Genomic DNA, 66,802 nt, shown 5'->3' with positions numbered 1-66,802 from the left:
TTTTTATACCCACTCATGTTACTAACCTGTTGCAAGTTAGCCTAATTAGTTTGGAGATGTAGGACCATGTGTTTTGTTGGGGGGGTTTACACAACTTTTTTTTTTAGCATTTGTTGTCCTTTTTTCTGTCCTTAATCTTTTCTTATCAACATCTTAAACAGTGTCACAATTTTTTGGAAATTGGGGTTGTAGAAATTGTGCAAAACATACTAAAGTTAATTACTTAGTTGTACTTATATTCTGATGAGATGCAAGAGCTCCAGGGCGTTGTTTCATCCGTTAAATATCAGCTGCAGGCAGAAAGGCTAAGGGCTGATAACCTTCACAGACGTGAAGAATTCAGGTGTGTGCTTCTTGATATTGCAAACCAAGACCTAAAGCAGGTGGAGAAGCTGGAAGCAGACAAACGTTCCCTGCAGCAGGAGGTGAAGGTCCTGCAGGAGATCTTAGGAAGATCTTAGGAAGAGGACCAGAGGAGCAATCAATGAATGCTGCCAAGATCAAAGAACTCCTGGATCTTGTTTCCTCTCAGAACAGTCAGCTGCAGACTAAGACGTTGAGGGCCAACAGCCTCCAGGCAGAAATGGAGGAATTCAAACGTCAGCTTCAGGAAAAAAACAACAGAGACCTGAAGCTGACCACTTAAAAAGAGTCCCTGAAGCAGAAGATCAAAGACCAGCAGAAAGAGGCCCTCAGCAGAGAGGTGTTGAATGGAGAGCAGCAAGGAAAATCCAGCTGCATCCTTGAGCTGGCCTCCACCCTAAAACATCAGGAGGAGGTCATTCTGGGGTGGTGAGGATTTCTTTGTAGAGGGGGTTTAAGAAATATGTCACTCCTAAAAGCTGCCGCCAGTACAAGCATCAGAGGCGGCAGAGGCAGGACCAACAGTGAAGACCCCTCCACCATCCACCCTTTTTCTCCAGGACGCTCCGGTTTCATTCCACAAAAACAGTTTGAAAAACGTAATTAAAAAAATTAAAAAGGAATAAATGTCAAAACAGTGTTGGTGTTATCCTGAACAGATTCTTGGAATAACATTTTTTTTCTGTATAGTAAGATTTCTTCAGAGCATTGTAATGTGTTTCTGATATTGTCGTTTGTAGAGAGATAATTAAGCTGTGATAAAATCAAATATTGTATTTGGTGGATATGTATCTATGTTTATACAGGAAACCCTCAAAGTGTCCAAACAGTGTTAATTTTTTAAAACAAAAAAACATTATAATAAATGTGCATTTTACATCTTTGTTTTCCGTGACAAATATGAGACATGGCGAGCTAAAAGTACATCACTGACTGTAATTTAAAAATGTATGTTTTGTCTTCTTGAACAAGATGAGATGGAACTAAGATGTTAGAGGTGGACTGATTGACGTTCAAAATCAATGATACTTTCCCCAACTGTGCATCTAATCTCTAAGTCAAAATACAAGCAATGCATTCCTGTACGAGGCTGAGTTAGCAGAGGGATACAATGTTAATTTTCTTTTGCCCATCCAACAGTTCAGACCTCTTGATTATTAGAAATGCATAAATCACAGTTAAATCATCTAAAAAAAGGCAACAGAAATCTCACATTTCTGCCCGCGTTCAGTCTTGAACTTAAGGAAGATGACATCAATTGTATCAGCTGTATTTTATTTCTTTAATTGTATATCTCTCTTAATGGCGTAATGGGTTTCAACACTTCACTACTGCAAATGTTGCAATATAAATAACAATATATTTAGGGTCAGCTGTGGGCCTTTAGAACCATCCTACCGCTTCTCCCCGATACAGCACCCCTGCTGGAGGGTTACTAAAGCAGCCGAAAATGTGGTGAAATAGAAGATGGAATAAAGAGAAAGGACTAAAGTTACGTTTCTAAATATATGCTTATAAGCACTATACTTATTGAATACTATTGTATAAACCTATTTAACTTTCCACAAATGTATGCTCTGAGCTGTTTGAGTATCTGGACCGGCTTTTTTATAAGGACAAAGGTTAAAGAATTTCTATTTTTTTGCCCCTTTCTCAAGGTTACATAAGAATCTAAATTAGCTTGAAAGCTTTTGACTGCTTCTCACAGTGCACCCCTGTCGCTTCTTGCAGGCTTTTATTATCTAGGTTTAATTCCCCTCTTATCTTGTTATTTATATCAGAATTCTGTTTATAACCAGAGTAGGTCTGTTAGAATAGAGAAATGTAGTATTAAAGATTGTATGGATTTAAAAGATAAATTGCAGCTGATACCTTTTCCTTTTTTAACTGCTTGTTATTGCATAAATTGTGGATAATGGCCCAAGATGATCTCATGTAATGTCTAATCAAAGTAGTTGTCAATCCAAAGCTTTTAGTAATATTCGAGCTTGATTATCACACAGATTGGACTGGATTAGCGTTGTGAGATTATGATGATTCCCTTAATCATGTTTGGTTTGTGTTTGTTGGTATTCCTCCTAATTTTTCCACACTTTTTTGACTAACATGCGTTCAAACATATAAAACATAAGCTACATACAAGACACTGACTCCACCTGGAGCTTCTTTTATCCATTAACCCTCCTGTCAAGTTACGGGTCAAATTTTTTTTTTTCAAGTCAATTTTAGCCAATATATGCGTTCCAAAGTAGCTAAATACAGCATAAAAATCTGGGCAGCATGCAACAGAAGAGGGGTTTCATGTTAATTTATCAACATCACTTTATAAAAAGAAAAAAATTCAAAATGTAAAATAAAATAAACAAAAATCTAAGTCATGTAAAACTATTGTATTTATATTTAGGTCTTTCCAATATACATTAAAAAAAGTTTAAACATGAATTTTCATGAAAAATGAGTGAGTTATCCTCATTGAACCATGAACTCTGAGAATTACAGAAGACCATTGCACTAAATTATGATTTAAATGGTTAGTAATAGAGTTAAAAATGAGATTAAAAAAAAATGTTTATTGGGATTTTTTGGGTTTCTGACACTTTTAGATAATTGAATATGCTTTGGGTCAAATTGACTCAGGAACATTATTGCTGTTACTGAGAAACGAACATAACATGAGGGTTAATGTATCCATCTAAAAGGCACCACGTCAGACTGAGCACTCAATTTATCAATAGCTGTAGTCATCAATCAATACATCAATCAATCAATCAATCAATGACTCAGCCAGTCTCCCTCTCTCGCTCTCTCTCTCTCTCTCTCTCTCTCTCTCTCTCTCTCTCTCTCTCTATATATATATATATATATATATACATATACATATATATATATATATATATAGATAGATAGATAGATAGATAGATAGATAGATAATCTATCTATCTATCTATCTATCTATCTATCTATCTATCTATCTATCTATCTATCTATCATGTAAACACCTGCCCCTCCCACACATAAAGGCCCCCTGCCATCCCTCCACGCACACGCACACGCGCGCTCACACAACCACGGAAAAAAAAAAAACCTGCCCCCGCATCACCATCCGACCACCGACTGATTTCCCCGCACACCGTCCCGTCTGCGCTGCTCGATCCGCCTCTCTGCATCCCCTGGCAGGCCTCTCGCTCTGTGAAAGCCCGCTCACTTCTCCGCAGCAGCAGGAGAACAGCAGGCAGAGTGCCACATTTACATTTTTCTGCGTGACAGGCCACGACACGAAGGCCTCATTATCCGCGATGTATTTAGACGATTTAGGTGCGCTGTGAGAACTCCTCGAGAAGGACACAATGTCACAGCTATGCACCAGCTCATATTGAAATGTGTGGGGAAAGATTAAAGACAAATATTTCAAGACATGATAAATCACGCTTAAGGATTTCTCAGGCCTCTTTAGCTAATCATTGAGCACCCCTGAAACGCAAATGACTCAGAGGGCTAATATACCAACATCAGAGCCATTTCTCCGTCAAGGAAAACGGAAGCTGCAGGCTCTTATGGGCCCTGCATGCACGAGTCCTCCCCCATACCAAAATGAGAGAGCGAGAGAGGTAAACATAGACGGAGCAGGGAATGAGGCATCCTTTACCCGAACATCCCCCCGAGGAAGGATCCGGACGCTTTGACCTTCTTGTCGGCTTCAGCCATCAGCTGCATGGCCTCCTTCTCTTTGCCGGAGTTGTCCATGGCGAGCTGGGTCTGCCACTGGAGGAGCGATGGGAGCAAAACAGGCCGATGTTCCGCAGTGGACGGAGGGGAGAGCAGCAGAGCAGATGAGAGGAGGGAGATGTCTCTGCTAGTGGTGCTGATGCTGAGAGGCTGCAGCTCTTCTTCTGCGGAGAAAGAGAAAAGGTCATTTTAGGCTCGCTGCTACCACCTGCTGGTCAAAATGACAAAACAAGCATGTATCCCTGATGTGTCCTCACCGGTGCGCACTCACCCCACACGCAAAGACACATACTGTATGTACCCTGGATTCAGCCTCAGGACAGATACTATGAGACTGATTAACATTTCGTTTGTGATGCATATATTAAAATTAAAAATATAAATAAAATAAATAAACAGGAGCACCACATCTCTCTTTTTTGATTATCTTCCAAGCTAGCAGGGAATGTTCCCACTACATTGGCTAACATTCCTTTTAAGTTCTGATAATGTTTCATGACATGGTTCTGAGTGTAACATTCAAAGAACATCTTAAGGATGTTTATTGATTTTAAAATGTCCCTTTTTAACTATTAATGACAGAAGAACATTTTGTCTTTAACATTCAGAGGATGTTTTGATAATATTGTTTAAGAAAAAGATTATTAAATGCTTTCCATAAAATGTTCCCATAATGTTACTTAATAACAAAGAAGCAACATTCTCAAAGCAACATGTAAAAAGTGTTTTCAGGATGTTTCTAATGCCTCAAATCACAAAATGTTTTATTTATTCCTCAAATTGCACATTTTAAGAGTGCTGCATGTTTTTACCACTAATGCAAAACTCTTTGATGAGACAACACTGTTGCAGTTCAATACAAAACACCTCTATTTGTAGAACCATTACCCATCAGTGATTCAATGTGCATGTCATGTACTTCCCTGTAGCTTGACTTCAGGGCTAACATTTTGCAATTTTACCAAAGGTTGGCACACAACCTGCACCAAACAAGTCCAACCCATAACACAATAAAGTTCATCTTTTCTAATTTGCACATCCAAAAAATGTTAGAAATCTGTCAGATTACCATTCTGGCAACTGAAAAGAGGTTTTAAAATAAAGAACATATTTGGTAACCCATTAGCTACTTCTTTAAACAGCTAGTTATATTCTTTGACCAAAACCAAAGCAAAAATAACATATTGACAGTGTAATAGCACATGAAAGGAAATATATCATAGCTAATGGTAACTAGCAAAGGTACATGTAAGTTTTTAATTAACTGAATGCTATTAATAGTTGCCCTACCTAGCTGTCCCAATGAAAAAAAAAACGTTTTAATACCTAATTAGCCGTTTAAAGCTAAGTAACAACAGCTAAAGTTAGCATTTACATTCCTTAGCAGAAATGTAAAGTACTCAATATTAATATTTTCAAGGAATGTACTCTACTATTGTTGTATTTTCCTGCTAACATGTATGTTAGCCAGTTGTTGAAAGGTAACACAAGTTGCTAGTTGGTTGGTTTATTTATTACAGCCCTAAAACATCATATTGCTTTAAATGTTCCAGCATTAAATTAGCCCTAAACTTTCAAACATTGTGCATTCCTTGGCCTCTATTTTACAAACCCCATAACAAGTTGAGTTATATATCTGACATGTTACCTCATTAAAGCAGCAAGTCTAAGCAACATTGCACCAGATTTGCTCTATAACTCACCTGTGTCTAAGACAGCATACCGTTTTCCATTCTCTTTGAGTGTTGCAGATAAATGGCTACAACGTTATAACAGGTGGGAAAGACAGATGACCACAGATGATGAAACTACATACGTATGTCCAAATTAAAGAGAAAAAAAGGTTTCAAAAACAGAGCAACTGTCTGCAAGACAAAAAACAGTTACCTCTTATTACCACAGGTGCCTCCAAAGAGAACAACACAGAGATCTTTAAGGTTGTTACTTTAACATAAACTACTTAAAAGAATCACAAAAGAACAGCAGAGAAAATGTAAACAATGTGTCAAAAACACTGTACAAATAATGCTAAAAACATGCAGACATTTTAAATGTCAGCCAAGGTAAATAAACAAAAACTAAAGCACCACCCACAGAAGGCAAGAAAGAAAAAGCTTTGTGGTAAAACTCAATTAGTCATTAAGTTTTCATAATGTAATGGACAGCAAAAGGGTGAAACTTCATTGTTGTCCAACAAAAATATGACAGACCATCTCTTATCATGAAAACCCTCCTCCACACTCCTCCCCCGTCACAGCTTCAGGACACTGCATCCCTGTGAAAGCCCACATTATCATGCTCACACACAAAATCACAGCAACAGTAAAGTTTAATCTTAATGTGGTGGGCTTGATTTGATGAGAATGACAACAGCAATTACCTCCTCTCATCACTGAATCTTCAGAGTTAAAACAGCTGAGATCTTAAGACTGTAGAGCAAGCAATATACAGTGATAACACCTCACGTTTTGATCAAATATTTTTAATAGTCTTTGATTTAAAATAGCATTCAGAAAAACCAAGAAACAATTCACCTGTTGGAGAAATCCAAGACGATAAAGCATGCTCAGTTTGATCACTAAAGCAGGGGTGCGTTCAACAAGGCATTTTGTTGGAGAACCTCAGCCACTTTGCAGACTTAAACATGATCTAAACAGATAATTTGATCTAAAGTGGAGAGAGAATAGTGAGGTACTCTAGTGTTAGCAAACTGAGTTAGCAGCTGAGTCTAAAATATTGCCATGGAAATTGCAGATCAAGCTACCTTTACGAGGTCAGTTTCAGGCCGTGGCCAAGATTGTTCAATCTCAATCGGTTCCCTGCAAAAAGGTTGTTGAACTCAGCTTAAGCCTTAGTTAAATAAATCCAGAAGAAAAGCAAAATCATGGAAAATATTCCAACAGATATTTCCTGGAAGATCACTGTACAAAGAGTGATGAGCGCTATTCACTTTACACTTTGTACAAAAACTTTGCACTCAAAAAACAGTTTTATAAATAGTCCTCGTTCTTGATCCTTAAATATTATCATGAAAATAACAGTTAACAAATAAATAGATCATCAGAATGTCAAAACAACTTTCACATCAAAACAAATATATCATGCAGACTTTGAGGCTTCTCAACATCTAACAGGACATCTATCTGTCAGAGCATCAGTGCAGCAGTAATGAGGGAACCGGATGGAAGTTGCTCATACCAATCAAAAACACTTTTTTTTTTTTTTTTTTTAAATAAGTCACTTAAATCAGGCGAAATATCTTTCTCATCCATTCATATTTCTGTCAAATCCTCATTCCTCCATTAAACATTAGTGAAGTCCAAACATATCTAACAGTCATGCTATATTTTGTTTCATTTGAATAACTTAACAAAAATGTAGGTTCAATTAACTCCAAAAAGCATATAAATAAACAAATAAATAAATAATGAAGTGCATAAAACTATTAGGACTAAATTATCCATTGGTTGACTACGGAATAAAACTTGTAAAATACAATTAGAAGATAGACTGTACTGAGCCCGTTTATCCTCTGTAATCAGCTCTTATATTTGGCACTCAAAACTGTTCTTATGTCTTACTTTTTATATAGATGAACAATCTGTTACAAAAACAGCCCAATAAAATGCCCTTGATTGGAATAATATAGGATTGTAAATGCATTAATGCAACACAAAACTGAATAAAAAAAGACTGTATTTTCAAACATCCTGAAAAGTAAACCACATTGACATTACTATTGTTTGTGGACATCTTCGGTTTTGCCATGTTGAGCAATATGACTTGCCTTTAAATTAATTCACACCGCTTTTCTTATTTTGATTCTAGCAGGATGTGGTGGACAAATTCAGTTACAAAAAGCAAAACACGAGCAGGTCCTCCTCCTTTCTTACAACAACGAAAACCCACTGACCTCTAGCAAAACAGAGCAGTGTGCGGGTGGTAATATTTGCAACTATGGAAGTGTGAACAACAGAGCACTTGTCGATAGTCCCTTTCACACATGTACTGCACTCCTAAAATTGTCCTGACATTGTCCGAGTGGGTTGCAAGTTTGAACAAGAATGTCTGAATCTGTTCACCCCAAGTTTCCCTTCCAGCTCCCGGGTAAAATGTCTGCGTGAGGTTGGGGTAAGCTGATGTATAAACAAAGCAGGTCATAATCTGCAACATCACCGTGAGAGAGTGGGCAGGGTGATGACACTGTTCACACCGAGTGGAGTTTTGCTGCTTTATTCTCTTTACGGCTCACCTCATTTGTTCTCCACTGCAGCGGAGAACAAATTATTATACATGTTGAAGTAGAATAAGTCTTAAGAGTGCTCCTGATGATGATCTCCTGCTGCGAAGTACATGTATGAATGGCAGATTCCTGAAAATAACATAGCTTGTTTGTCCTGAAGTTATCTTGAAAGTGTCAGGAAGTTCATGTGTGAAAGGGGCTGTAATTAGACATCCACATTTTGACGCTGGGCAGGGTGTTTGTATTATCAGGGATATACATAAAGTAGAGTTGTTGCAGAAAAAGGTGCGTATGTGTACGCTGTATGTTGTGTATACAAAAGAGATTGATATTTGTACACTGATGTTGAAATGTATTAGAAATGAATCATTGCAAAAACTGTCAGATAGATAGATAGATAGATAGATAGATAGATAGATAGATAGATAGATAGATAGATAGATAGATAGATAGATAGATAGATAGATAGATAGATAGATAGATAGATAGATAGATAGATAGATAGATAGATAGATAGATAGATAGATAGATAGAGTTTCATGCAGTAAAAACTGTTGGGTAGTTGTCCTTTTAAATAGCAGAATATCAGACTAAATGAGTTCTGGTTGATCGCTGATGTACAGCAGAGTGCATGCTTGAATGGGATTAAAATGTAAATCAGTAAAGCATTCTTCCATTAAAAGAAAAGTAACAGTCTTTAAAATCTTTTTTGCCTTTCTCCTATCCTTAAAATTTGATCTGGAGCTTGTTCCACGCTTTGCTACCTTCTACTCTTCATCTTCATGCTCTCTCTCCCTCAGTCCTCCTCTGAAAGAGTTTCGTGCGGTGTGGATGAGCGGGACTTGCTGTTGCCTCTATCCTCTGCCTTCCTGTCCTGCAGGAATTCTTCAATCTCTCCAGGCAAACACTGGAACTTCTCCTGGAAATCCGCCTCCACGACTCCTTGCAACTACAGACAGGCAAGAGAACTATGATTCTTAATGATGGGTCACTTATATGAGCTCCAAAACTCAGGTTATGTAAACCCAGAACCAGTTTAGGTTGCTGCGGATGGATTAGTTAACACTAAAAAACAACACTCATATTTGTCTTGTTTATTTGCTACTTTTGAGACAGATGGGTTGTACATTTAGAGAGGCAACCAGCTGTTGTCAACCATGCTGCCAACTGTTTTACCGCTCCAAAATGGCTGCCAGAGGGTACATTACATCACTCAACCTCCTGCGTTGACGTCAGCACCTAGTCTAAAATGTGAGGGAGTCGAGCCGCAGATAGCAGTGAGCAGCTTGGAGCCCCCAAAACAAGATATTTCTTGCTGTTTAGAGCAGTTATACATGGGGTTTGCCAATTAGTATAGGAGGTACATATCACTGGGGCACAACATGAAAGAGTCTCATAGTGAACAAAAACAGGAAATTATATAAGGCTTAAAAATAAATTATGATCTATATTTGAATTGTACCTTTGGTTTCATGTCTTGAATCTGCTGCAGCAGCTCATTCTGCTGCTCCACCAGCTGATCATGGCGCTTCACTTGAGTCTCCTCCAGCTGGAGAGAGAGAAAGAGGCAGACAGAGAGAAAGTGCAGGAACAGAAGAATTATATTTAAAACATCGTCTTTGCCGTTTTTAAAACAAGAAACCCTGCAGCTGTTTTAGCCCACATTTTCCAACCCCTGCTCACCCGCTTTATGTTCTGGACGACTTCATTGACGTAGGACTTATTGATCTCGATCTTCTCCCTGGAAACACACAGTCAGATGGGGGTTGAACATAATATATTCCTATTCCCTTCAGACAAGTCTAGCTTGATGGATCAGTGCAAGAGTAGAGAAGGAGGAGTTACAGCAGGTGTGTAGTGTGAGGGGCAGCGTGTGTGTGTATTTGTGTTTATTGATCATACTCTTCAGCCAGATGTTTCTCTTTAGTCTTTGCCTGGTTGATCTTCTCTGTTCTTCTTCGATCCATCAGCCTCTTTAGCTCCTTTTTCTCCCTACGGCAGCAGGGAAAACATTAGAGCCAGTATGGTGGGAGGCTTATTATCTAAAAAAAGTGGTTGAAAATGTTGAAAATGGTGGTACTGTACAAATGTAGAACTGTTACAGAAAAAAGAAAAAGATTATTACTGGCTGACCCTGGGATATTCTAAGAGAACTCCAAATGCAGAATTTATAGCAAAACAGTGAAGTAATTAAATAACTTCTTCTACTTCTGAAGTTGAGCTATTAAAAAGTAGCTTTTATTACGTGATGAATATATCTCTTAAACCTCTTGTTATGATGTGGGTCAAATTGACCCTTTTAAAAGTCTTTTTTAGGCAAAATATGCCTTTCAAATCAGCTAAATGCAGCATAAAAATCTGGGCAGCTTGTGACAGAAGAGGTTTCGTGTTAATTTATCAACATCACTTCATGAAAAACAAATAAATTCAAAATGTAAAATAAAATAAAAAAAATCTATGTCATAAAACACTATTGTATTTATATTTAGAGCTTTCCAATGTACATTTAAAAAAGTTTTAACATTAATTTCAATGCAAAATGAGTGAGTTATCCTCATTGAACCAAGATCTGTGAGAATTAAAGAATACAAATGGACTAAATCTTGATTTAACTGGTCAGTAATGGAGGTAAAAATTTGATTTTAAAAAATTTGTATTGGGATTTTTTGGGTTGTGACACTTTTGGATAATTGAATATGCCCCGGCTTAAATTGACCCAGGAACATTATTGCTGCTCCAGAGAAACGAACATAACAGGAGGGTTAAGGCTGCATACAAGTATTTATCAAGTCAGGACTGTAACCAAAGAACCACTTTGACGTTTTTTTTCTGAAGTTCTCCACACAGATTTAACACCCTGAGGTACAGTCGGTCCTTGTAGTCCCAGATTTGTAACCTACTTGTCACATATATCTTTGAGTTTCTTCATCTGTGTGTTGTGACTTTCTTCAGCCAGACCACTGAGTCGCTCTGTCAGCTGAAGGAAACAGAAACTTAGTTTTATGTTTGAGATAAAAATACAATGACAAGTTACACAAGGCCCCTGGAACATGAAACAAATTACGTAGGATTTGGACTTTAATTTGTTTGTGTTTTGCGTCACTTAAATGGTTTGGATTCTCACATGTCAAAGAGACAAAAAGGGAGTTTTAAATTAGTTCTAAGTAGGATTTAAAGACATGGACTCAGGGCTTAAGTTAAGAGGTTAGCAGCAGCTGTTTTTTTTTTTTTTTTACCATTTTAATGTGCTCTCTCTGCAGATATTTCTGACTGTAGTACTGCTCCTGCCTCAGAGCTAGAAGCTGCTGCTGCTGCTCATCTCTCAGTTGCTGCAGGCGTTCCTCTTTCTCACTGTCTGAACCCCTGATGAGCAGAAACACAGAGAAAACTGTACTTGATAATTCATTCACCATGTGATATTTTTCTGACGCTGACTCAGTTTGACAAAGATACAAAGCAAAACAAGAAAATACAATGATTAAAATGACATTCTATGCGTATACCTGTTCTTGCTGCACTGCCTGGTCGTCTTCTTGTACTTGTTGTTGATTTCTCTGAGGAGCTCCGATGTTTTCTTTTGGTGCCTCCTCACTAACTCTTTCAGCTCTTTAAACTGGCGTCTCTGCTCCTTCTGGTAGACCTTTGACTGCTGCAGACTCTCCATGGTGCATGATGGGACATCTGTTAGCACAGGTCACAATGCTTATACTTTAGTTAAAATTTTCCTTGTTTTTTCCAACTTTTCTGTTTTGGAAAAAAAAAGTGGATTCCAACAGTTTCATGGAATACACAATAACACAAGCACTTGATTTGATTTATATAAGAATGATTTGTCTTGTATAAGTAGAAATTATGTTTCAGTGTTCTAATATTTGACGCTTCATGTTTTCACAGTTCTACTAATATTTGTTAGTTTTAGTCATTATATTAACTGAAACCTATTGAAGCCACATCTAGAATTTAAAAAACACTTAGAAAGCAATATTCTAATACTGACCTATCAAAACACTTAACACCAGGTCCTCAGTCTTTGCTGCTGGTTTTGCTGTTTCTAAAATGCAAAGAAGACACAATCAACAAAGATGAATTTAACAATAATATTGACATAACTTTCAAAACTGAAGCTAATTAACAAAACAGTACTTCATGCATTTAAAAAGTCCTTAAATGTGTGTTTGTGTCTTTGTCATCAGGTGAATGCTACCTGTTGTAGCTGTTTGCTGATTGGCTGTAGAGACTTTGGGTGTCGTCGCAACTGGTGTGTGGCCTGTTGGACCAGGGGCGGGGCTGAGTCCATTCTCCAGTGGAACTGATTTCACATCGTTCTTACGCTCTGTAGTGGTTTCTGCCTCTTCCTGAAAATACAAAACAACACCGACCAGAGCTAGAGCCAAATGTTCTGTTTCCAATTCAAAAACAGAAATATTCGTAGAAACATGGCTGACCTCCGCCTGAGTCTCTTCCTCTACGTCGTCTGTGAGAGCTGCCAGCTGTTTGGACCTCTGCTCCAGCAGGTTGACATATCGGATAGGGTTGGACAAAGCTTCAATCACATCTAGAGAGAAATGAAACAGAAAAAAGAAAATCAGAGCTGACAGTAGGTGTCTGTTGATAATGCCACGTTACATCCAACAATACAAAAGCAATACTTTTGTTCTGTGTGTCAGTAAAGGAAAAAAAAACTGGGTCAGTGTAATAAAAAATATGCTTCTTTAAATAATGTATGTGTTGTTCCAATGAGTTTTCTGGTCCTGCTTCAATTATTGAACACATATAACAAATGTTTAACATAAGATTACTCTTTATGTATTATTGATTTTTGTTTTCTGTGTGGGGCTCTTGAGATTTTAGCAGCTGGGAACTAAATACCATTTTAAGAAGACGCCCATTAGATGCTTATTTAATCTAATTTCTCATTGGGCTTTCTGTAGAAGGCAGCAATTTGGGCAATAAGTGGAGGAAATCCACGTTGATCTCCCAACTGCTCATTTGTGTCATCTTTGTGTTATTTCTCAAAGCTGTTTTATTGATTGTAAACTGAGCAATCCTGATATCCTTTAAACTTGAAAACTCATCATTCACATGGTTTGTACGGAGGGCTTGATCATCTGTGGAAGTCTCCACCTCTCCAAATCAAATGTACCCAGTGATTAAAACCAACAAAAAGTCAGAATAGCAGTTTGACAGAGGAAAAATAGTGTCTCTCTGCAACGGCTTCTTGCCTGACACGTCTTATTAAGAGGTCGTTTGAACAGAGCTGCCTCTAGTTTGCTTCTTAGTGTTCAGCTTGTTTTTTGGATTCCTTCAGTGTTCATTCAAAGTTTGATCCCAAGTTCGCAAAGATTTTGTAGTGAGCTGAAAGTCCTCACATCTCTATAACAAACAAACAAAAAAACTTTAAAAAATAAAATTAAGTTAATCAAGTAAATAATTTCGGTTTGAATCCATATCTCAGACCCACCTAACTCCACCCTTTTTAGTAGGGTTTCAGTAGCTGTGAACCAGCAGCAGTTAACTTGAAGTTACATTTTCAGGGCTTTTACACCTTTATTTACAGAGGAGAGGACAGTGGATAGGGTAGGAAACTGGGAGGGAGAGTTGGATCAAACCCGGGCCGCCCCCGATATAGGGGCGCAACTTAACCAAGATCTGCACCCAGCAGCAGCTAATTTTAGCTAACTAGTCAACTACAATGCTTTACCAGGGTTATTTAGTCAAGAACAATGTTGGCTCAATTATTTCAATGTCCAGTTGAAAAGTGTCAAATTAGGAGAACTTTGAAATATGTGTTTAATGGATGAAATTGGGAGCTTTGTGCATTGCAGAACTAAAAGAAAAGAAAAGTGTAACTAAACTTTTATGTTGAAGAGCTATATTAGATTTGGGGGACAGAATCCTGAGCCAGAATTCCCTTAATCACTCCTTAATAAGTGAAACTTTGGGTTATAGTGATAGCGGTCACAAACAATGAGCCTTGCATAAATATGTATAATAAAGAAGCCCATGGACTTTGAAAAAATTGCTTTTTATGATCTTACCTTTTACGTCACATTTTGTTTGGTCTTATTTAAAAAACAGAGAGAGTTTTCTGACTTTGTACCTGCAAAGGTGTCTGGGACGTAATCTTTGACCTCGATGTAGACAAACACAGCTGGCAGTATCAGAGACTGGTTTTTCTCATTCCTCAAGCCAATGTAACGGTAACCTACGGGACACAAACCAACAGACTCACATGTCACAGTTTCTTATTTTTTCAAGGGTTGCAAAATAATTCAAGAATCTGTCAGAAAAGTTACAAGGCAGAGAGAGAAAGAGGGAAAATGCAGTTTAGTTTGCACTAAGCGTCAGTCCTGCATGAACAAAATTCCATGGAAAACATTAACAGTAATTTGATTTAAGTTTCTGAATAACAATTTTCAAAGCAGCAGCACGTCTCTGCAAACTGCTTTAAAGTCTGAAAAAAAGTGGGAGCCAGGATGAGTCTCCAAGGAGGTTACCTCAACTCAAAAAGACTGAGTTCTGGAATAATGTTACATGTATTTGAGTGGATTTGAGGTCTTAACAGGATTTAAAGGGAAAATAAATGAAGTGGGTATATGTTAATCTTTTAAGTCAGGAATTAGAGTCAAGTTTGACATTTGCACAGAAACACGAGTGATTCCAAAATTCAAGTTTAAGAAAGTCTGGACAGTTTCAAACAATCACTGCCTGTCAAAACAAACAGAGGGACATTTACTCATAAAGTTGGAATACATGTGACTGAAATAGCTACCTGGTCTTATGGCAGACACTGGAATAATCCGATGACCAATTAACTTCCCTCCTTCTTCAAAGGCAGCGATTCTCAGAGAGGCCAGAGTGGGAAGAATCACCTGTCAGAGTGTTGAAGTCACAGCATTAACAGACAGCTTAGACAGTTGTAGCATTACATTAGCTTCTACTGGATAACTCCTCCTGTATCTCACCTTTTTGAATACAATCGGCTCTTCATCCCACACAGGATTAATGGCGTTGTTGTTCTGAGAGGTTTTTGTCTTCAGTGCTTTCCTCCTGGTGTCTGCTGGAAGGCCAAACATCTCTATCTCCACGTATACACCCACCCTCCGCTCAGTCAGAAACTGGCCTGAAATCACCTGCGACACACAGAGACATAGAAACAGTCAAAGCAGTACAAGCATGTGTCTCCCTCTGATTATTCACACAGTCACTTCAGCAGGAAGAGTCTATAGTATACAGAAAGTAATGCTTCATTGAATGACACTGCTGCAGTTGTACCTTCACAGAGAGGGTGTTGGCCACGATGCCGTCCACTGTGTTTTCTGCGAAGGGGTCAAAGTGTTTGTCATGCCGTCTCATGAACTCAGGCTTCAGTCTGTAGCCACTCCTCCCATTGTACTCAAATGTGAAGAGATTGAGCTGCGTGGAGAAATCTAGAAAGAAATAACAATAATTGATAAAACCTTGATGGCTCTAGATGCTTTAAGCCCAAATCAAGGGTATTACGACACCTGTATAGTGGATATGTCACATTTAAAGCCTGAGTCTCCCCCTGATAATGCTCATTAAACGCTGTTAGCAAAATATGTCCAGATAAACCATCACATTTTGTGGTCAAAGTTGGAAGATGTAATTGTGGCTCAAATAGAAACATGTTGTATGATTTTTGTCAAAACTGCAAGTCAAATGTCATCTTCAAAATTTGCTTTGGCACACTGTCATGATGTCACAATTTGGTAGAGTTCATGATCTGCAGAAGAACATAAAATTGATTGAGGAGATGATTTGGGCCATTGGCTTTATCTCAAAGTTACAACCTAGGGTTAGACTAAAGGTCAGAGGTCAAAGCTGGTGGCTCTCACCCATGGTTTGGTAGTTGAGAGCCACCAGCTGACAGCCGGCGTTCCAGAAGAGCTGAGGCATGAAGTTGGATGAGTCAACTCTGGTTCCCTTTGGATAGATGCGACTGAGCTGTGATTTATTATATCTGGTTAATAAAATGTCAAGAACAATCACAGAGATGATGAAGATAAAAAAAACACAACATATGTGCAAACAAAAAATTCAGTATCATAAAGCTGTGAGTACAGGTAACATATTTTGTTTTGAAAATACGTACATGTGTAGATATTACTGTCACTGCTGTTACTTTACATACTTTCACAGACTTCTTAGGATAATTCTGCCATTCTTGAAATTAAAATTAGATGATTGAAGGTTTATACATAAAAAAGCATCAGAGGCGGGAAGAAGAACACAGAGTACAGAAGTGGTTGCCATGGTGAGGTAGAACTATGGTTACTGTTGCCAAGGATACTCTACAAACTCGACTGGTGACTTTGTGAGATGCTCCAAAGCTTTGGTCTCCACGAAAGACGACATGTGGTAACAGCGGGCTGCCTCTGTACACACACACACACACACACACACACACACACACACACACACACACACACACACAGACACACACACACACACACAGACACACACACACACACACACACACACACACACACACACACACACACACACACACACACACAAAGAGACTTTCAGTAATTATTCAATGTCAACACGACTCCCTTTCTTTGCACAACAATGAGAGTTTTTGTCTTCTTTGGTTCTTTGGTAAAATGATGAGGACTCACTTTGCATACCTTGTTTCATAACATACTGCAGCACCTTTTCTGGTCAAAGGACTCATACACTATTCAAATTCAAACTGATATGAGTCCTGTTACATCAAAGGAAATTATGATTTCACACTTAAGTAGTGATAAGTGGAGCTCATTTGAAACCCTTTGTAAAGAACTGCAACTACAATTTTTTTTATAAGTCTGTAAATATGAATCTGCCAGTCACCTTCATAGTCCAGAAGTCTTTACATATAAGCACCTAAAGCTGTTTCATTCACACGAGATTTGAATCCTAAGAGAGCTGAGGAAATGAAGCAAAACTGAAGGATTTTCCAGCCCTGTCAGAATACTGATCTGAGACTTGTCCTGCAGAAACAACAGCTGGAGAGCTTAAGTGTTTGGCTGTTCTGATCTGCTTCTCTTACTCTTGGAGGCTTCAAACGAGTTGAACTTGGTTGGTTGGATGTAGTTCACCAGAGTAGACATTTCCTCTGTGGCCACCGCCTCCCGCTCAGCTGAGCCCTGAGATTGAAAGTAAAAACAGGAATACAGTCAACAGGTTGAAACGAGGCTGTTCTGGATCAGTTTTGGAAAAGGAGCTGAAGCTGTTGGTTCGATGGAGCAGGTTGAAGACATACACAGAACAGACAAAGAGAAACATCTTTACAATGTAGTGAGGAGTTTCCAGCACTGAGTGACACAAACAGCATCACCATCAGACAGAACAATAATACAACGCAACAACAAGAGTGAACTGCAAAGCAATCCCAAGTAGAAGTCAACTGTTCTTTCAAACACACTCACGGATCCATAACAGGCTAGTTTTCTTCTCACTTTTGTTGTCATCTCTTGTTATTGCCTGCATTTGTTTTCATTTTATCCCTAGCTATCCTATTGTGAATGAAGTCTGGACTGTTTGACATCAGTTTCATTTCTTTCTTATTCCTAATTTTTATCACTTTCTTTGTTTAATCAGATGCATTTGTCAGACATTCAGCTTCTCTGTTAGTGAAAAAGAAGAAGAGGGAAACTGCTGTTGTTACACACCAAAGTTTATACACACATCTTGGGGTGTCTGCACATGTGAAAAAAAGAATAAAGGAAAGGAGAATTGGAAAAGCCTTCCATTAGCTGAGGCTGAAAACTACATGTTAAAAAAAGAAGAAGTACGGTTATCATGCAGAGTTCTGCAGGTTAGGTTGAGGATACATTGGCCTCTTATTAGGACAGCTTGTTTTATACCACACTGTCTATGGTCACATTGCATTGTGGGTGATGAAGACTCCATGAAGAAGAACGCTTGGAAAGAAAAGCAATGGTATTCCTCTGAATTATTTGGTTCATCCAAAAAACAAAAAAAGGTCTAGTATGTCCCACTACATATCTGACATCAAGTGACATTTATTATTATGCAACACAGTTTTTTTTTGTATATATAAGGGATGTAGTAGCCACTGATAACTTAGTTGTTTAAACAGGAATTTAATTTCTGACAAACCAACTAGTCTAAAGGTAAGAAAGTACTCAAAAATCAGTAAAGGTTGAGCACAATGCAGGTACAAAGTGAAATTGGTTTGCTAAGTGTGGCTAAAGTTAGCTACCACCAGCCTTTGGTTGTCTTTGCAGTTGAACATCCACTTGCCTGTGCTGATTATGCATTGCTATATAAGCTGGAGCTACAGCCCTGGCTATAGGCAGGTGGCTGTGCAACAGCTTAGACGCATGTGTCACCGACATTTCGGGTCTACATTAGTAACAATTATTAACTATATGTCTATCAGACTAGTAATCCTGGTGCTGACTGGTGAGGGTGATGACATTTAATAGCTTGCGCACATCCCTTTTTTTGACCCATAATACTCTGCATAAAAGAATAAGTCACATGGAGGTGTGAGTGAAACAAATGTATAATATCTGCAATATGAATCAAAGGTCATGGCACATTTATGACAGAGTAGTCCGTCCCAATTGTTTGCATACTGTTTGCACACTAAATACTTTTTCATACACCGCTCTGGTAAAAGTAAAAATAGTCCAAAATGTAAAAAAGAAACATCTCTAGTTTTCATTAATTGATTGATATTTACAGTGAACAGCAATAACATTATTATAAGAGATCAATAAATAACCAGTAGAGATTATCTCGATCCTAAATCAATTTAACCAGTTAACAGTGATATGTATGGATTAAACTGAGGCCTACACTGTAAAAATGAAAACTTAAAATTGTTGGCCTGAAAATGATTTTTTGGTGAAGTAAACAAAATTTTTTTTCCATTTTGTTGCAAACTACATCAAAGTAGTTATCTCAAATACCTGTATTAAGTTTGTTGTGTAAAGTTGGTCTCATTTCAAAAGTTAGGTTGGCAAAACTTGAAATTATGGGTTTGAGGCTCGGCTAAATTATATGAGTATGCTTCAGGCAAAGAACGGGGTCTCCAACTCAAGTCTACATGGGTCTTCCACACTTACAATTTCCCAAATGTGGAGACATCTCTCCTGTCCTGTGTGGATTTGATCGCCCTAAAGGTGAGTATTTTGTGTGAGTATTTTGTGTGAGTATTTTGTGTGAGTATTTTGTGTGAGTATTTTGTGTGAGTATTTTGTGTGAGTATTGTATTGAAACTCTAGATTTACAGTTGGTCAATTGATGGTGAGTTGATAAGCGGTTAATATAACTTTAATTTGTTTGTAGTTAGATAGTTTAATAAGGCATGGTCATTATCAATAGTTAGCCGCCTTGAACATTAGCTAGCTACCTTGCAAGTGTGAAAACGGTGCAGTAATGTGCAGTAACAAAGGGACATTTTCTGAAGAAAAAAAAAAGTTAGCACAACTTTCACTTCTTAGTATGTAGAACTCAAAACTGTAAGTTACACTACATATGAATCATACGTTATCTCAACAAAAAATAGTCAGTTGGCTCAAATGTAAGATTTCTAGTTAGCCTCAAAACTCAAAAATCTTGTGAAGAGAGTTACCTTGAAGTTTTGAGTTTTCATTTTAACAGTGTAGAGAACAAAATAGCGAGACACACTGACATTTACAACAACAACAACAACAACAACAACAATAACAACAACAACAACAACAACAACAAGAGGGCTAAACGAACGCACTGCACAGACCACAGCAGAAGCAGCACGTTAAAACAATGACCAGTAACATTAAAAGTACAGGTAAGAATGATGATGGGACATAGAATTAACAACAACACAAACAAATAAACAACACGTGTTAACCAATAATAAATGGCGACAGCAGTGAGGTCACCACTGACCTTTTTACCATCATCATCGTCATCATCATCATCTTCCTCACTTTCTGCCTCGATCTCTGTTAAAATTAAAGTCAAACAAGTCTTCATGGTCATCGTGTCTTCATCAGGTTTTCTAATTAAAAATACAAAACCTGCCCCATAGTTCCGCTCATACGATGATAAGAAACCAAATGATTTTAGTTCATATAAACACTTCAGTTTAAGAGCTGTAATTTATCCACAAATAAACAAACGGGAGACATGCATGCAATAAGAAAATCTGTGCTGCGATATCTAGGTGTAAAAATAGAAATAAATGAATACAATCCAAACAGATGGCTGTAGTTTTGTTAACAAGTCCCTGCTCTAACTTCTCTGCAGGTTATCATTCAGCCCACTCACACGTTCACTGCCTGCAGGGTCATGGTCAGAGTGAGACTCTAGCACAGAAACCTCTCTGCTCTATGTGTACAGTCAGGGCTCTCAGTCCCAGGCCTGTTTCCAGGATTTGCACATCAAACATGTCATTAAGGCTCCTACACCTCCCTTAGCACCTCTTGTTTAATTGCTGCTCTGAGCCTTAGACCTCTTCTGGGATGTCCGGCTCATTAGTGAGACATCTCTGATGAGGTCCAGGAGAAAATCAAAGACAGCAGAGAGGAGCAGGAGGAGCAGATTTGATACAAATTCAGGTTAGAAATTGTGGATGATCAAAGAGAGATGTCCCCTTCAACAGAGAACAGGAAAATCATTTTGTGAAATAGTCTTTTTTTTTTTCACTTTTTGTGACTATTTTATTTTTACCGAAATAGGAAAAAAAAATTATTTTTATTTTTAACCATTATAGGCAAAATTGTGAACGTTCTGTGCTCAAAAAACCTACCCATGGTCATGTGTTATGATTTTGGTAGCACTAAAATATGTGTACTATTTAAGACAAATATAACTTAGCTTCCTCTAGCTAACAGTACAACAAAACAAAAGCATGAACATCCCATGTTACTAATTATTTCAGCCATATGTTGTTCTAGATGCATAAGAATCCACACAAGGGTCATTATGGCCCTTATTTTTTTATTTCTACAAACACAATTTTTGTGTCAAATCTGAACACTTTTACATGAATTTGCCTGAAAACTCCTCATATCTTTGTTTCTTACCTCCTGTGTTGTTACTAGGAGACAGTGGTTCGTTGCTCTGATTGGCAGGCTGGTCGGTCAGCCTTTTGGTGTCTGTGCTATTGGCGGGTTTGTGGGATTTCTTGTTTTTAATGAGGATTTTGCCCATCAGCTCCTGAGGACTGGGCAGAGGGGCACCTGACTCCAGCTATGAATAAACACACAACAGAAATGAGGGCTCAATTTCTAGTTGTACTTAAAAAAAGTTACACTACATCATTAAGTCAGCTGTAAAAAAACGTTTGACACAAGTTTGTCGTGTTACTCACAGGGTATTTTTCTAGGGGGTCAATCAACAGCGCTTCTCCGAAAATAGATCGACAATATTCAGCCATCTTAGCCTGCTGCTTCAAACTGACGGACAGACAGATAGATATCATACATGATGATACATTTGTACAAGTTAGTCTCCTCATGAATCAACAAATAAATAATGAGATTCTCACGAGTCCACGTGGTTTTCAAAGGACAGTATGACAGGAAAAGGCGACGTCTTGAAGGCACACTCTGCAATAGCTTCGATCACTTCCTGAAAATACATAAATGATGTTACCAAGTAAAATAAATAAAAACATCTGCATAGCACACCTAAGTCCAGGAGAGAAAAATTAGATTGAAGAAACCATAACAATGGTGATTAATTCTCAACAGCAGAAGCAACGAGAGGGACAACCTGATCATATACATCATGTCAAATCAATCTGAGGAAAGGAGTCTGGCACATTGCATCTCTGCCTGTTGACACTGTGGTAAAACTGCTAGGCTGGTCTTAAGAGTGGGGAAATAATGACTGTTAGCGGGCACAGATATAAGAGCAGCCTGAGGAGCTATTGGACCCTAACTCTCTCTGATAGGGAAAAGGGGGAGAATCTCTAAGCTGCTGATCTCTACAAAGTAACTTAAACCATAGTGATAATGCCTCATGTGTAAAATGCATAGACTGTATAAAATATGGATGTAGTATCTGTGACGTCACCCATCTGTTCTTGAGCGCTGTTTTGAAGCCAATCGACGGCGGCAGCCATATTGGAAATGCTGAACTCAACCAGGCATAGTGGGACGTAAGAGGAGGAGTTTGAGCCTGCTAGCCAACAGCTATGTGTTCCCGACTGGGAGTCAAGTCAGTCATGTCCTTATTTGGGCAAAAACTTGTAATCTTAATATCTTCTGAACCATCGCGTTAGAAAAAATTCACCCCCCGTACAGTGTGTGCCAAACCAGGCTGTAAACATGTTTATTAATGCTGCAAAGATCATCTTTTTTGAATGGGTGTGTATGTGGTTTCCGGTGTTTCTGCGGCCAGCGGATTCTCGATGAACTGCAGTTTCTAACACTTCTGCATGGGCTTCATAGTTTGAGACCGGAGGTTGCCGCTTGGTAAAATGTGATTCAATCCAATCCGCTTTATTTATATAGCAAATTTAAAAACAATAAAGTTTACAAAAAGTGCAGCACAGTTTAAGTAAAATCTAAATGTAGCAGTCAGCTAAACTTTAAATTGTTAAATTGTTGAGCTACCGTCCAGTAACTTGGCCTGAAAGCTCCAAGGACTTGCAACACTTCAAAGTCCCTCACCTTAAAAGGGATTTCTGATGTCATGGTGAAGCCGTGTGTGATGACAGGTTCTTCCTCAGCAGTCCGACCTTTCCACACGTCCAATTCCACACAGCGACATCCAGCCAGAAGAACCTGCCGGTACATCTCTACTGAGGAGCTCCCTGCCAGCTGGCCCGCTGGAACACAAGGATAGAAAATATAACATTATGACAAATTAAACTGCTTCCCATCCACTGTCAGGGGACACTGTGTGTGTGTTTGTATACCTGTCAGGTATGTGTTGTGTGATGAGTTGATAAAGTATTGACACAGGGGGAAGCTCATGTCTTCAGACTGATCCAGTTTCTCAGGTGGAATGACCCCGTTCTCGTCACTGGGACAGGTAGCTGGAGAAAGCCTGGAGAGAGATGGTTCCTTCACAGCACACACACACACACACACACACACAAATATAAAGCCCTCGCTTTATAACTTTTTCAGTCTTTATAAAAATTACACACAAGGAAGTCAATCCCATAGAAATATCCCATCCACCTAAACATTTGCTTAGGCATAGCTTTTCACTTTTAACCTAATTATATTGCATTCATATATATTTATTTTTCTAAATACAAATATTTATTTTGTCTCTTAATCTTGTCAGAGAAGTTTGGTGACATTTTGACAAACTAACCTCCTTTTGGAAAGAGAAGAAATAAACACGATACTATATTTGCTGCTCTACTCCTGAATGCTAACTCTGTTTGACTTGACTTTTTTAACTCTTTTATTTTTTATATTTTCTTTATCTATGGCACTTGAAGATACAGTCTTAATAGGATAGATGCCAATGACATTATAATCAATATTTTTTTGCTTGAGCTGTTTGAAAAAAGATATGCAAAAACTAAGTGTTATCTCTGCATTCCTGACTCCACACGCTGAATCTACACTATCCAATTCATGCAAAAAATAATATATCAGTTATGTCATATAGTCTTTTTTGAAATGGTGAATTTTGATAAACATATTATATCATCTAAGAAACATTCCCACTTCCTGAAACAGATTTGTTGCAAAATCAATAAACTAAAAAAATACTTAGAGTTGATTCACACTTTTATAAATAGACAGGAAAATAAATCATGCTTGCGGCAGTACTGGATTCAAAGTAGGTGCCAAGGATTTTTTTTTTTTTGGCACATAAATGTGAGCACCTTAAGTGCTTATTTTAGCCATTCACACTCTGGGGGGATGTAGGCAGAGTTAGAGGAGTATTTTGGTATCAGCCCATCTCCACATTTAGAGAACAGTTTTATAGATTGCGTGTGTGTTTGTGTGTGCGTACCTTGTTTCAGCAGTGCCAGGTCATGCTGATACCTCTCCATCGCAGCGTGTGTCTGCGCGGGACGGAGAGGTGGGTAAAGGATTTCATTGAGCCTCGGGTCTCTTTGCTTGTTGTTGATGAACTCTGTCATCTGATCGACTGACAGCTTCCCTCCATTCGCTCCTCTACAGAGGTACAGCAGAGTAAGGTAATAGGTTAAAGGTCACCATGTATAAAGAGTCTTTGTACATACTCCTTTAAAAAGCACTGTCTTCTTGTTGCCAGGTTGTTTTCGTAAAAGCTTTGCTCTCTTCTCTTATCAAACTACATTCAGTGCAAGTAAAGACAGTCAATTATGTAATAATAATTGTGATTATTTTGCTTGGTTTAACAGTTGTTATATTGTTCATGATTAGTTGGGATGATACATTTTGCATCAGAACTTGTTTGCCCTGAAAAGGTTAATTATATTAAGATAATTTCACATCTTGCGTGTCCTGTACTGAGCTATTTCTATAATTTTTGCTGCCACAGAGCAAGATCAAGTTAATATTTTGGTAGTTCCTTTAAGTAGATTATTGCTTCTATTTTATTCTAAGAGGGAAAAAAACTGTTGAGTTAGAGCTGAAATAATCAGCTGTTTTGATTTTAGTATTTTGTGGTATTTGCAATTGTATGATTATAGAGAAACATCTTTATCTTGAAATATACTCTGTGTCACAGTGGGACAAAAGACAATTTATTATCCATAATTTCCCAAAGAAACTGTCCTTAATTAAAATAAAACTTAAACAATTGTTATTTAGAGGATCCTCTGGCTCAACATTAATACATTTTTGAGCAGGTCCGAGCTCAGCGACTGTAGCTGTGAATAGTATAAAGGAGTTTGTCAATCTGTCGATACTTACTGTTGTTTGTAGACATTGCCGAGCTCAGGACGAGGACACAAACTTTCCAAAAAATTCTTGTAGACTTCAAGTGTTAAGTCTTCCAGTTTAATGCCTTCACCCTGTCGCATAGAGGACATGGAAATAAACTTGACCAGCAATAATTCATTTTCTCTTATTAACTACTCTTTCATAAATAAATGTAAGGAAAGTCTCTGTGCTAAAATTCTTAATACGAGATTGTGCGTGTGATCAAAATATCTGACTCTTGGATTTTTGCTTTTTGGAAACTTTAGAACTTCATGACCCAGATATTTGAGCTAATTTCACCCCTCCATATATATATATATATATATATATATATATATATATATATATATATATATATATATATATATTTGTAGTTCGGTAGAGAAGTGTTTACATGCTGTATTTGATTGGTTTACATATACTGTTGTGTATCTGCTGTTCATCAAGTGTTTACCCGTGCATAAGGCAGTTTGGAGTTCTCCAGGGCAGTCTCAACTCGCTTTCTGTCTGAAGAAAACAGTCGCACAATGCTGCAAAGGACAACAAAACCACATCATTATCAGCTTGAGTCTAACCACACCATGTTACAATCCTGAAACCTACATTTAAATCTCTTAAAATACTCTCCAATAAACTCCCTCCAAATTAACCTGTCCATTCAAACTGTCCTCCTCTCACTTTCTGAAAAATCCTTTACTTGCCCCTCCTCCCGATGTTCAAAAATATCCCTTAAACTAATTTTATCTCAACCAAACCTGTATCCTCAACTTCCCCCAGACCCCAATCTCTGCAATCTTGTCTTTCTTGAGACCTAATGTCTCCTTCCTCAACTTCCAGGATTATCAACTGACCTTAATTCAGCTCCTGCTTTCCTTCTAAAATACAGCTTCCCTTCATTTTATCCATCTCCTGCTCTAGCAGTGGTTGATTACCAGGTCAGTGCTGAATTAAGCACCTTCATGAATCCTGTCCCTGTTTTTGCTTTCCCAAGTGCACATGGAATTAGGTGTATTTTTGGAAGCAAGGGACAGGAAAGAGCAAAGTTTGAGTTTGTGCATGTCCCTGCAGATGCTTGGAGCCATTTTCTCACATGCTCAATCATCTACTGTAACATGTGCCTCAGCGTTAACACAGACAGAGCCATTGATTAAAGACTAGATAGTTCAGAATAATCAGGAGCTCACTTCTTGACAGGTATTTTCCCCTCTGTGTTTGGCTGGAGAGTTAACTTGACGTACCTGAAACACAAAGACACAGAAGTTCAAGATTAATGGCATATAAATAACCTGTGTGATCTGAAGTGCACCACATGTGTGTCTAACTCCTTTTGCCAGTAAAACAGTGCTAAGTTTAGCTGCAAAGTAAGGTGCAAGCCTAAAGATGTTTCATTTTCAAGTTTCTGGATTATTTATAGATGTGTTTTGAAAAATAAAAACAATCCATGTCATCTCACATTCCCTGTAAAAGGGTACATGAAAGCAACATTGCCAGATAACCATCTTCAAAAACCAAAGGATTGGTCTTAAAGGTTACAGCAGAGAGTACAAACAAGAGGAGGAGAAAGTGCATATCATCAAGGCCTATTACCAGATTCACATCTGATGCTCTGAAGGTATTAGCATAGCATCATTGGTGTGTGTGGCAACACATGCAGGACTCATTACAAATATTGTGTTTCATTGTTGGTTTTGACTATAAGAAAAATGAAGAAATTCACTAGAATTATATTTCAGTCCATAGAGGATAAAGTGTGTTTGAAATTTTATATTATGTGTAATTGTGTGTAGACTCACGCTTTCATCAAACTCTGGTCTCTGTTGAGATTGTTGCTCAGCAGGTTGGAAGACAGAGAAAACAGTTCCTCACACCAAACCTATTGAAATCAGACCCTCCATCATCATCATCATCATCATCATCATCATTCATCCATCCATCCATCCATCCATCCATCCATCACTACAGCAGTAACTTCAGTACCTTGGCTTCATCCTCCTGTGAGGCGATGAAGTTTAGTTGGTTGACATTTACGAGATCTGATGCTGTAACCACGGTAACCATGCGGTTCTCAAGCCGACCAACCAGGTTTCCAACATCCAGCAGCTCCCGGAGCTTAGCCTCCTAACGGACGACAGAGAGTTAAAGCTGTTAGCTGTAACAAAGCTGAGGTGGAGACACACAGAGGAGATGGACGAGGTGTTTGAGACGGTTTGGTTCCATTTATCTTGGCAGTAAAGGCTCAAGGTGTAAAGGGGAATTTGGTATTCTAAAATATAAGGCCCTGTTTTAACATGTATGTCTTTTTCACCTTTTCTTTAAGTGTCTTCCCCTCCCTTCCTTAAACTGGAGAGGTTTTTCGAGGGAGAATCCCACAGCCTTTCTTTTGCAGCAGATTGCAATGTTAAAAACCTACATCAATTTCTGGGTGACAAATACATTCAGAGGTATTGGGAGAACAGAAGGAGGAGATTATTGGAGATTTGCAAAGCAGCTGCAGTAATCATGATTGAAAATCATGTGTCAACAGAGCAATATATTTCACATGATTAATTTTTTATGAAGCGCTTCTCAAGCTCCAGACACAAAAAGCTTTCCTGAGGCAGAAAGATCAAATTTAAAGACAACCTTAGCATAAAGCATTAAATACAAGTTATAAAAATATAAACAAAGGGAGGCAAAGTTTAAATGAAATAATAAATACACAAAGAAGAAAGGGTTTTAAAAGCCAAGCTCCCTTTTAAAAAATGACACACGCAAAAAACAAACAATGATTAAAACATCATTTTTTTCTGCATGAATGAAGCAACCATTTAGTGCGAGGTTACTGTGAGGTCAAAGAGATGCAGGAATAAACAGGAATAAAAGAGGTCTCTAAGGAAGGGTATAATGCAGGTGTGAAAAGGCAAAAGCCTGACATACAAAAGGTGAAAGGTGAAGTAGAGTACCTTGGCTGTTTTGGTGCTTCGCCCTGTTCTGACATCTTTCACCAGAGTGAGGTCCAACAACTCTGTCTCCTAAAGAAAACACACACAAACAAACACACAGTGATCTGTTAGCTGGAGGTAAATGCTTCATCCTGTTTCCTGCTAGGGATTAAATTCACCTGGAGAGTGTGTGTGTGTGTGTGTGTGTATGTGTGTGTGTGTGTGTGTGTGTGTGTGTGTGTGTGTGTGTGTGTGTGTGTGAGAGAGAGAGAGAGAGAGACAATCAATGATCACACGTGGCCTGTTTTCTTGCTCTTTGCAATTCCCCCTCCGTGTTCCATCTGTAGTTCACAGTTACAGATCTTATCAGTTTATTTATAGCCATAGCAAGTTTAGAGTACGTTTAAGCAACATGTGAACATATATATTTAGGTTAGTATGTAATTGTTTTTACGTTATCCACCACATATCATTGAGACATGATGAAATGTAGGCTATAAGACAGACATTGCAGAAGTAAAGAACATAAGCTACATGTGGGCATGCCCTTGTGTTTGTTGTAAGTCTATATTTCACAATATAGACTAATATAGACTTAATATAGACTCCTCTACTCTAATATAGACTTAATTTCATTTTTGTTTTATCTATTGTGGCCTTTTCTTGTGTTATCTATTGTGTTTTTAATATCGGTTCTTTTTTAATTGGTATTTGTTTTTATTGATTGTGTTTTTTAAGCTTGTACAGCACTTTGGCCAAGTGCGGTTGTTTTTTAAATGTGCTATATAAATAAAGTTGACTTGACTTGACTATAACTTTATATCTCGAGTTGTCTCAGCTACTTTTTCACATCAACTATTCACAGGAAAAACATTTGTTTACATTTTTAAAATTTGTTTAAAGAAAGTTACAGATAGCTAAATTTGTCAAGTGATGATAAGCTGTAGCTTAACTGCTAGCTAGTAGCTTCATTAGCAAGCACAGTTAGGATATTTTCAGCTAATTTGTCTGCAAACTCAAAACAGTTGTAAAATCAAGGACCCCTTATGGAGAAACATGGCATTTCTAACAAAGGCATAACTTAACATCCTGCTTCATATGGAGAGTGTTGCTTGCCTGATACCTATTCTTGATGAGTCATCACTCTCTGGCTCAAAAACGTACCTTACCACTCTCCTTGGTAAAAGGGGAACACCTTCTTGAGAGGTTCACAAGAGCTGTCCAACTGTTAGCTGGTGCAAACCCATGTTTATCACTCGGTTTCATTTTATTAGCTATATTTTATAAAGGGTACTTAAATATTTGAACAGACTAGAAAATATCTACATCTGAAATGGGAATAAAATCAGAATAGTAATCTGCACTGTGAAAGTATCAGGTTAACAAAGGTCAAGGGTGCAGAAAATAAGAGAGTAATGTAAGATGTTACATCAACTAGTATGCCACAAGCCTCTCAGAACTGTGTCTGACCCTTGTCTCAATTTGATGACTTGACTCCTCAGGTCTGAATATTGATGAGTCAAACTAGGACTGAATTAATTAACTTCACTTTTAGCATGAAGCTAAATTTGTTCCTCATCATCAGGCTAATATAGGCCTACATGTAGATGTGATTTAGGACAGTGTATGAGTCTGTGTGTGTGTGCGTGTGTGTATGTGTGTGTATTCAACCTTGTTTTGGTCGGTCCAGTAGAGGTAAAATCCATGTTGGTCCACATGGAGAGTTACTGGGGTCACGGTAGAGAGATCCTTTAGTGAAAGACAGGAAAAAACATTGAAAACAGACCTATATAAATAAATACATAGATTAATACATACATAAAAATAAAACTGACTGCACATGTTCAAAAATGTGAAATATTTATTCTCTGAATTGTTTAATCGGTACAAATAAAAAATCTGAATCTGACATGGTACAGACTAAAGCTCTGTGGAGCTCTGTCGTGGCATCCAACCATTGTCCTTGTTGCTATAGTAACCCACCATGACAGTTTGTAAATGGTTGCAGGTGGACGTGGACAGAGCACCCGTTCTGATGTTTTGCCCTTTATGAAAGCCTATGTACCTGATGTGATATGGACCTTTCAGAGGACCAGTTGATGATATTATTTAAAGGGTAAAAGTGTTGAAATTTATGATCAACAGTTTATTCAGTACATGTAAGTTTAGATATGATTTACAGTTAGCTGAATCCTTCAGTTTAAAAATCTAGTTTAAGCTTTTATGTTAGCATGCACATGTGCGCAGTAATGGCAGTTCATGAGGTTAGTCCTCTCACTTCATGGTCAGCCCTGCCATGCATGAACTTGTAACATAAGATATTAAAATTTAAAGATAGATTAATTAATTTCTTTAGCTATGTAGACTTGGGTGGGGGCATATATCAACACAAAATTTTTATAAATATCAAACTTTTAAAAAATTTTAAGAATATTTGAGTGTTCGACTGAGTTATTCTGTTGTGACCATCCTCTACTCTATTGGCACAACATGCTGTTTATCATAATCATCTAGGCCTTATCGTGTCAGGGTACCAAATGCATTTTTTGAAACCTGAATGTGATTTAAGTAAATTGTTGTATTTATTTCAGTCTGTGCGTGTGCTTTACAGTGTTATCTGTACGTGTAAAGGAGACATTATTCCTTATTTATTACCTCTTGTAACTTTAATCATTACTTTGTTTGCTGTGCTCGTATTAAACCATGAGAGAGCAAAAGAGGCTAGTACTGAACTACACAAACAACTCTTTGAGATTGTAATTAACAAACATACAATAACAGAGCCTCTGATGCAGCCTCTGATAGATGTACATACCCAACCTAACGCAACTTAACCAAAACGGCTAAATGGGCAGCTGTTTTCAATAGAAAAATACACATACATAATCACAAGAGGATTCATCATTATGCAAGAACGGTATAGTTTGGTGGCTGATAAGGGCAGAGGATCTACAACCACCCAACGTGTTCTGCAAATGCTTGAACATTGCAACTGCTAAAACAAGTCCAAACAAACAGAATGATAGAAATGTACTTCAAGTGAAAAAAAGACATGCTGTGAAGAGCCGTAACAACTGCATTAACAGCAAACACACTGTAAAAACACAGACAATACTAAGTGAAAACACTAAATCAGAAAACAACTGCAAAAGACCAACACTGCACATCCAGCTTTCAACACCGATATGCTCCAGGCCTGCAGGGGTGCTAAGGGTGCTCAGGGTGTGTTGGTGTTTCCTGGAAGTTATCAGGTCTGGGGCTTGAGACGTTGGTAGTTTAACAAGAGCAGTTAATGTCAAAATGGGAAAGGCATTGTGGGAATAGAGGAGGAGAGGGAGGGATGTCAGGCATCATTATCTCCCCATCGATTGAGACCTGAGTAGGAGTTCTGGCCCAAGGATGCTAGGAGCCATACCCAGCAAGACTTCCACTGCATTGCTGAGTGCAGCTTCCTCCAGCTACAGACCCCAGTTAGCTGCACAGCTAGCAGTACAATCAGCAGACTCTGCCCAGTGTCAGGCTCTGAATACATGGGCGTGTTTGCTTTAGAGCTCAATTAGCTGTGCAGTTAGCTCCATCTCCAGGCACTCCATAGAAACTTCACAGAAACCCAGCACAGATCTCCTGAGACGTGGAAAACATTATGCTTGACATCTCTTTCAACCCCCTCCAACCCCTGCTGTGTCCTCATCATTACTTGTGCCAGAGCCCTGGTCAGACTCTCCTGGTGACAGTTATTTTAACATTACACCCTAATGTCAAGCTATGACACTTCTCTGTCACAGTTGACTGTAGACTGTATAACACATAGATGTAATTTCTGTGACGTCACCCATCTGTTCTTGAGCGCTGTTTTGAAGCCAATCGACGGCGGCAGCCATATTGGAAATGCTGAACTCAACCAGGCATAGTGGGAAGTGGAGTTTAGAAGCCTATCATCAGCAGTTGCCATATTAATAATGCTGACTCAACTTAACTTTCAGAAGACATAATGGGAAAGAGGCAAAGCTGAGGCAGGCCTTTACCCTCTTCGCTAACAGCGACAGTGTGATCACCTGTCTGTCAAGTCAGCTGTGCCTCTAATTATGTGAAACTCATATTTTCAATATCTCAAAACACAAATGAGTCATAAAAAAAAAATGTTCCCGTACAGTGTGTGCCAATAGAAAAACTAGTTATTCAGACCAAAAAAATGTTTTTTGAGCTATGCTGTAAACATGTTGATTTTTGCTGTAAAAATCAGCTTTTTTGAATGGGTGTGTATGTGGCTTCTGGTGCTTCTGCAGCCAGCCTCAAGTGGACACTCAAGGAACTGCAGTTTTAAGGACTTCCACAATGGCTTAATTTCTCACAAAAAAAAAAAAAAAGCTGTCCTACTTATCAGCCTTACAGGACTAGAACACCTCCGCTGTGAAGCCTGGATTAGTTGTGTGCTTTTGACTTTGCCTAGTCTGTGTAGACAGGCAATGCAGTTGCTTTAGCTTTTCAGCATGTTTTTCATTTGCAGCACATTTCCGTTGGGTTTTTAAATTGCACTGTCTCTCCTTATTGAGATTTTTCAGGCCATTGAGGATCTTCAGCCACAGTAGTAGAGAGTCTCTAAAAAGCTCCTTTAGTTGGACGCCATTCCTGAAAGAGGTATGATCTTTTTGCAGCCTCAGTTTGAACAACAAAGCTGTGAGCCTTAAAACAAAAAAGAAATAGGTCTCTACTATGCAAAGTTCTTAAGATTGTAATGATACTGTCAGAGGTTAGCGCTGCTGTTTTTACTGTAAATGTTTTGATAATCAAAGATGTGTGGTTTTGGTGACGTACATAATAAGGAATATTATGTACGTGAATGGCCAAATCAGCGATAGAACAAAATTGTAAGTTGGATGGAGTGCACTGTGATTACTTGAATTTGCTTATTTGTTGCGATTAAGAAAATTAGAACATCCTGGAACTACAACTAATTCATCATACAGTGAGACCAGCTGAAGGACTCCGGTACCCTGTAACTCTGGATCTGTTGTAGGAAACCAAAATATTTGGTAGATATCAGTGCTAAGTCCTGCATTTATATATATCTTTAAATATTCTGATAAAATGCTGCTGTCTCAACTGGCCTCCTCATGACAGACCAGCCTACATTTAGAAGAAGAGGAAATAGAAGAAAACACTCAGACGCTGGTTAACTAGATCTCCCTGGTTGTCACTCGTTGGCATAGCAACCGATTCTATTTTTCATTATGCTCAGCTCTACATGCCGAAGAAATTCAAATATCAAAACAGATGTGCTCGCAAACACACACACACACACACACACACACACACACACACACACACACACACACACACACACACACACACACACACACACACACACACACACACACACACAGAAGGTTCAATTATGGGGAACAGACTCAACAGTGTATTGGATTATCTCCATTGTGTGTATGATTCAAAGCATTATATGGTTCAATACATTGAATTAAACACACACATTCACGCACACACACTCACAAACACCTAAACAAACACCCATTCTCTCAAACATACATTATATCTGCTTAGGCAGTGGTAACCAAGCCAGTTACCATGGCAACCGGACAGCACATTTCTCATTGTCAGGGACGATACTTCAGCATACCAGAACACCAAAACACACAACTCTACAAACATCGACATTTATGTGTTTGACAGTGCACAATACAGCGTCAGAGGAGTTCTGCATGAGTTTTACACTCATAAACACACATGCAGAACTGGATACTAATTGGTGCCATGCCAACAGGTGGCAAAGTGTTCCTCTGTCTAACACACAATGCCGTCAATTGCATCTTGTTCCACAGGTACTTACTGCCAAAGCTTGATCAACAAATAAACACATTTGAAAACACAACATGTTTCCCTTTTCTCCTCCTGCTCTCACATTTGATTCAATTCAAACAAGAATAGTTATAATATTCTGACTTTGTGGAAATATATGATCACATCAAAAACTTCAAGCAAAAACAATAAAATTGTATAGATCAAAAAGAAAAACGAGCACAGTGAACTTTCGTAGGCACATTTCTTACATCACACACTGAGAGGAAAATCAGTCTCCTTACCTCGTCCCATTTCATGAAGTTGCTTCCATTCCTCAGTGTGTTAGAGACGGAGGGAGGCTGGAGTTTCAATGCATGGACCCCTGGCTGAGCACTCGCCATGGCTTCACACACATGAACACACTCTCTCTCTCACACACACACTCTCACACACAAACTGGAGGTGCTCAGGCTGAGACACTTGGATGCTGCATCTCTATCATGTCCAAGCCCAAACTCCTCAGAAGTCAGGCAGCAGCATCCTCTCCTCTTCGGATTCTTGGCTGCACTTGTTGTCCTTTTTTTTCTCTGTTCACTCTTTTTTTATATGTCAGTCCTTCTTCTTCTCTTCTCTTCCTCTCTGCTCTGTCTTCTTCCTCCCTTCTCTCTTTTCTTATTCCTCCCTCCTCTCTTCTCCTTCCCTCCCTGTGTTTTTCTCCCCCTCTCTCCTCTGTTGATGCTGCATCTCACAGAGAGACAGACTGAAACAGATGCCTTCGTGGGAGACAGGATATGTGTGTGTGTTTGTGTGTGCATGGGTGTGTGTGTGTGTTGGTGCGTGCACTGCCTCCACAAATTGACTCATCGGCGACATGCGCACAACGGCATCTTCCCACAGATGGGGGAGGGATAAGAGAGGGAGTGCGGCAGCGACAGGGAGAGATAGAGCGAAAGAAAGGAGAGAGTGGGAGAGATGGAGTGAAATGAAAAGAGAGGGAGAGGAAGGAGGGAAAAGAGGTGGAGAGAGAATAAAGAGCTGGTGGGAGAAAAGGGAAAGAGAGTGGGCGTTTTAGTGCAGGGTGATTCAAACCGAACCAGGATTACGGTCAAATGAGGCCACTTTTGAATACACAATTTATTGCCAAAAGTATGTGGACACCAAAAATTTCACCCATACACCATTTTAATCTGCTGCTTTAAGAGCCTCCACAGTTCTAGTTTTAGATTTTCCATCAGATTTTTGGAAGCTGGCGACGGGGATTTGCTCTTGGTCAGCATTAGTGAGATTTGGCACGGGTATTGGGCAAAGAGGTCTGGATTGCTGTTAGCGTTGGTGTTGAGGTCAGGCTCTGTGCCAGCCATTGAATCTCTTTAGGGTGGATGGGAGACTAAGACTAAATCTTTAGGTTGTCATTGGAAACGTAAATTGGATCTGTACCAAAAAAAGATTTTCCAGGAGATCTAGACGACATTCATTTATGTTTGGGTCACATGACCTGCCCTAACAGTGCAGGCACACTTTGCTTTGTGTGCACAGTGAGTTTTTAGCACCATGAATATTCACCTACTGAAGCGGACCAGCATCAAACTGCAGTGCCTAAATGGTCTCTAGTACTTCTCAATGATATACAAAATCAGATGGTAAACTAAGGCTGTTTTCGAAACCGCCTACTTTACTAGCAGTATGTATTGATTCGGCCAAAATTCAGTATGTAGTATGTAGTATATGAACAAGAGCAAAATCGGCAGTATGCCAAAACTCCCCAGATGTCTACTGATTCGGGAAAATTTCACAGTATGCATTGTACCAGTCTGCCTTGCGTACTGTTTCCTACAATGCACAGCGCTCGTTCCACTTTGTCTTTTCTCTTCTTTTTTTGACGGGGGAAACTCAGTTTTTTGGTGCTGTAAAAATGGTTAAATTCCATACAAACCACTTCCTAACTTTTTAAATCTTTAGTGATGCTAAAGAAGCAGTTTCTCTATCAGCTTGGCCGTTGTTTACTTCTGCATTGCGGTTCAGGAAATTCAGTGACGCATGGCCCAGCATACTGCAACACAGATCGAACAGAACAGTCATACTACATACTAAATTCAAACGCAGTATGTACTAGGCAGTACCTACTGACTACTACATTAGTAGGTAGTATGTAGCAGACCGTTTCAAAAACAGCCTTTCTCTTTCCTTAGAGCAAGACTGCCTTGCTTTGAGATTTCGCCAATTGCAGAACCCTCTATCCTATATAGCACAACCCTCTGGTCCCTGAATGTCTAGATATGGTGTCTGGCTTTAGATAGCCAAATGCCACATCCACCGAAAAATAGGTGATGAGGGAAAAACATGGAAAAATACCAGAAATGAAGAAGAGCGACTGGGAATTAACAAAATAAATGATGTATTCAAAAACTAAGATGATAACAGATACCAATTGAACGCGAACATCTTTAAAAAAAACACTAACTAAAAGAGAAGCTGCTATTTTCTATTAGTTCACTCTATCAAACGCACAACAAAACCAAAAGAAACCACTAGGGCACTGTGTCCTAATAATACCTCCTTCCACAAAAGGAGAAGAAAACCGTTAAGGCTCAATTCTTCACACATGCTTGCTGCTGACCCAACTGCTGCTGCCTTCCCTCTCCAGCTCTTCATGCTGCAGGTCTGGATTGGAAAGTTGCTTCAGGTGGGCTTAATCACCAGCTGCTACCATATTGAAGAGAAAGGAGAGCAGCACCTGGAGATCAGGAGAGGAGGAGAGAGAGGGAAGGAAAAAAACAGCACAACACCAAACAAAAAAACCCACCAAGACTTGGCCTAAACTGGAGACATGAAAATAAGCAGTCAACAAAGCAATGGATGCCGTCGCAGTGGTTATGCCCATTCTTTATACAGTCTATTGGTACATTTTGAGCAGGGGCAGTGTGCAAGTGTTAAATGGACTTGAAGCCAAACCCTGGTGCTTTATGCCTTTCAACATTCGATAAACTTGCCTAAGAAACCCATCAAGGGATTGGACAAGCCTTGACTTATGTCCCAGCAGCACTTGCCCACAGACCAGCCCTCTTGATCCAACCCATCTGGTTACTGTCTCTCTGGCTTTGTTTTTGAATTGAATGGCCTTTTTCATTGCTGCACTTGAGCAAAGGATTTTGTTGAGCAAGTGCTCTACAAAGCTTCTGAAGCCACAATATGTCTTCCAGCCTCTGTTATGGCACTCCACCCCCAGTTCTTGATATTTTGCCCTCTTTCCCTCATTGAGCTCTTGTGTGAGTTTTTCCCATGGTACTGCAAGTTCAAGCATGATCAGCTGTTGCTGCCTCAGAGGTGATGACCATGTTTGGCTGAGGTAATATTACTGTGTTGTGTTGCAGGCATTTTTGCTGCTTACTTAAATCAGCATTCGACTGCCAGTCCAAGACCACGTAGTAGAGGATGAATTTCTATGTCTTTGTTTAGGGATGGGTTGAAGCTTTGATAAAAACAATTGCCTTCTATGGTCTATGGTTGTGTCTTTCTGTGCTGATGGCAGTGTCTGCGTTCTCAGCAACAGTCTTGAGTTCTTTGTCATTATGCCAGTGATAGCGCCTTTCCCAATTGGCTTTTGGGTAGCTGCTTAAGAATGCTCAAGGAACCTCTTTCAGAGCAGAATGGGCTTGAAGGTGTCTTGTTCTTGTCCCAAGTGTGTAGGATTATTTGGTGCCTCTCCTTGCCCTGGACTTGCCAATTTTGATCCCTGGGAAGTATTCTAAGCCCTCTCTGTCAGCTGCAAATAATGCCCACCAGCTCCTTTGTTGTTAGGCATGACTACTAGCTTTCTCTGCCCTCCGTTTCCTTAATTTTCACCTCAATGCCAGCTGATGACACCTTCTGGTTCCTAGAGTCCCTGTGCTGTTAGACTTCTCTCATCAGGGCCGGAGTGGGACTCATTTTCAGCCTGGGAGTTTCATAGCTCAGCCCAGCCCACTTCATTTCCCAACCTTTTACTGTATATACATAAGTTTAGCCTTACTAGTATATAAGTCAGAAATAGAGCTCTAGTCTCTATAACCTTGGTATTCATAGTGTACTTTATCATAATTGTATTAAGAATGAATCGCACATAGGTATAAGTTCACAACCATCATTCATTTAACAGATATGAAAACATCACAATTCTGCAATATCAGCCTTTCTCAAATGGGCATAAAAGCCTCCAGGTGCTCTACAGTTAACACTCAAACTTGACAAACTCAAGTGTAGCCTGTATGATTTAAAATGAATGAATGAATGAATTTACTGTCACCGTGTACTGGCCTTCACAGCCCTACAACCTGGAGTTTCCTAGTTTTCCTGATTGGCCACTCCGGCCTGTCTCTCGTCCAAGCTACTATGAACCTTCCCAGAGGCTACTTGATGGGAACTACAAGACAGAAACTTGCGGACAAAGCCAGCAATCTTACTTTCAAGGTTATATCACAATTCCTTGGGTTGAGTCTATTGACTAACCAGAGGCTGTATTCCAAATGTTCAACCAACCAGAGGATCTGTCATAGATGTTTAAGTCAGGGGTGGTCTAAAAGATAGTTTGTACAGTCAGATAGTGATCCCCCCATTTATTATCAATTATTTTATCTTAGCACATACCTTACATAAAGCAGACCTGAGATCACGAGGATAACAGAGTAGATGTAAAATATATTGTTCTTTGGGCTTTTGGACTGCATTGTAATGATCATGTACAGTGAACTAGGCATTTTAGATTTTTTACTGACATATTGTATAGTTTTACAGATTGTATTTAGTGTCTTGGCCTGGAAATCAATCAAAAGTGGCACCAGAAGACAAACAGCTCACTCAGCAAATTGATGGCTCGATTAGAAAGTTTGTTACAGTTGCACACAGTAGAAGTGTAATATGTTATGCAAAAAAACTTTCAAATGTTACAACCTGCAGTGCCATAGAAATTAAAAAAGAACTTCCACGTATACACATTTTAAGTTTCAACAATTAGAAGCTGTCAAGATTGAAAGGGGCTTCAAGCACTTCTGGCACAACTTGGGGTTGAAAAAAATGTGTCAGCTAAGTCCCTGCCTATAAAATGGCAAGACCTTACCCAAACACAGAAGGACAAGGTTTATTAGAAGGTTATAAATGTTGTTTTATCATCCTCCATTGGACTTAAAAAGCCAGACAGAAACTATGAAATACAGACCAAATATATGTAAAAGAATATCCATGTTCATGTGATGCTATTATGTTCTAAAAAAGGACATGGGCTGGAATTAGATTCACAAACAGGACTAATAATAACAGAGGAGGAGAGTGGGCGACACAGTGGAGATGAATAATTGGAAACTGAAACAATATTTAAAAAATACAGACAATGAAAAATGAGCAGACCCCTGCCTCGAAACACAAAATCTTACCCTGGCAGTTGTGTAAAAGAAAAGAACGAAGAGACCAGCCAGGAGATTACTAGAATATTTCCCCTTTTTTTGTTCAACAATATGGAGTAAATTTAGAACCAGTTTTCTTTCAAGCATTTTCACTCAAACATGTTAATTGTTCACAGAGGAGCAGACAAAAGAGATGCATAAATACAATTAAGTGTTGGTATAAAAAGATGTATTGTATCACCTTAGTGGGTAGTCTGTGTCGAAATAAGCTGTTCCCTCATGAATTATTTTGTCTTATTATTTTGTGCAGGATGCAACTAACGATTATTTACGGACTCTACAATATTCATAAGTGCAATTTTATGTTCTATAAGAGAGAGTACTGCCTCAGAATAATCCAGACGAACGCCTTATTTCAGACGTTTTCATGTATGAAATACAAACATTGTCAGGAAAATCAGGTCTGAATGCAGTCAGTAGCTACCTTAAACATGCAGAATACAGTATAGTGACTGTCTGTGTCAGATGTGTTCCCCAGTGCAAGAAATATCGCCTTATAATTGGGCATTTGTCCTGAGTTGAATGTGTAGCAATAGCAGGAGGACGCATACACAGTGAGTTGTGCTTTGATCATTAAGACATGTACAGGCACCTTCATATGAGTTGAAATTAAGCACAAACAAGCTGAGAGTGTACAAGCAAAAATGACATTAACAGGGATTTCTATTGACACATTATAATCTTGAGGCTCCGATTTCAAAGGGTCCTTCAAATAAGAATATCAAGGCATCAAATCCAGAATATAGGCAGTTTCTAAGAGCGACAAGGCAAAAAAAATCTAGTAGCAACAACGTCTACTAGCAGCTGCTGTGGAGTAGAATTGTACTTCACATTTAAACATGCAATTGTTTGGAGGGTAAAAAAATTGAAATGTTTCTAATGTAAGATAATCGCATCAACAGCATATAAAGTAACTGATGCCAAAGCACTATCCACAGAAACCTTAGGTTTGTGGAGTCTGGACAAACAAATCAGGGTTCCCACTTTTCCAGAGATCATTTTCCAGGACATTTCCAGGACATTTTCATTGATGATCAAGCTGGTATGACAGTCTAAATTTAGTTCCTAATTTAGTTCCTAAATAGTCTAATCCTCTCAGTGGAAGTCTACATTGAAAGACATATAGTCTATGGCTATCAATGAAATCATCTCTTACATACTTACAAATTATGGCAAATTGATAATAGAATAATGCAACCACAGATGTACAGCACTTCACTTTATTAGTGCAACCAAGTAACAATGATGGGCTACATCTCAGCTTTCTCTTTTCTCAAAAAATATAAAATGAGCTAAGAAAAAAACAAAAGAGCCAGCAAAGGAATCAGGAAGCTGCCTTATTGAAATAATTAAATAATAATAATGATCAGAGGATCAGTGCATTAATGACTTAAATAGAACTGAATGACAAAAATGGCCACAAATGTTTCTCAACTCAACTCAGACTCAAAATATACCTGCTTCATCATGATATTCATCCTGCTAAATGGTCGATATAAAACAAAGCAAATGTCACGTTATTTTATTTGAGTTACCGTAAACTCTGAAAAAATCGTACCGGTGTAAAGACGCATTCTGTACTTGAAGATCTCTCAGAGGTCTTCCTGCATGGCGATGTCTATTATGATCAGCGATGTCTACAACGTGGAGTTTCTGTGCAGCTGTGTTGCTCTTTTTGTTCCGTTTTTTTTCCACTATCGGGAGTTTGCACTCCTACTAGCTAGAGCAGGGGTTCTCAAACTTTTTGGAGCCAGGGACCCCTTACAGGTGAGAAAATTGTCCAAGGCCCCCTCATAATTGTAACACAGATTAAGCACATTAGTGATGTGTCATGATCAAAAGCTGCGGCTCTCACAGTGCTCAGCCCCAGCTCTGCTGACAGCAGAACTTTGTTTTGATTGGTCAGCATGGCGGCAATGCGGCCAATCACATGTGAGGATATAGGATACAGGTGATGGAGGGGAGGCTGTGTATCCTGGCTTCATCTGTTCCTTCAGAGAGAGTCTTCTTGAAGACAGGGCAAATACTCACTGAGAGGAGAAATCGGATCAGCCCATCCAAACTGAGGCATCAGATTTTTCTCAATGCCAACCTGAGGACATTAATAATGTTTGTTCCAGTTTGGTTCTGGTTCTGTTTGCTTGAGTTTGGTTCTGGTTCTGTTTGCTTGAGTTTGGTTCTGGTTCGGTTTGCGTGAGTTGGTTCTGGTTCTGTTTGCTTGAGTTTGGTTCGGGATCTGTTTACTTGAGTTCGGTTCTGGTTCGGTTCTGGTTTGGTCCTCGAATGGTTCTGGTTCGGTTCTGGTTCGGTTCTGGTTCGGTTCTGGTACGGTTCTGGTTCGGTTCTGGTTCAGTTCTGGTACGGTTCTGGTTCGGTTCTGGTTTGGTTCTGGTATGGTTCTGGTTCGGTTCTGGTACGGTTCTGGTTCGGTTCTGGTTCAGTTCTGGTACAGTTCTGGTTCGGTTCTGGTTTGGTTCTGGTATGGTTCTGGTTCGGTTCTGGTTTGGTTCTGGTTCGGTTCTGGTTCAGTTCTGGTAGAGTTCTGGTAGAGTTCTAGTTGGGTTTGCATGAGTTTGGTTCCGGTTCTGTTTGCCTGAGTTTGGTTCTGGTTCTGTTTGCTTAAATTTAGTTCTGGTTCTAACCCTAATCCTAATCATAACCCTAACCGTAACCCTTACCATAACTCTAACCCTAACCCTAATCCTAATCCTAATCACAACCCTAACCCTAACCCTAATCCTGATCACAACCCTAACCCTAACCCTAACCCTAATCACAACCCTAACCCTAACCCTAATCCTGATCACAACCCTAACCCTAACTCGGGGAATCCACAGGATGCGTGTGCGCCGCGTTACGGCTGCGACACGGCTCTGCTCCGTCCCGGGGCTTTCGCCCTGGTCCATAGGATGCGTGTTTGGAGCGGCGCGCACTCCGGAGCAGGAAACTCAAGATCCCTCGAGAACTCCAAAACGCGCGAGAACAACACAGTATAAACTTTTCCTCGTCCATGGTGTCGGATATCTTTTGAGACTGACGTCTGGCCCGATGCCACAGGTTATGACGTAATGTTGAAGAAGTGGTGAAATTTACGATCTTGTGTTTGCACATGGTGTTTATTTTGAAAGTGAGCGGATGTTGCATACGATCCTCGTGCCTGACTTCCGGGAGAGTTCGATCATTTCTGTGTCGATTGACGCGTGCTGGGCGCGGGGAGCGGCGAAAATAGACTCCCCGCGTATCTCTGGCAGAGCGGCGCGGCGGAACGCTCCAGAGACGGAGCTGAGACGCGCCGCAGCGCGCCCTGTGGACTCTAGAGCATTGACTTGAATGGGAACCTATTTGCTGCGACGTGCGCGGCGCAGCCGTAACGTAACGCGACGCATCCTGTGGATCTTGGGCTTAACCCTAACCCTAATCACAACCCTAACCCTAACCCTAATCCTGATCACAACCCTAACCCTAACCCTAATCCTAACCCAAACCCTGATAATAACCCTAACCCTAACCCTAATCCTAATTCTAACCCTCATCCTAACCCTAACCCTAATCCTAACCCAAACCCTGATAATAACCCTAACCCTAACCCTAATCCTAACCCTAACCCCAATCCTAACACTATCCCTAATCCTAACCCTAATCCTAATTCTAACCCTAATCCTAACCCTAACCCTAATCCTAACCCTAACCCTAATCCTAATTCTAACCCTAATCCTAATTCTAACCCTAATCCTAACCCTAACCCTAACCCTAGGATCAGGGTGAGAATGGTTTTGTAACAGAATAAATTCACAAAATTGGTCAATTATAAGGCTTCTCTTAAAAACACAGTGCATAAAAGGGTTTTCAACACAAACCATTCGTTTTTGCAAAGTTAAGGTAAAACATACGACTACACAAGAGCCTAAATTAAGAGCCGTTCGGGAGTCGAAAGAGCTGGCTCTTCTTTGGGGGCCGAGTCAAAAGAGCCGGCTCTCTGAATAGAGCCGAACTTCCCATCACTAAAGCACATAACATGGTGCCCTCTGAGGTTGGGCTTTACAACGTCTCTTCAGAAACCAATGGATGACGAAACAGAGTCCATGTTTCATACAGTCTACTGAATAATATCACAAACTGTTTCATTAGTTTCTTGGCCTGCACATTAAGTGAAAATAGATGTTGCATGGGATTTTAAATTGTCCTGTTTTCAATGATAAGGAACTAAAAATCCTAGTAAAGTCATCTCCACTACCAGTCTTTCAACACACTCAGCATGATGAGATACTAATTGAGGTGTAAGATATACTGTAAGTTGGCCCTTTCTCTTATTATATGTTTTTGATTTACTGGTTAATTACTATTAAATTGTCATGTCCTGGGCCCGTATGCACGTCCAGCCATTAGCGATGAAAACGGGCTGTTTGTACTAATGGTGAAAAAAAAATGGATTGGTGGTATGCATGAGCCAGGTTAACGCCCCAACAAAGCATTACATTTAATGGCGGTAGACCCCACCATTACAGGTGCTAACGGCAGGATTACCGCACCTGTTAGGCTGTTTAAAGAATGGAGGACATTGTGCTTATGCGTTACCGTTTAAGATGAAATATGCGCAGACAAAGGATGTTTCGGGATCGAACGAATCCTTTGGAAAAGTATGACAATGTCAAAATATACAACATATTTAGATATAGGAAACGCAACATAATTCCTAGGTAACCTACCAGCAATACCGTGGAGTGAATCCTTCCCAAACACCTCCATTAACAAGTCCTCATCCTTCAATGGGGGGACAGGTGGTCCTCCACCTGGACCACGCTGGTGGCAGTGATTGTGGCACAAAGCCGCTTTCATGTTGCTTATTTTATTTTTTAGGTCTTCTACTGTGCGCTCAAAAACACCACACGCATTTACCCGGTTCAAGATCTTAAGCCAAACTTTCCCTTTCTTATTGTTTTTTATCTTTGACGATTGACTTGCTGATAATAGCTGTTTGTTCATTCTATACTCTTGTAATAAAATGTTCATTACTTCCGCTGAAAAGTTTTTTTTTTTTATGTTCTCTCAGTCACAACGGTACTGCTTGCCATGTTTATTGTTGTTTATGCGTAGTAGGCATGCAGAATTTGAATTTGTTGGATAGGGGTTTTCCAGGAGGTTCCCTGGACATATGACATCTTGCAACAGCCTCGCTCTCATGATGCAACTAGTTAATTGGCCAATTATTTGCAGTCATGCATGCGGCTAACGCTACAGCCAAATGTGCCGTTCCATAACGGTATGCTAAGACTAATGGTCCTGTTTGTGTAATGGCTGGACGTGCATACGGGCCCAGATCATTCCCATGAAAACTCCTCAGAGCTCAAGCTGATGTCTACTACTGGCTTCTTCTGGCTGACTGGGAGTCCAAAGCCAGAGGATATCCTGCTATGTGCCAAATAAAACAGGTACAAAATAATTACCAATACTTGTATGTGAATAGATGGAAGGAGAAAAGTGTTGCGTGATAAATGACCCGAATAATTAGAACAAAACTGTAACAGCTAAAACTGTCATCAAGTGATTGCTTATCTTGATAAATTGTTTAGTTATTACTGCTTCTGTATTTCTTCTCTTTGTGATCAATAAGAGACCTTTTCATGCCATTTGCATTTAGTTACACAAAAACACACACACAACGCTGCCAACCAACCGCACAGCTGCTTGTCTCTATACACACGCCTACACACTATAGCATGCAGTAAAGTATTGATTTCTGGATGCTTATTTTCTAAGAAACATGTAGTATTCTTGCAGTGTCACAGCTTGACCCCATGACCCTCACATTATCTTAGAAGCAAATATAATGCATAACATATTTAATATTCACTCATCCAAGGCCCACTTTACCAGCCTGCTGCCTCCTACACACTCACACATTAATGCATAAAAAGACACGTGCAGAGACTCACGTTGCCATGACACTGTGAGTTTGTGCTTGATACTGTTAGTCAGAGCAGAAGCCAGTCCTATTGGTGAAAAATGCAAAAATTGTATATTTGATACAAACTTGGCACTGAAGTAGGTGGGTGCATGAGGGTTGTCTCTGCATCAGACATCACCAAACAATAATTAAAGAAAAATATAAAACACATCAGCAGGAAAAACAAAAGACATTCTGTCAAGTCCAGATAAGAAACAAGTAACAAGTGCACACAGATAAATAACACACATTTTGCTTCACAGTTGAAGCATTGAACTGTTTCATGGCTGTAAGCACAAAAGAGCAGTTAAGGTGCTCTATGCTGCACCTAGGTGAGATAAGACAGAAGCTTTGTGGAGCTCCCACAGCAGAGGTGGGAGGTTTAGCCTCGAATGGATAGAGTTCAGAATCTGAATTTACACTGAAAAGTGCAAAGAACAGGGCTGGTGTACACAACCACTGGTTATTAAATACTGACAGTTTAAGGACAATTTGAGGCAGATTCTTCTCCCAGATTTCTTTACTTCATTAAGAGATAGGGGATTACAAGATTACAATCTGGGTGTTCTGTTTATTAGGATTAGAAACAAGCATTTAGACAGAGCAGGATGTACAGTCAATTTATCCACTATTTTTGATGTGTAACTAGAAGTAGCTCTTGTTTTTCCAGCTATAACTGAAAATATCTTTCTTACTATGTTGTACACGTTTACCAGAAGAAAAGGTTCTCTTGCAACAAATACAGCTCAGAATATCTTTCTTGTAATACCAAATAAAAAATAGGATGAGACGCAGGACCAGAGTCTGCACCAGAGTCTCTGTTTACTGAAAATGTGTCCAGTTTGTTTAAACACATGAAAGGAAGCCCTAAATGTCTTAACTAAAAGCAATAAAAAAAAAGTTCTGTGAAGAAGGCCTTGATTAGACAGGGCACTTTTTGTAAGATGCTAAACTTGAGGTGCAATCCAGTACCTTTTTCTTGAAGCCATCAATTTTATAACACAGCAGCTTTCTGTGCTTTCTTTTTTGTTATTGTTGCCAGGCATTCACCTAGTCACCTGTCTGTAGGCTCACTGTGATTCTGCAGTGAAGTAAACTGACAGAACTGTACTTGTTTGTTGGATAATGGAGAAAAAAACGCAGATCGTGACATTTCTGAGTTTTTTTTTCTTTTTTTACTTGAGCACTCCTGCATGAATGTCAGGCACACTTGGTTTCTAAAATATGAAATGCTCTAGTTAGTCTGATGCATTCAACACTTACTGTCTAAAGAAGCAACTTGAAAGCTGTATCTTACGGTTGATTGGTCTGTAATCAAGGACTTATACAAAAATGTAATTTAATCTTGCAGAGTTCCATTTTTAACAGTAGGTCTTGCCTAAATCACATTTTTTCTGTGAAATATATTGTAATTACACTTTTTTTTTCCTTGTTTGATTTCAATTTGGTTTTGATAACTATCCTCAATCTTGGGCTTCGGCTGTGATGCCACAAAGTCTCAGCAGCGTTTTTCCAGTAAATGACCGAAACTACAAACAACTTTATAAATAATGTTGTTAAAAAAGTTTCTGCTCCATGACTATGTCCTCTAATTTGCAGCACAAAACACCAGCAAAATCAAACTGACAGAAACATACAGCAATGTTTCCGCACATACACTAAAACACAAGACTCAAGACACTCCTACTGCCCACACACTGGCACTAACACAGACAGAGGTGCACACACATAAACAGGCACATGCACTTAAAAGCACACACACACACACACACACACACACACACACACACACACACACCTACACACACACACACACACACACACACATTTGCACACACCCCAGTCTTCACCAGCAGATCTCTGTGCTGGGAGCTTATATAAGGGAGAGTGGGAGGCTGAAAGCTATTTCAGGACCAGAAAAGACGTAAGTATGCGAGTGTGTGTGTGTGAGTGCGTGTTTTTGTGTGTGTGTGTGTGTGTGCATGGCAAAAGTACCCATATGGATTTGTATTGGTACTGCTGCATGTGCATGCATGTATGTGTGTGTGTGTGTGTGTGTGTGTGTGTGTGTGTGTGTGTGTGTGTGTGTGTGTGTGTGTTTGTGTGTGTGTGTGTGTGTGTGTGTGTGTGTGTAGGCCTGCTGTAAGGACTATAAGGACTCTGATTCAGTGGGTTTCATAACCAGTCAAGTTTGAAGTGAAGTTTGGCTCAGAACCTCTGGCAGCTCAGTGAGTCTCTGTGCCTACGACGTGCTCAGTCATACCCCTGAGCTGCCTGCACATTTCAAAGGCAGCCATCCCACAGAGCTGCATAGAAACTGGAAATGTCTTCATGTTTACTTGTTGTAGCCACAGACATGTCAAGTGCATCCGGATGTTGTGGCAGCAGTATCGCCTCCCTCGCTGCTCTGATAAGCGCCTTTCCAAAGACTTCTTTTAATTGCAGTCCTCTCCCAAAAGAAGCCTTTCTAAGTTTTCGGAGATTAAAATAGAGGTAGATTCACCACATTTTGCTGAGGAAAGAGCACCCAGTTCAACAAATGAAAATATATGCAAAGCCCTTCAACTGGGCTACAGGCATACAGGGACTTTTGGAATATATTGTAGAACAGACATGTGGGGTGACCCTCCTGTGCAACTTTGTCAGTTGGTAAGGTGACCAATTCAATGTATCTAGGGGCTCCACAGCCTGTTCATATTAACATTTGGTTGAATCCATAAAGGAATGAGCCATCTAAAACCAGGAGGCAGCAAAAGCCAGACACAAAACCATCTCAACTCCAGAGATGGTGCTAACATGGCATCCCCAACATAGGCCCTAACTTTGAAACATTGACAATTGGAGAGAAGTAATCCAGCTCACTGCCCATCTGAATGTGGCTCTTGCCCTGATTCGTGCAGTTAAAACTACAAAGTCGCCAAACACACCTCAACTATTTCTGGGATGGAAACCACTGTCTCAACTCAATGAAGAAACACTAGCTTGATACCTTTGGTGACCCCCTGCTTCATCAACAAGAGGAGGCCAAAAATAGTCAAGAGGCCAGGGTTGGAAATCTAACGGAGCATAAATATAGACCTGGATGCTTTAAGGCGCTGTCATCCAGGACAGAGGTAAAAGAAAGGATAATAATTATCAAGCCCCTTTGAAGTGCACTGGGCTTTGAAGCAAGTTAAACATAATGGCTTAACAATACTATTACAACTACCGAGTATGTGATGCACACTTGCCCAAATCATCCCTCCCTTCCCACCTCTCGTTATTTTGAAAGAGATGGAAAATCAGATCATTTTTCTGAGGTGCCACAACTGGAAGTGTGGGTGTTGAGTGGACCAAACAATTGAATGTTTTCACTCTCTCTGCAGCAGAGTCAGTCAAACTAATTATTCATATCCTTTATTTTTGCAGATCCGAAATGCCGGTCATATTGTGTCTACACTGTTGTGCAGCCATCCTCCACTAACAAGGGCTGTCAACCATGTTACTGCCCCCTGCCATAATGCTATAATGCTCTACTACCCTGATGTAAACCAGCACAGATGACAGATGTCATCGTAGTGTGGCGTGGTTTGTCAGTGTTTTGATCTAGAAAATAGAGACAAAGTTGGATGTAGGCTGTGTCTAGTTAAACTGGCATATAACCACTTGGCCAGAGCACTGAGTAACCAGCACAGGCATGTGAACTTTAACCTCAACTGTACTGAATAGTACTAACTTTTGACAGTTTATGAGTGTTGTCTCATCTTAAGTAGTTTTTTCAGAGTTTGATTTTCTGTTTAAACGACTAGAAAAGTGGTTGCTTCAGAACATCCCTAATATCAGCCTCTTAGTACACTCCATTTTATCTTGATTTGAACACCCTGTTCTAAAACACTGAGTCAAAGAGATTTGAAATTGACTTAAAGTGTAAAAGTAATTTACCCTAACCCTAATGCATAAAAGACATGAGGCTAGGAGGGGGGTGTTTAAGGGAATGTGGACTTTCTGGGCCCCACAATGTGAAAGTCAAGGAGAAGATCATCATAACTTTGTTTCAAAAGAAAACTTTTTTGACTCCATGCAGCACTGATCAGTTCTTTTTGAATAAACAAGACCCCACATCTTTGCACCTACCCACCTACGTAACTACCTTTCTTCTACCTTTGACATTTGTTGTGCGAGAAGCTCGATTTTGTTCAAAAAGTATGAGGAGTTCCAATATGTGGATATTTATGCTGAATATTTGTGATGTGGAACAGGAGATATGAGAATCTCATTAAACTGGTGTGATGAATACTGGAGGTGGAGGGGGACTGCGGCTTGTATCAATCACACCTTAAATGTATTGACTGTGCCAAGAAAAGGAAAGGTTTTAAATTTAACAGCAGCAAAAAACACTGTCAAGCAAAAAGGAAGGCTCCTACACAGCGTGAGCTACTTTAATATCATAGCCAGAAGGTAACTTCAGTGACTGAACCTCTTTTAGCTGTAACAGGTTGAAATAATAGAGAGAAAGGGGAATGTAAAGCATTCTACCTGACTAAACTTTGACAACTCTTTGTGTGTAACCATTATTAACCATTACTCGTATTACCAGCTGAGCAACATAGGGCACTTTTCAACAGACAGTATATCCTGAAATGTTGTCAAGCTTTATTTAGCTCTACAGGAGAAAGACTAACTTGATGCAGGACTGACAGTCTCAGTGAACATTAGCTGGAGGGCTGAACTGACAAAAGCATACAGATCCAAAGTTTGTCCTTGTTAGTGTGATTCAGCGCGTCTGTGGGTTCTGGAAAGGCAGGCTGTGAAGTGTGAAGGCACATTTGGCTGCTCTTGCCTCCATCATCTGTATCACTGTTTTACTGCTTTTCATAGCAACCATCAAATGTAGCCTCATGGTCTGAAAACGAGGAATGTCTGTTAGTCTTATTTTTTTCAAGTGTCGTTAAAAAGGAAAACAAAGTGTTATTACTTATTATTAATACATGATCAATGCTTACAGATGAAGAGAGCAAAATTAAAATGTGTTGAAAAAATGATAAAATACATATACAAAACAAGTTTTAATCAAATCTTTCTGCACAGTGGTTTGCTGAGACTGTGGCAAATGAACTATGCCCGGCTTGCTGCCTCTTTCAATCAATGGAAATTCTAGAGCTTTTAAGTGAGCACATAATGTAATGCAATAATTATGTAATATTGACTGACAGTAGAACTGATGCTCTGATACCGCCATTATCTGACATTTTGCACTCTTACTCATCAGGTGTAAAATATTAACATTTTTGAATGAGACAGATTGCATTAATTCTGTAGTTTGCTTTAACCATTTATTTTATAAAGTGACTGAAAACTAAAAGCGGTGCAGATTCAGTATTTAAAAGTTAACTGTCTTGCTTTCTCTAAATAGATTTGAGATGTATGCTGACATAGATGTTTTAAGTAAGTTATGTAGATGTGGTCACAGCAATCTTTTTATAGCAGGGACATATTTATAAAATATAAGCCTAAAACACATCATCACACAAAAATTGGATTCCATGTTGCTTTTCAGTATTATGTGCTGCTGAAGCTGTTGCTGCCTTCCCTTTAGAGTGAAACGCTGATGAAGGTGAACAAGGCCTCTTTTCTAAGTTATATGAAAGCATCTTAAGAGTTTCTGTCTGGTTCTTCCATCTAGTGGCTGAGAAAGGCCTCACAGAGACTGACTTGAAATGCCCTGAGCACTGTAAATAGGTACTGTGGAGGAATGAGAATATTTCCGGTTTAGTTTGGAGTCTGAATCTTTTTATTTAAATGTTAAATATTAATTGAATCCATATATTTTGATGACAACACATAAACAGAAACAAATTTAAATTCCACAAGCCAACCCAAGGATACACGCAACTACACTCCCAAATCTGAAACTTTACTTACAAATATTTTTTTTATTTGCATGTAACCATTTGAATCATAAGCGTATTATTTAATGAGTCAAATTATCACTTTTTTGTTGTTATTTTAGGGAAATTGCCGATTTGATGACCTCTATCTCAAATACTTAATCCAAATATAATAAATAATTCACATCATTCACCTTTTATGTCTCTGGTGTAAATGTTGTGTTTTAGTAATATAAATATGTCATGTTATTTTATAAGTCTACCCTGTGATCTAGCTCTATATGCACCCTGCTAGTGATCTGGAACAATGAGTCTTAGATCAGCAGATGCAAATCTACTCTTTAATAATGCAGGGACAGTCAATGTATTATTTTCTAAGGTAAGATCATCAATTGTAATTATAACTTTTTGAAAATAAGCAGAAAATGGTATTTATATAAATAAAGCACAGTTAGGTTATCATATAGCTAACTATACTTGGATCATATTAATTATTTCCAAGAAATGATTGATGACTCCTCAAAGAGGCCAGACAATCACAAAAACCCATGTCAAACCTGTGAGTATTGTGGATGATGGGTGCTATTTTGTTACCAAAAAATGTAAAAATATTTGTATTCACAATTTTGAAAAGCTTGGAGGATATTTCCAGCCTCATTTCATGAAACAATCCTTTTCAGTTTCCACTAAGTAACTTTGACACTGAACCAAAACTTAAAAAGTAACAAGTGTGAGTATTTGTAATGATCACGTACAACCTGCAAGGGTCAGAGTTCACAACCACTCACTACTTAGAGCTTTAAAAGAATAACAGTGGTTTGATTTCTGTAAAATTTTAATCTGACTGACTGCTTATAAAAGAGAATTACCCGAGCACTACATAAAATTCTTGTGAAGCATCATCCAGTGCTTTCAAATTATACACTTCCATTGTGTGTTTTCACAAATAAATTCAAAACTTCTTTTAACAGTCATATAATGAGCGTAGGTATCAATTTGTTCACAGTGATGGATATCTCTTTTTAGAACGAGACCCTGTAAATTATTCAGCAAAGAGATAATGAGCAGACATCCCACACAGGCCATGAAAAACAACTCGCTGAAGCCCGGCAGTCATCTGCTCACGGTTGGTAATGAAACAGCATTACCCAAGTGGTGCAGAAAAATGCTGCCAAATAAGTGGAGGAGTCAAAAGGGTTACCCAGCCACGTCACCCACATAGAACTACTTTTCTTAGGTGTGAAAATAAGCGGGGTAGTTGGATACAACTGCTGGAGGAGCTTAGATAAAAAGGTTCAACAGTGGTTGGTGTCTCCAAATAACCTCAGGCTTATTAGCCTATTGATCATGACACTGAAATAACTTCAAAGGAGCACTTGTGAATCTTTTCATAACAAACAGAGCAGGAAACAGAATATACATAGAAGTGGAGTAAGACCCATAGACATCGCTGAAAGAGAGAACGGCATTTACTGTGTTTATGTCTGTACTTTGATTTAGTCTCCTTTGTGGTGTTCATTTACAGTTTTTAAAGGACTGGCTGTTGGTGCAACAAATAAGCTTTTTAAAGAGCCCACATTAAAACATTGTTCTTCATATATCAGAGGCATGTAATGGGCCCAATTCGTCCAGCAAGCCATTTCAAGGGTCAGGTTGTTACTGGAAGTTCATGATAGATTTATTTAAAGAATGTATGACATAAAAAAAGGAAAAAATAATAAAGAATTGAAACCTCTTATTTATTACAACAATCACTTACACTACTGCTGAGTCAGCTGGGTTTCTTCAACTAAGGGGTCTAAAATATATTATTAATGATCCTCATAGTTACTCTGGCCCATAGCTGTGGTTTTCAAGTGTCTGTCAAACTCATAATTCTTACTGTGAAGCAAAAAGCAGCAATGCAGTATATTTTCACACTAAAAGAAGGCTTTGAAAATTTCCAGATCTGACTTTAGGATTAAATATGTGAGGATTTCTGTGCATGACTTTGCCCATAAGCAACACTTGAAGCTTGACATTGCATTTATATTAACATTTTCATAATCCTTGATTCTGATTTGGACTGGATTAACAGTCAGATTTGTGTCTCATAAGATTAAACTTGTGTATTTATTTTTTTTAATCTGGAAATAAAAGCCAGTCCTGCATCCCCATAAATCAAATCCAGACATTCATACACACACACACACACACACACACACACACACACACACACACACACACAAAGCGAGACAAACAAGGCAGATTTTCTCATTTAATCATAAATCATTGATTTACAAAACTGAAAATCACGTGACGACGATTCGGCTGACATTGTAACCTCTTGATTGGAAAAACTGAGACAAAAATAGAAGTTCTCGTCGGATCACTTGATAAATACTTGACATGTTTGACACGTGTTTGAGTGTGTTTGAGTGTGTGTGTGTGTGTGTGTGTGTGTGTGTGTGTGTGTGTGTGTGTGTGTGTGTGTGTGTGTGTGTGTGTGGGTGTGCGTGTAAGTAGGTGGATGGATGGTCTATATTTGCATATGCTGCCTCTATTTGTGTGAATATTCAGGTCTCGTCCACAGGCCGTTCAGTGGCAGAGCGGCTGTTCGGCGTTCCATCTGTGGCCATTGTTGGTTTCCGTGCGTCATTTCCATGACGATTCATAAAACGGTTGTCACGGCTACTTGGTTTATGCTTCCATCTTTCTGTCTCACTCCTTTTTACTGCGGCTGATCAGTGTCTTTGCCGTGGCTGTTTGCTGCTTTTGTTCTGCTTTCTGGGTATTTCCTGGGGCGGTTGTCAAGGGGATTTGGTGTTTAGCACCCGAACCGTCTTGCGGCCGTAGTGCCAATAACTGTAGCCTGAAGCTGCTGTCGTCACTGCTGTAACATACCTGCAATACAAAAGATGTTTACTATTTGAAATTAATAACTACTTACATTCATTGTATCTGACCAATCAGAGGGCTTGGATAGCACAAACACAATTTACCAATTCAAAAACAATGTACTGGATTATTTCACTTGATACGATCATTTTAATACTTATTGATACTATTGATACTATAATTGATAATTCATTTTGACTCAAGACAGTTTGTGATATTTGAAGGTGTTAAGAAAAATAATGCATTGTATGAAATATAATTCGTGAAAATCTCTTAAATCCCTTCATTTAAATTTACATTTCAACTTTCAAACTTACAAACTGCATCCCTGAATTATCTACCGAAAATTATATAATTAACTGTGCCATTTGAATATATATAACTATATATATATATATATCTTTTTTTTAAAGTATATTTTGGTGCTTTTCTGCCATTATTTACAGGACAGCTGAAGAGACAGGAAATGTGGGGAGTAGAGAGTGGGGGAAGACATGCAGCAAATGGTCGACCACCCAGGAATCGAACCGCGACCTCTGCGACGAGGACTGTAGCCTCTATACATGGGGCACTTAGACCGCTAAGCCACCAGCGCCCCGTGCCATATGAACATTAATGTGTATAACCTTTACGCTGAAGGCGAGTCTATACCCTTACTTGTGGGCTGTTTATGTGTGTGTTGTTATGGTATAACCTTTGGCTGTTGGACTCGTGAATCTCAACTTATCTTGGACTCCTGTTTGCTTCAGGAAAGACATATATGCGACATGTTGGTTATGAGCCTTTACATTTTTGTCATAAACCTCCAAGCCACCATGGCATGTTTGATTTAAAAAAAAAAAAAAAAAAAATCAGCATTTCAGAAATAAATTCTGAATGTGCCAGCAAAATACAGATAATAAAAATGTAGTTTCCTGTGTCACACTGACATGTTTGTCATGAGCTGCATCTATTTACTCCGACTCACTGAGGGTTTTAGATTGAAATGAGTCAGGGCACTTAACCCAAACACTGCGGGAAAACAACAACATCTAATACGTGTTAGCCTCTGATAAAACAATGTGTATCAATAACCTTTTTGCACAGTCAACACTGTTGTTTTAACCACTGCAGTGAAACGGAAAGGGCCTTATGATATTAAAGTCAAGTAGGTGAGACCTGTGTATATTTATATGTAATATGAATAATGTAAGTGGTTTACCATAAGCCCTGCAGCAGAACACTGTCTGTATACTGGAAGACAGGAGCAGCCAGAGAGGTTGCCACCAGAAAGAGCTGGATGGCTGTGTTTACCTGACAATAGAAAAAATAAAACAAATTTAGGATACAGATTATATATAGGAACAAAGAGAGGCCACATGACTCTCCAATAAACAAAGTTTGGCTTGTTATTTTTCAGGGAAACACATTAAGCATGTGACAACACTTTTGGCTGATTCAAAGAACAAAAACAACATTTTTTGGCAGAGAAAAATAAAAATACTCCTCCAGTCACAATTTCTTCCAGGATTGTATCAGACAGAGTCAGATGTATCAAAATTAATTATGCAGCAGCTGAAGTCGAGCCATAAAAGAACATTTTGACAGTGAATTTTAATGTGTTTGTTTTTACCTAGCAGATTTCTGTATTGATGCGACAGACAAGCATTCCAAGTGCGCTCAGACCCGGTATGTTTAAGTATTAATGCATACAAATACAGATTTTAAATAAATAACATTTACATCAACATTATTTACTTCGTCATGGTATATTATGTATCATATGCTGTTAAGATGTAAAGAGAATCTCAACAGATATACCACAAATGTATCTGAATTGCTTTTTGTCTTTGCTAGCTTTCAGGATCAATTGATGCCAAATCATCACTTCAGTGCAGCAGTGTTCAAACATTCGGAGTAAAGGATCACTGAGAGTGTGTGGGTGGCTCGTGTGTGTGTCTCACCTTGCTGAAGAGTGTGGGTTTGAGCTGTGCTGTAGTGTAGCAGGGGTTAAAAAACTTGCTAAGGGTCACCTGGTGAAAGGAAGGAGAGATTTTTAAGTATTTTTATTTAGGTTACTTGAAACCAGAAGACATGAATATCATTCAACACTTCTGACAGGTTTAATACTGTACTGTGATTCACAGTCTGTGTACAAATTATATAAGTAAGTATATTATATATATATATATATAAATAAATGTACACAAAGTGTTCTTGTTTAGAGTGAAATGTTTCTCACCGGTGGAGGTACAGTCTTGTATCGGACCCAGAAGACTGCAGCTATTAAACCGATGTCTCTAGATATTACCAGACCAGTCAATAAAGCTGAAACAGAACAATAGAGTATCTTCAGAGTAGTACTATGAAATGATTGCTTGAACTGTCACATTGAATACAATTACACAGAAACACATCAAGAGATGCAGGTTTTAATGGCTCTGTTGAAATCAGCTGTATATAAAGGGAGCACAAACCACAAATGCATGATGAGTTCAGTACCTGGTATGAGCCCAGCATAGGTGAGGCTCAGGTATAAAAAACTGATGAGAATCTTATCAGCCAGGGGGTCCAGAGCGCTGCCCAATGCAGACTTTTGAGTCGGCCATGTTCTGGCAATGAAACCGTCCAACTGAATAAGAGGGGCAGAGGTAGAAAGAGATGAAAACTTTAAAAGAAAAATGTGTTACTTTTTTAAATGTTTAAAAATTTCTATAATGTCTTGAAGATCAGAGTGGTAAATACAATAACAACAATACTGGAATAATAATAATAATGGGGCTATAATAACAATAATACTGTAAAAACATTAATAACAACTGGGCCAAAAGCAGCACTACAGTGGGTCTGCAGCTCTTATAAGACAAATGTATCACAAACGTCTCAGTAGAAGGGTGTTTACCAGGTCAGTGGCTCCAGCCAATATAAAGAGAGCGAGACTCAAGTGAAAGTGCTGCTCGATGATCAAGTGTCCCAAGAATGGAGCCAGCACAATCCGACACACACATAGAAAGTTGGGGATTGTCCATGGGTTCTCATACTGTAGAAAAAAACAAACAAGTCTTACATTGTGTTATAGTCAGATATATAATAGCACTGACACTGATCAACATGCATATTAGCTCAGTTATACTATTCCACAGTATTAGTGTGGGATTATGCTGGGATGACCAGATAAATAACAACCTACTTTGTGACAGTGGTTCTGATCATGATTTCTTTAATAGAATCTACAGCATCTCTCCCCTCACCTTTAAATGATCAATAATTAGGTTTCTGAAAGAAATCTAAATCTTGTCAGTTTGAGGAGCATAAGGATAACTTTCAGAGATCCTGCTGCTCCACCAAGTAGACATGTTTGGTTAAATACAAATTGTTCTGCCCTCTGGTAGAAAAATCATGTAACACTTCTAAAAAAGCTTCTATACTGCAATTATTATTGGCTTTCACTGGAGTAACATTAGCTGATATGTAAGCATGTCTATCATATAATTCTCAGTTCAGTTCCATTTTACCTGAGACTGTTTAAAGTGACTTATGGTAGTGATCAGAGGTGTCAAGTAACGAAGTACAAATACTTTGTTACCTTACTTAAGTAGAATTTTTTGGTATCTATAGGGGAGAATGGGGTTGGTTGGCACACGGGTTGGTTGGCACACTTGTTATATCTCGCCACCAGAGGGCACTGTCTCTCAAATTGGGGTATGGACATTTCTAGAATTAGGATCAGAGCTCACCTACATAGTCTTCTCTGGAGTAAGACAGCTGAACTTGAGGTGAGAGGACTTTTTGTGTTTTTCATGTCAAATTGTAAATATTCAGCTCCTCAGTATTTTTCTTCTAGGCTTTTAAACGATGGGTTTATAACAAAACAAGTTTTACCCTTACAAAGTGTGAGGGGAAAGCTATAGTTTAGATTTTTATTAGCTAGCTAAATAGTTGTTAGATGGTTGTTAGCCTTGATGCTTGCAAAAAATTCCAGTTGGGGTTGGTCGTCACATTCTCTTTGGGGTTGGTTGTCACATGTAACAACCAGTTGAGTAGGCCATTATTGTTAGGTCTATTTGTTTTGTTCTTTATGTTGTTATATAGGCTGGCCTAAAGATGTGTTTCATGTTCCTTGCTCATTTTATGTTAAAATGCATTAAGTTATGTAGGCCTATCACTTGTCAGTGCAATTAAACTTTCAAATTTAGTTCTGCCTTCTTGCCTTTTTTAAAAGATTTTTCCCATTGAAATACCATTGTGACAACCAACCCCATAGTGTGTGACAACCAACCCCATAGTGTATGACAACCAACCCCATAGTGTGTGACAACCAACCCCATAGTGTGACAACCATCCCCATAGTGTGTGACAACCACCCCCATAGTGTGTGACAACCATCCCTGTGATGGGGTTGGTTGTCACAATGTGTCAGAGTGTCTTTGATAGTTAATTGCCTCTTTGTTACAATGAGTTGGAAAATGAGAGGGATACACATTTCAAGCCAACACCTTAAGCTTCAATTTAATGTAGGAATGACTATTGAAAGATGTTTTGATGATGAGCAATCATCAAAACAGTAAAAAGTGTGACAACCAACCCTGTTCTCCCCTACTTTAGTGGAGTAACTATTTTTCAGGTGACTTTTTACTTCTACTCCTTACATTTTCATGCAATTATCTGTACTTTCTACTTCTTACATTTTGAAAATAGCCTGGTTACTCATTTCATTTTGTCTCGTCTTCGTTAAAAAAAAACACATTTATGTACATTGACATAAAGGATGTTGATAACATGCCTGTGAAGTTTGACTTTTTACACCATTACAATACTTATAGGCAACGAATCATCACATCTTCTGCTCCATGAAACATGTTAATGCTCAGTAGTACACATATATGGTTCTTTAATGCAGGGATTCTCAAACTTTTTGGGGCCAGGGACCCCTTACAGGTGAGAACATTTTCCAAGGACCCCCTCATAATTGTCACACAGTCAGATGTATTCCTCGCTATTTCGCTGGAAAAAGCCTTTAGTTTTGGCCTTATATTCCGGGTGATCAGATATCGCTTCAGTTTGGCTGGCTTCATAGCTTCGTTTGCTAGCACCTGAAGACACATGACGCATTTTGGTCTCCCGTCACTGTTCTCCCAGTCATCATATTGTCTTAATTTAGCTAGATTGGGTTTAGCACCACTTGACGATGTGAACTGATTTAGAAATGGCTCCATGCTCACGAGCTAGTAAGCAAAGCTAAGTAGTATAAGGAACAGTTGTGACCAGAGTGAAGTGTGAATGAATGATACGTGACAGATTGATGTGAGTGTCCCAATCATATCAGTTTCCATTTGCCCAAAGCTAACTAGGGTGGGAGAAATGGGCACAATATGCTGGTTTCATTGGCGCAAATGGTCCTCATCTGTATATATGCTGTTTTGTAATGACAGCACAATTTTATAATTTATTAAAAATGTATTATAATTATTTTATGGACCCCCACACTATGGTTCTCAGACCACCAGGGGTCCAAGGACCCCACTTTGAGAACCACTGCTTTGATGTATTTGCATTGTATGAAAATGCGTTCATTTTCAATGGGCATAAATGCATCTGAAACAGGTGCATCCCAAATATTTCAACATTAACATATTCATATATCATTATAGTCATTATGGCCTTTAGAAACATGTTTTTTGGGGAGGTGGGGTAGTGCACTATAGGCCCCTGTGGTGCAGCCTAAGCTTTTGTCCTTAATGGCATTTTTTCCCCTTACATTACATTTACTAGGGTTGCATCGATCCGATCCTGGTATCGGATATCGGCTAGATCGGGCTAAAAAAGCTAGATCGGATATCGGTGACAAGGGGCCGATATATAGTGCCGATCCATATGGCAGATCTATTAATCTCAGTTCTTTTGTGTGTTTACAATAGCCATGTTCGTCTCCTACGTCATCAGTGCCGTTCGGTCTGTCAGGTGGAGCATGATGGAAGATAACTACAGAGAATCTGCAGTTTAGGTGCGTGCTTCTTTTGCTAACAACAAACTTGCAACATGTGCAGCAGTAATGTTTCGACGGATGGCAGTCGCACTTAAAAATGTAATGGAAGCCCAAAGGAAGAAGTTTACATCAGCTGTAGCCTACTGCAAAGAAGCAAGACACCTTCTATTAATGGATGATTCAAAGTGTGAAAAAACTGACAGGTTATTGGATTTAATTGTTCCATATGCATGGAATTAAGGGTTCCAGCCTCTGGTTTAGCACTTGGAACCCAGGTACAGTTCACCATCAAGTCAGAAAAGCCTGAAGTTGCCAAAACATGATTCTATCCTCACATTAAGGAATAGAGATAGTTAAATCAATACCAGGATTGGATCAGCAAGTATCTGTATCGGCAGATACCAAAGCCCAGGTATCGATATCGGTATCGGGACCTAAAAAGTGGGATCGGTGCATCCCTGACTTTTACTTTTACACTTTAAGTAGTTTTGTAACCAGTACTTGAGCTGATACTTCAACTTCTACAGAAGTATTTTTAAACCCTAGTATTTATACTTCTACTTGAGTAATGAATGTGAATACTTTTGACACCTCTGGTCGTGATAAATAAACAAAGTGAAATATGGTAGTCTTGCATCACAATATATAATCCTGTCATCCCATCTGTACAGGAACAGTAACAACAACTTGTATAGTTATAGGGTATGTTATTATAGATCAATGATAGGATGTCTACTGTTATAACGATATATTCAGATGAAAGCATTTCAACAAAACAGTGTTTGATTCTATTTGAACACGTCTCTGTTTCCTGAAAACATAACACCCTACACATTCCTGCAGCAAGCATATGTCACACAGTAACACAGATCTGTCCTCACCAGCTCTTTGAACTTGAACAGCCCGTGTCCCGGTACCGCACTAGGTTCTTTCCCGTCTGCCGTCGGTGAGCTCTCAGGTTGCTGCTTGCTCTGTCCGCTGCAGAGCCCACGAGAAGCTGGTGACAGAAGAGACCGGAAACTGGCTCCCGACCTCTCATGACCTCCCCTGAATACAGGGACTACAATTCCTTGCGCCTGCCGGGGTGTTGTATTCACCTGCTGTAATATCCCACTCCAGCACGAAACCGGGCTGTCGGTCCCCCTGAGTCGGAGGAGCCACGAGCCACTGACCGGGACCGGTTTCACCTTTGCGTACCCGGTGACAGGTGTGTGTCTGTGCCGCCATGACGCAGGCTCGAGCCAACACACACCCGCACACCGCGCGGACGTGAGACCACGAGCTTTTGCTGCGTTGTGGCAAAGCGGCGTGGAAATCCTCCGAAAACACATCATCATCATCTTCACGAGCCCTTCGTTACCGACCTGCTGGTCTTGAGCAGTCTGTCCACGTTTTCATCCTGAAGTTTTAGGTTCCATCGGTCAGAGCCGTCTGAAACTCGGCTCAAGCCAGTAGGCTGCCATATTGCCGTAAACTGATATGCATGAGATGTCGTAAAATCGCCAATGTCGCTTTCGGTTACAAGGCTTTTATTTTGAAGGTAGTCTTGTGACTATCAAAATAATACCGATAAAACGTTTCAGAAATGCCACTATAATCATCTGTTTAGTTTTAAAGTGTACAAAAGGGGAAGTGTAATGAAATATGTACACTTGAAATCAGTATTTAGCATGTTTTCATTTCAGTATAACAAAATGCTGATATTAATAATATACTTCTGATTAAAACAGAATTTTAACTAATAAAACACTTGAGAAAGTATCTACAAAAATAAACAATACTGCCATTTGTTGGACTTTTAAGCTATGATTCACACCAACAAACCATTCTGTCAATCTCTGAATCACACTGATTTTCTCATACTGTGTATGTTTTGTATAATCTGGTGCAATTATCTGTGCAATAACTTACATCACTATCTATTCATCAGATAGAAGTGTACATAGTGTGTATATATCTGTAATATTTGCCATATTTTATTTTATTCTATTTTTATTTTAGTTTATCATTACTATTATTATTATTATTATTATTATTATTATTATTATTATTATTATTATATTTTAAACTATGTAAGTACATTTTTTTATTCCCCTGTCCTGTGTTGTAAGCTGCTGTAACAAAATAATTTCATTTTAAGTATATCTTATCTATACAGGAGTATTGATGCAGGTCCTGAATTGACTGTATGAGAGCAATGTAAGGATTTGATTACAATATATTGGCAGATTCATAACGCATCAGAACAGGTTAGCACTGTTGGGGTGGAATTTTTTGTATTTCATGAGACAAAACGTTTCTGTATAATTCAATGTTTGAGCTGGAAAAAGACAGCTACAGTGGATAAATATTCATTTGGTCAGCTTTTATCCAGCAGTGTGGTACTGCTGCTTTTTTCACTTGAGGGGACTTTTCCAGTAAATTGATCTCTGCAGAGCTACTACAAACCATTAATTATAACATGAACATAAGGAATTGTATGCATTTTTTATTACAAAAAATGTACAGTGATAATAACTTACATTTCAAAGTATTACATTTTCAAAAGAACAAAGTCACCAGTGTAAAAAATATATAAATACAACCATCAACTGTAAGAAAATTAAATCAAATTTATGAAATTTGTCATCATCTTGTTTGCATTCTCATGTACTAAACTAACTGAAATGTATGTTTCATATTAAAAAGAATGAAAACACACAATTCAACTGTAATTGGTTTTTTTTTATGTAAAAATCATATAAAAGCATGTAAGGTGAATGCTGCTGGCTTTTTAGATAATCCAATCTATGCCTAGATGTTTTTTTGGTTGAAATTCTTTATCTATCTTTATTCATAAAACTGCATCTCTGAAACATTCGTGACGCAATGGTGCAAATCACAAGTAGACTCAATCATTTACAGCATCTTTAGTTTATCTTTTTTTGTATGAATAAATGCAGAGTGTTTCAGGAAAGGTGTGTATGTAATAGTCAGGAACTTTGTGCTAATTCAGGAAACTGTGGTAGCTGTGGGGTTGCTTATGAGGCTTGAGTTGTGAGACCATCTAACCGATCTTTCTTTGTGGTTGTGGTTGTTAAAGACAGTTCATAAAGTTACTCAGCAGTCTGGGGGATGTTTGTTCAGTAAAAGTGGTCTACAAAATGGGTAACCATCACGTTTCCTTTTATATAAAACAGGCCCATCATACTATGACACTGACCTTGTTGTCAGGTCTGCAGGAAAAGAAGCAGGTGTGTATTCTGAGTCTGTTGTATTTGTCAGTGATCAGACGGTCTGCAGCTGATACAGCTTTGCTCCTTTCTTCAGCAGGAACCCCTGTTCATTCAGGGAACTCACCAGACCTTCAAAATCCATCACCTGGAGGGATTAACCAAGGACTTAATAAATTATCCAGCATGCATACAATAATTGTACTTTTAATGTAGCATTTTTCAGAATGGATTCATTCTGAATTACTGAGAGATCCTATCCTGGGAGATATTTTACTTCTCAAATTTTTATCTTTCTTTTATGAATTTCTTTACGCAATTCACCTTTTCCTCTCATTACCTTTTAAATGTTTGCAGTGGTTAGAACTAAAGCAACGTGTTTGAAGAAACACCCTTTCCTTATTTTCAGTAAACACGTAACCTTAATTAATGCAGTTTCCTAACTTTGTTGGTGTAACTATTTTGAACCAGGTCCATCTTGAGCTTTGTCATTTGCAAAGTATAACCTGATCAGTCAAATTCAAACATTAAACAAAGCTGTTTGTGTATCTCAGTCTCTTTTACTTGTAACTGTTTTACCAAGTGCATTTGTGTTTCAGTGCATCTGAATGCTCTCACCTTGATGTTCAGCCTGTCAGCCACAGAACGAATCATCTGAAGGTCAAACTGCTTCTGATTGGTTCTCTGTGCATGCATGTGCAGAGCGTTGATCAAGCGCTTCCCAGTGCTGCGCTGACTCATGCCTGACCCGAGCTGAGAGCGCTCAAAGTCCAGATTGCCGAGACCATCTGAATATGTATCAGCCAGACTGCAAAACAAAACACACACACACACACACACACACACACACACACACACACACACACACACACACACACACACACACACACACACACACACACACACACACACACACACACACACACACACACACACACACGCACACACACATGCACACACACACAAACAAAGGGAGAGAGAGACTGTTACATCTCAGTGCTAGTACTGCAAAGGTAAGATAAATGCTGGGTTTTCTTACCGGAGATCCCGTTGTTTTTAAGGTGAGTGATTTTTAGGAGTATGTTATACTAATGAGTATTTTTTAAGATACTACAAATAAAATAAACAAATAATAATCAAGACCTATTGTTATCTGTCTGTTATCTTGGTATTTTCTGAGAAAAGAAGTCACATTTATCAATAAAAAAAATGTGTTAGTGAATCCCTACAGCACCCAAAGATTCCTGTTATGACACCTGTGTTTCATGATCTCCACAACATCCTCTGCATCACTCTTGGTAGCCATCTCTCTGAGGTCCAGCCTGGCTCTTGCCTGCACAAAAACACAAGTACTGGGATGTTAGTTAATTAGATGGAGTGGGTTAATTTTGAGCGTGCTGGAGCCTGATATTGTAGCAGAAAGAAATCACATATGACAGATGATACACCAGACACACAGAAACCTGCCTCAGTGAGTCTGATTAAAGACTCAAGCTGTCGTGTGGTGATGGGCGTTGCATCAGCAGAGTGAGCCTGAGATCTCAGTGACAGGTAGAAGTCCTGAAGTATCTGTGCTGCCTCAGGAGACAGTGTGGGATGGACATACTGTCGAGCGTAGCTGATATACTTCCTTAACAAACAGGCTGGGATGGGGTCTACACTTTCACCTGCAGGGATCTTGAAAAAGAAACACACATGTTGCATTAACATGTTATTTTAGTGGCATCAACATTCTGCTATTTTGGTGTATGCTCAATGTTTTACCTGCAAACGTTCAGACAGCGGCATATCTGAATGTTCAAGTAAGACGGATGTTCCTGTTTCACTGTTTGTCCTGGTAGCAATGGCGCTGCTGGTTCTTCCTTTTCCTGCCCTGTTCGCCATGACGTGCTCCGATAGGCGGCGATCATGTGACTCGTCCGGGATGTCCAGAAGGAGGAAGACAACGTCAAATCGAGAGAGAAGGGCGGAACCCATTCTGAAGATTCAGAATGCACAAATGTAAATTTGACTTGTGTCAGTTGTATATTGACAACCACAAAAAACCTCAGGTAGCTTAAAACATAAATAAGGGTACTGATTGATTATTTAGATAACTTACTTCAGATTTTCAGAAACAGTCTTGCTTTTGTTGTAATGTCCTCCAATGGGGTTTGCAGCAGCTACAACTGATGCTCTGGCAGGAAGAGAGGAAACTATTCCAGCTTTGGCTAGGCTTACAGACTGCTGCTCCATGGCTTCAAGAAGAGCCTGCTGCTGGCTGCCCAACTTATCAAACTCATCGATGCAGCACAGACCTTTAAAGACAACAAGACCAAAAGAAGAAGAAAACAATAGAATGAAAAGAACAGCAGCATACTAAGTAAGAGTTGGACTTCATATTTGGGTAGATAAATACAGGTATGAATTCCGTTTTTTTTAAACCAGTGTTTCCTCTCTTTTGTTTTTTTACCTTGGTCAGCCAGTACCAAGGCTCCACCCTCAAGGGCAAAATCCCCCGTTCCTGCGTCTCGGGACAAAGTCACCGTTAGTCCTATGAAAACAAAACATTAACATTTAAGAAATCCCACTCAAAAATTATGTAAATTTGTATTTGCAGATAGAGGACTATAAAGATGAGAGAATGTACCCGTGGTGCTTGTGCTGTTGCCACATACATAGATTCCTCTTGGAGCCACATTACACACTGCCTACACACAGAGAGCATAAGGACATTTTGGACTGGGTTGGATAAATCTAATTTAGGTATTAAATGTACATACATATGTATAAAGAGGCTGCTTCTCAGTTTAACACATCACAGCTACAAAAACACATATCAAAGCTTCAGCTACAGAGTAACAAAGTTACATTGTTGGCTGTCTTTTTAAGTTTCTGCCACACATTAATGAGCCATTAAGGGTTTCAGTGTTTTCTGTGTTACCTGTAACATCTGACTCTTTCCCAGTCCAGGGTCTCCCACCAACAGGATGTGTGGGTCTCCTCTAACTGGGACACTGTTTTTGTCTGTGTTTTTCTGTCTGCCTCCAAACAATACCAAGGCTAGCCCAGCTTTCACTAGCTGGAAACACACAACGCAGAATGTTGGTCTGAATTTTCTAATTATTTAAACATTTAAAAAAAAAAACAGAAAATGTCCTGTGCACACAACATCCCTGTATTCAAAAAAATCACAAGTATCTCTTTGTAACACGGGATGAAAGTGCTGTTAGTGCTATCAATGTTGCGAAAAGTGAAGTGCATCACAGAACTCACCATGTGGCCATAGATGGCAGGACACAAAGAGCTGAAAGAGGTGAGAGGATCACAGTGTTTAATAGCTTGGGATGAGTACCAAACAGCAAAGTGCTTTGACAGAACTGAAAGAGCTAAAAGTATGCACCTACAGTAGCTGCCCTATGAGGCTGTAACCCTTGTTACATAACTCCAAACAAAACGAATTAAAAACGAGTGAAATGAATGAAAAGAGTTTGGGAAAGAAATCTTTGGTGTTGTGTTACAGGTAGTAAATCTCTTACTGCACTATAAGTCTTAGCAGGTCAGGCTGTGATTGGATCTCCTGTATGGCATACAGCTCCTTCAGACTGAACTCCTCCCCTCCTG

The 66,802-nt window shown here is 39.1% G+C and overlaps 4 protein-coding genes across 4 annotated transcripts in view; all 4 read right to left on the bottom strand.

Moving 5' to 3' along the window:
- napba (N-ethylmaleimide-sensitive factor attachment protein, beta a) overlaps positions 1-4,253 on the bottom strand; it is an 11,954-nt gene extending 7,701 nt beyond the window's left edge. The window contains exon 1 of the mRNA XM_034682424.1: positions 4,010-4,253. Within this exon, the coding sequence (XP_034538315.1) occupies positions 4,010-4,107 (98 nt within the window). The 5' untranslated portion in view covers positions 4,108-4,253. The remainder of the gene's footprint in view (positions 1-4,009) is intronic.
- Positions 4,254-6,551: 2,298 nt separating this feature from the next.
- Positions 6,552-34,300, bottom strand: LOC117811838 (1-phosphatidylinositol 4,5-bisphosphate phosphodiesterase beta-1-like). Its single transcript, XM_034682313.1, is given in 34 exon segments — positions 6,552-9,281; positions 9,795-9,881; positions 10,016-10,073; positions 10,235-10,324; positions 11,233-11,309; positions 11,569-11,695; positions 11,836-12,013; positions 12,330-12,383; positions 12,537-12,687; positions 12,778-12,887; positions 14,433-14,537; positions 15,105-15,204; positions 15,298-15,465; positions 15,608-15,762; positions 16,192-16,316; positions 16,647-16,731; positions 17,391-17,487; positions 20,246-20,301; positions 21,385-21,550; positions 21,672-21,756; positions 21,849-21,931; positions 22,978-23,135; positions 23,226-23,334; positions 23,336-23,373; positions 24,287-24,450; positions 25,174-25,274; positions 25,637-25,712; positions 26,367-26,420; positions 26,976-27,055; positions 27,160-27,300; positions 28,125-28,193; positions 29,775-29,852; positions 30,025-30,072; positions 34,202-34,300. Coding segments are annotated over 34 exon segments (3,525 nt in total). The 3' UTR covers positions 6,552-9,128.
- Positions 34,301-53,388: 19,088 nt separating this feature from the next.
- crls1 (cardiolipin synthase 1) lies at positions 53,389-61,483 on the bottom strand. The gene is made up of 7 exons (XM_034682478.1): positions 60,869-61,483; positions 56,904-57,041; positions 56,504-56,633; positions 56,244-56,329; positions 55,966-56,034; positions 55,224-55,315; positions 53,389-54,028 (listed from the first exon to the last, which is right to left on the bottom strand). Exons 1-7 carry the CDS (start codon positions 61,325-61,327, stop codon positions 53,935-53,937), a joined length of 1,068 nt encoding a protein of 355 aa, XP_034538369.1. The 5' UTR covers positions 61,328-61,483; the 3' UTR covers positions 53,389-53,934.
- A 1,652-nt stretch (positions 61,484-63,135) lies between these two features.
- The window catches only part of mcm8 (minichromosome maintenance 8 homologous recombination repair factor), a gene marked incomplete at its 5' end in the record, with an annotated part of 7,887 nt that continues 4,220 nt past the window's right edge, over positions 63,136-66,802 (bottom strand). Inside the window, 11 exons of the mRNA XM_034682465.1 lie at positions 63,136-63,347; positions 63,818-64,007; positions 64,456-64,532; positions 64,667-64,876; positions 64,964-65,177; positions 65,301-65,496; positions 65,652-65,732; positions 65,829-65,889; positions 66,123-66,260; positions 66,455-66,485; positions 66,718-66,802. The exon at positions 66,718-66,802 is cut by the window's right edge and continues 51 nt beyond it. Coding sequence (XP_034538356.1) covers positions 63,255-63,347; positions 63,818-64,007; positions 64,456-64,532; positions 64,667-64,876; positions 64,964-65,177; positions 65,301-65,496; positions 65,652-65,732; positions 65,829-65,889; positions 66,123-66,260; positions 66,455-66,485; positions 66,718-66,802 — 1,376 coding nt within the window. The remainder of the gene's footprint in view (positions 63,348-63,817; positions 64,008-64,455; positions 64,533-64,666; positions 64,877-64,963; positions 65,178-65,300; positions 65,497-65,651; positions 65,733-65,828; positions 65,890-66,122; positions 66,261-66,454; positions 66,486-66,717) is intronic.

The sequence above is a fragment of the Notolabrus celidotus genome, chromosome 4 (genome assembly GCF_009762535.1).
Source record: "Notolabrus celidotus isolate fNotCel1 chromosome 4, fNotCel1.pri, whole genome shotgun sequence".
Classification (NCBI taxonomy): domain Eukaryota; kingdom Metazoa; phylum Chordata; class Actinopteri; order Labriformes; family Labridae; genus Notolabrus; species Notolabrus celidotus.
Note: the sequence above shows the minus strand (reverse complement) of the source record. Positions and strands in the feature narration are given on the sequence as shown.

Excerpts from the sequence above, each read along its gene's own strand:
- crls1 (XM_034682478.1), bottom strand. The coding sequence starts at position 61,327 with ATGATGATGATGTGTTTTCGGAGGATTTCCACGCCGCTTTGCCACAAC. Across the intron at positions 57,042-60,868 it reads TGTTCAAGTTCAAAGAGCTG|TATGAGAACCCATGGACAAT; the intron begins GTGAGGACAGAT and ends TTTTTTCTACAG. Across the intron at positions 55,316-55,965 it reads AACCCACACTCTTCAGCAAG|GTAAACACAGCCATCCAGCT; the intron begins GTGAGACACACA and ends TTCTATTGTCAG.